At 48.4% G+C, this 71,923-nt stretch overlaps 1 protein-coding gene across 1 annotated transcript; it reads left to right on the forward strand.

Moving 5' to 3' along the window:
* Positions 1 to 12,069: 12,069 nt before the first annotated feature.
* TMEM272 (transmembrane protein 272) lies at positions 12,070 to 47,133 on the forward strand. The gene is given in 7 exon segments (XM_054720277.1): positions 12,070 to 12,074; positions 15,271 to 15,379; positions 22,972 to 23,077; positions 23,080 to 23,154; positions 23,157 to 23,207; positions 24,832 to 24,965; positions 46,945 to 47,133. Coding segments are annotated over 7 exon segments (669 nt in total).
* The last annotated feature ends 24,790 nt before the right edge of the window (positions 47,134 to 71,923 follow it).

The raw sequence follows: 71,923 nt of genomic DNA on the forward strand, positions 1-71,923 counted from the left end.
TTCCCTAAGTTGGTAGGGTAGTTTTGTGTACTAGGTGTCCTATTGGTTCAACGGGTCAGCCTCCCAGTTACTTGAGGTGGACACTCTTGGTGTACCCTTGTGTACTGTGTGTCCCCCAGCAGGAGCTACAGCAAGGGCTAGTTTTCTCCTCCTTTGCTTGGGCGGTTTTGGAGCAGTGTGACTGGAGCTGCAGTTGGTTAAGCTGCTCCAGAACAGGCCATTTATATGCAAAAGCCGCTGTGTGGAGCCGGGGCGGGTTTGTAGAATGTGCGGGGCGGGGCCTCAGGGCGGGGCCTCAGGGCGGGGCGGGGTCTCAGGGCGTCACTAGGCTGGGGCGTGGCCAACGGCGATGGCTGCCGTCAGCCGTCTCTGCCTTTCCACGTTTCCAAGTCCCTGCGCCCCGCGCTCCAGCGCAGTAAACAATGATTGCTGGGCGCACCACTGCAAAAAAGTCACTCTCACTTTCAGACCCGATGGCCGAGAGTCCAGCTTCTCCCCGTAGGTGCCTGGGTCCCCCGAGTGTCCCCAGAAACTGGATTTCAGAGTGATCGGGAGCTTGTCTCCCTGCGGGTTGAAGAAAAGCCGCGCACCCAGCCGCCCGCCGCCGGCCCGATTCGCGTGCCTCCGTACCTCAGCTTTTCAGCGATTGTGCTTCTTTCTCTTCTTAGTTGTAAATCTTCCACTCAGCCAGCTTTACCGTGGTTCTGGGTGGTAGACGTTTTTGTCTTTTAGTTGTATTTTTGAAATTGTTGTGTGAGGCAGCAGATTAGTTGTTTAACTATGCCGCCATCTTGGTTCCTCCTCTTCTTTCTTTCTTTTTTAAATTTATTGTTATCGGTATTACAAATGTCCCCCCTTCCCCCCCTTTTTGACCTCCTCACCCAAACCCTGACCCACCCAGGCCTTCTCCACACTATTGTCATTGTCCATGAGTTATGCATATAAGATCTTTGGTTAATCTCTTCTCGTCCTCCCCACCGCCCTCTCCTCTGAGATCTGTCAGTCTGTTCCATGCCTCTGGACCCATTTTGTTTGCCAGTTTATTTTGTTTACTAGACTCCACATATAAGTGGGATCATGTGCTGTTTGCCAAAGACTCCCGCTTTTTCAAAAAAAATACCCCTATTTCTGTACTTCAGTACATATTGTCTGGTTGGGGAGAAAATATTCTTTGATCCTTTGCTGCATCTCCAGGGGCACCTGGACAAGGTACTGAGAGGCCAACCATGTCCCTTCCCCCACTGGTCTCTAGGAGGGCTACCCTATAATTTGAAATGCAGTCTGTTTTGATCCCTGGGCTGAAACAGTCTCAGAAAGGGTCACTGTCCTTCCTTGGCCACCTCCCTGCTCACAATCATCCCACTTGCTCAGGGGGAGGTGTGGCCGAATGTTGCAAGAAGATTCAAGTCACCTCACACCATCCACTCCCCCAACAGGTCCCCCACCACATCCCACCCTGTGGTGAGAAGCAGTCGGTTTGAGTTTGGGGCTGGAGATGGCAGGGCCAGGACTAGGGAGAGACAAGAGAGACACCCGGGGCACAGGATCTAAGGAGATGTCTCCCTCAGGCCTGTGCATGCGCAGGGTCAGCCTTACAAAGGAGCGCTTCGTTACGTTTTGCACACTAGGTACCTCTCTGCCCACCCCAGTCGACCAGCCTTTTCCATTCAAACAACAACACACAACCTGGACTGTCGGGGTTGGAGGACACCTTGAATGTGACAAGGCTCCGCTGCTTCTCCAAGCGCGATCCGCAGAGATTCGGCAGAGTCTAAAATGCCCGTCCCTGGGCCCAGGCCAGGCCTACAGATTGGGCATCTCTGGGCGGCCAGGCAGGACTCCGAGCTTCAGTGAAGAGCCGCAGGCACTTCTCATGAACCAGCCGATGATGCTTACCTGTCACGGGCCACTCAGCCTCTCCCGGGGGCCTTTCGATAGAGGCTACGAGGAAGTTTATGATTCCGGGCGCGATTCTGCTTCCCTGTAGCTCCTGTCTCGAACCCAGCATCTGGAACGACGCTAAGTAGCTTTCATGCCATTCTTTTTTTTTATTTTTTAATATATTTTATTGATTTTTTACAGAGAGGAAGAGAGAGGGATAGAGAGCTAGAAACATCGATGCGAGAGAAACATCGATCAGCTGCCTCCTGCACCAGGCAAAAGCTCCAGAATTGAATTTTCCGTTCTTCCATGACTTTTGTAACTAATAACTCATATTAAATTCCCTCTGTGTTTATTTAAATTGATATAGCTATTCTTACTATTATTATCATTTAGACGTTGAGTCTCATAATCCCTTTCCAAAGAATCCTGCTTTTTCTTTCCTTCTTTTTTAAATTTATTGTTATCGGTATTACAAATGTCCCCCCTCCCCCCCCTTTTTGACCTCCTCACCCAAATCCTGACCCACCCAGGCCTTCTCCACACTATTGTCATTGTCCATATGGATTACATCTTTGGGTCTGGAATGAGGAACCTGGTTCCTGCAAAGCAGTTACAGAAGCGAAATTGAGCAAGTTAGTTATCTATACTTTAGATATCCCCCCCACCACCACCACCACCACTGGGGATGTGCCCGCAACCAAGGCACATGCCCTTGACCGGAATCGATCCTGGGACCCTTCAGTCCGCAGGCCGACGCTCCATCCACTGAGCCACACCGGTCTCGGCTCAAGCCATTCTTTATGCGGCAGTTCTCAAGCATTTAAGGCGCTTCGCACATCCTACACCCGCCTGGGGGGCCTTCGCTCCTTTGACTAAGCAGCCCCAGTCTGCGGGCTCTTCGCCACGTGCGGCGAGCGTGTAAGGAGAGCCGGAGTGGGGAGAGGCTCCCGGGCGGCCCGCACCGCCCCCTGAGGCCCAGGCACTACCTGTAACTCCGTAAACGGTACCTTCAGACGTGCCCCACCCACCCGTCCGAGGCTTCCCGGGTGGCTCTGCTGCCCCCTCCCGGCCCCGGGGGGAACTCCAGCGGGTTAAGGCCGGCGGCGGGCGTGGGGGAGCCAAAGCCAGGAGGGTTGTCAGGCGGCAGGAGAGAAACCCGCAGCGACGGAGAACCGGAGCCAGAGAGCCTGAGGCAGGGGAGGGGCTGCGAGTGAAAAGAGGGCCGGCAGGTGCAGACCTGCGCCCCGGGGAAGCCAGGGCGGCTGAGTGCGGCCCCGCTTTTGGATCTTCCATCGGCCCCAAAGGTGAATGGGGACAGCTCCGCGCAGCCTCCCAAGTGGGAGAAGTAATCCCAGCAGATGGGTTTAGAGGAAGACGACCCTGTGCTGAATTACGCTTCCTGGGAAGAAACTGAAGTATGGTAGCAATCAACTCAGGTAGAAACTGCTGTTTGGCTTCTGTACTTATTTGTTTGCTAAAACCATAGAAAGTTATTTTGATTTTCTGAACTTATGTATGCTATCCCAATACTCCATTGATGATGGTTTGAATATCCCATTGATTGTGATCTCACTGGTTATCGAAGCACATTCTTCTGGGAACCAGGACAGCTCAATTATCCTAAATTGCCTCAGTAGCTACGGATAATGCATTCCGGTTGACTCAGTGGTCCCGGAATCTGGACAGCACAATTATTCTAAATTGCCCCAGTGGTCCCAGATGATGTGTTTCTGTTGATTCAGTGATTCGTAGATACTTTAGATAACTAACTTGCTCAATTTCGCTTCTGTAACTGCTTTGCACGAACCAGGTTCCTCATTCCAGACCCAAAGATGTAATCCATACCTTTGTGATATTCTGCCAATATAAGCCAGATGTGGCAAGCTGTTCGGGGCTGCGAGATCTGGAGCTTTTGCCCCTCGTATGCCGCTGGCCTTTAATAAGTGACTCCACAATTCGACTTTTGAGGCGTCCTTTGTGAGATTCGGGGTGCAATGCAACAAAACTAACTGCACTGTGGACATGCTTTTCTTAATTGTGTGGTGGGAAAGAAAACCGTGATCTTCCCCGAGTTAAGGAAAATGGTTTTTCTCGTGGAGAGAACACTCCCAAAGGAACAATAAACTCCAGGACGAAAACAAGTTACTCTGCTGGACTGTTAGAAACAACTTGCTAAGTTCAGGACAGTGAGTGGGGATCACCTATCGGATCCCTGAGCGGGTGGCTTTGACCGGATCATTTAGAAAGCGTGGCAGAGCAAAGAAGGACCTTTTCCATCTCACAGGAACTGAGCAATGTAGGAGCCCAGGTGGGGGGGGGGGGTCCCTGTGGCACACAGGTACGCAGTACCCTCCACTGAATTCACGTGGAATGGAATAGCTAGGAGAGGAAGGAGCTACAGATAATAAAGGATTGGGCCCTGAGCACCCGAAACGTTCGTTGGAAACATTTTCAGTGATTTTGATCAGCATCTGCCTTTGGAAGAATAGATATAGAGATGGCTAATGTTTAACATTTAATGTTATCCAAAACCAAGCGATGAATTGGGGGTCTCTCTCGCATCTAGTTTAGAAATAGCCTGATTTACCAAGTCCATCACTAAATACACAATGGTCAAGTCAAAGATGTGCTATTGGACCCGGCTGGCATTGCTCAGTGTTTGAGCGTCGACCTGTGAACTGGGAGGTCACAGTTTGATCCCCGGTCAGGGCACATGCCTGGGTTGCCTGCTCGATCCCCAGTGGGGGGCCTGCAAGAGGCAGCCAATCAATAAGTCTCATCATTGATGTTTCTATCTCTCTCTCCCTCTCCCTTCCTCTCTGAAATCAATAAAAATACATTAAAAAATAAAATGATGTGCTCTTGCTTCAGGTTGGAGCTTTGGGGTGAAAATAAGTAATAAATACTGACCCAGTGCTAAATGTTAAGAAAAACGTAGATGCCTATAGATAAAGGCTCAATGTTGAATGATGACAAAAATCAGAGGTTTGAAATAAAGTAATGTTTTATGAGTGTGAACACTAAACTGGTAAAAGGGTTTCTGGAACAGAATTATTGGCATTTTGGGGCAGATAATCATTTGTGGGGCTGCCTGCTCTGTGCAGGATGCTCGGCAGCAGCTTGTCTCCATCCACTACATGCTGGCCATCCCCACTCCCGCGTCATGACACTTAAAAACGTCTCCAGACATTGCCAACGTCCCCTGGTTGAGGACCACCAAGAGACACTGATTGGATTGAAAATTGGAAGGGCAGAATTTTGTTTGGCAATTATTATCAATTAATTCCCTCCTTCCCTTTATCATCACTAAACATAGAGGGGAGGGAGCCACAGGGGCAATTATCACTACTCTTATTGATGCAGAAGCAAATATGAGACAAAACAATCTTGTCACTGTCTTACACAGACACAAAAGTACCTCCCACAGTGAGTGTAGTGATTTTAACATAATGTCTATGGGAATTGGCCTGTGGGGTTGAGGAGCAGTGTGGTGGTTGCCAGAGGAAAGGGGGTGGGTCCTAATATAAGGTGACAGGAAATTTGACTTCGGGTGATGGGCACATGGTGCAATATACAGTTCTTGTAACATAGAAACTCACACCTGAAGCCTATGTGATCATGATGACGAATGCCACCCCAATACATTTAATAAAATAAAAGGACATTACAAAGAAAGAGAATTACATAGATGCTAAAATCCTCAACAAAATATAAACAAATCAGATCCAAGCAATATGTTAAAAAGATCATACACCCTGACCAAGTGAGATTTATTCTAGGGATGCAAGGCTGGTACAATATTTGCAAATCAATAAATGTGATATATCACACAAACAAATTGAAAGACAAAAATCACATGATCATATGAATATATACTGAAAAAGCATTCAACAAAATCCAACATCCATTTTTTTAAAAATATATTTTATTGATTTTTTACAGAAAGGAAGAGAGAGGGATAGAGAGTTAGAAACATCGATGAGAGAGAAACATTGATCAGCTGCCTCCTGCACACCCCCTACTGGGGATGTGCCCGCAACCAAGGTACATGCCCTTGACCAGAATCGAACCTGGGACCCTTGAGTCCGCAGGCCGATGCTCTATCCACTGAGCCAAACCAGTTTCGGCCCAACATCCATTTTTGCTAAAAACTCAGCAGAGTGGGAATAGAGGGATCATACCTCAACATAATAAAGGCCATATATGACAAACCTCAAGTCAACATCATTCTCAATGGGCAAAAGCTAAAACCATTTCCCCTAAGAACAGGAACAAGACAGGGATGTCTGCTTTCACCACTCCTGTTCAACATAGTACTGAAAGTGCTAGCCACAGTGATCAGACAAGAAGAAATAAAAGGCATCCAAATTGGAAAGGAGGAAGTGAAACTGTCCTTATTCTCAGATGATATGATATTGTACATAAAATAACCCTAAAGACTCCACAAAAAAATTACTAGACTTAATAAACGAATTTGCAATATAGTGGGATACAAAATTAACACCCAGAAATTGATGGCATTTTTATTTTTTTTATTTTTTTTAAAAATATATTTTATTGATTTTTACAGAGAGGAAGGGAGAGGGATAGAGAGTTAGAAACATCGATGAGAGAGAAACATCGATCAGCTGCCTCCTGCACACCCCCGACTGGAGATGTGCCCGCAACCAAGGTACATGCCCTTGACCGGAATCGAACCCGGGACCCTTCAGTCCATAGGCCGACGCTCTATCCATTGAGCCAAACCGGTCAGGGCTTGATGGCATTTTTATACATCAATAATAATTTCTCAGAAAGAGAAATTTAAAAACCAATCCCATTTACCATTGCAGCAAAAAAATTAAGATACTTGTAATAAACTTAACCAAGTAAGAAAACTATAGGACATTTAAAAAAGAGATAGAAGAAGATACAAACAAGTGGAAGAATACATAGTGTTCAAGGACTGGTAGAATTAACATCATTAAAATTTCCATTCTACCCAAAGCAATTTATATATTCAATGCAATCTCTATCAAAATACCAATAGAATATTTCACAGATCTAGAACAAACACTCCAAAAATTTTTATGGAACCAAAAAAGACCCCAAATAGCCACAACAATCTTGAGAAAGAAGAACAAAGTTGGAGGGATCACAATACCAGATATAAAGTTATATTACAAAGCCACTATAATCAAAACAGCCTGGTACTGGCACAAGAACAGGCATATAGATCAATGGAACAGGACAGAGAACCCAGGAATCGACCTAAGCCATTAGGCTCAATTAGTATTTGACAAAGGAAGCAAGAGCATACAATGGTAAAGAGAGTCTTTTCAATAAATGGCATTGGGAAAATCTGACAGGCCCATGCCAAAAAAAAAAAAAAATGAATCTAGACCACCAACTTACACTATACACAAGAATAAACTCAAAATGGATAAAAGACTTAAATGTAATTCATGAAACCATAAAAATCCTAGAAGAAAACGTAGACAGCATAATATCAGACATTTCACATAGTAGAATTTTCACAGATATATCTCCTAGGGCAAGAGAAACAAAGGAAAAAAATTAAACAAATGGGACTAGATCAAACTAAAAAGCTTCTGCAGAGCAAAAGAAACCAGCATCAAAATGCAAAGGGAACCCACTGTATGGGAGAACATATTTGCCAATGATATATCTGATTAAGGGATTAATTTCCAAAATATATAAAGTACTCTTATAGCTCAACAAAAGGAAGACAAAAAGCCCAATTAAAAAAATGTGCAGAGGACCTGAATAGACACTTCTCCAAAGAGGATATACAAATTGCCAAGATATAAATTGTATCTCATCATAGAGATACAAATTAAAATGACAATAAGGTACCACCTCACACCTGCCAGAATGGCTACCATCAATAAATCAACAAACAACAAGTGCTGGCAACGACGTGGAGAAAAAGGAACCCTAGTACACTGCTGGTGGGAATGCAGACTGGTACAATCACTCAGGGAAACAGTGTGGAGTTTCCTCAAAAAATTAAAAATGAAATTGCCTTTGGACCCAGTGATCCCACTTCTAGAAATGTATCCTAAGAAGCTTGAAACACCAATCAGAAAGGATATATGCACCCATCTGTTCATACAGCACAATTTACAGTAGCTAAGATCTGAAAACAGCCCAAGTGCCCATCAGTAGATGAATGGATAAAAAGCAGTGGTACATTTACACAATGGAAAGCTGTGCAGCTGTAAAAAGGAAGGATCTCTTACCCTTTGAGAAAGTATGGAGGAATCTGGAGAGTATTATGCTAAGTGTAATAAGCCAGTCAGAGAAAGACACATATCACATGACCTCACCCATATGTGGAATCTAATGAACAAAATAAGCTAATGAACAAAATACATCCAGAGACATTGAAGCATAGAACAGACTGAGCTATTTCAGAAGGAAGGGAGTGAGATGGGAAGAGGTTAACCAAAGAACTTATATGCATATATACATAGCCCATGGACAATAATAGTGTGGGGAAGGCCTGGGGTGGGGGGGGGGAGCAAGAAGAGAGGGTCAGTGGGGAAATAAAGGGGACTTCTGTAATACTTTCAACAATAAAGATATATTAAGAAAAAATAAATTAAAAAATAAACAGTGCCAAGAAAATAAACAAACAAACAAACAAACTAACTAACAATTAACTCTGGGAACTAGGATGTAGGCCTACACAAAAGGCATGCGAATTCATAATTTAAAAATATGCTGACCATGCAAAACCGCTATCTGCAGGCCATTTAACAGATGAGCAAGCCAAAAACCAGCCAAAGGAAGTAACTGTCTAATCACAACGTTGCCATATACTGAGCTCATGAGTGCCTCTGCTAACGCATTCTACAGAAGAGGAAAATGAGGCTCTAGGACAGGCGTCCTCAAACTACGGCCCGCGGCCACATGCGGGTGTTTTTGCCGTTTTGTTTTTTTTTACTTCAAAATAAGATATGTGCAGTGTGCATAGGAATTTGTTCATAGTTTTTTTTAAACTATAGTCCGGCCCTCCAACAGTCTGATGGACAGTGAACTGGCCCCCTGTTTAAAAAGTTTGAGGACCCCTGCTCTAGGAGGTCAACTAATTTGCCCAAAAGCACACAGCTAATGAGTGACAGAGCCAGGATTGGACCCAGGCCTATCTCACTCCCACACCTCTGCCCTTTCCTAATGGCAGATGGCGAAATCGTGGTGTGAACAAGAAGAAACATCCCAAGGCATTTCGGATATCTATTCCAACGTGTGTCAGTTAGAAGTCTTAGGAAACCGTCTGATATCATGCACTATGGGATACATAGCCAAATGTATGGAAAGGAAAAAAGATTTCACAAGGCGTATTTTTTGAGTGATGAAGTGAATTGTCAGTGAGTGACTCAGGGAAGGGAAGAACCATCTGCAGGGGATACAGTCTCCAGGAAGCACAGGTGATCCTGCCTGGCGTGGTTAATGCTGGCGGCTCCTGGCATCCTGGCTCCGGCAGAGCAGCGGCTTGTAAATCCTTTTCTAGAAGCTATCAGGCTTTGGAGAGGTCACGCAGGAGATCTGGGCCTTAGAACTGGCAGCATGACCACGAGAAGACATTTGGCTCTCTCCAAGATGCAAGGCTTGGCTTGCACTCCTTCCCTCACGTGCAAAGGCCCCAGATAAGCCCTGACCTCCCCCTGCCATCTGCTGCGTTCTGTGTCTGCTGACTTGAGAGAAGGTCAGGTTTCACGGAATACGTAAGTAAACCGCAGCGAAAGGAAATGAAAGGGTCTGTGTGCTTCTAACCCGGTGCCTGCTCCTTCCTCTCCTTACAGCCTGCCTTATATTTGTGGCTCTTGGCTTTCCTGGTGCTTCCACTGCCCCTGGCCTTCAGAGCTGAGCTGGCTGCTGCGCTGCAGGATGCCAGCGGTCGGCGAGTTGGGCCGTGGGATGATGGCACTTCATCTTTAAACGTAAAATGTGTGATTAAGACGAGCTAGCCAGGCCTGGCTGCTTTGGCTCAGTAGTTAGAATGTCAGCCGGTGGACCGAAGAGACATGGGTTTGATTCCCTGTCCAGGGGCACATACCTTGCTTGCAGGCTCAGTTCCTGGCTGGGTGGGGGCACATGTGGGAGGCAACTAATCAATGTTGATCTCTCTCTCTCTCCCCCCTTCCTCCTTTTCACTCTCTCTAAAAATCAATGGAAAAATATCCTCAGATAAGGATTTAAAAAAAAAGAGCTAGCCAGACTAATGATTTCCAAACATATTATCAGTCACAACAGAATTATCTAGTGAACATTAAAAAGTCTTGAGCCCTGCCCTGGGATATATTGATGAGTTATGTCTGGGATTCACAGTTATGTCTGGGATTCAGGCAGACATCTGCTTTTAAAAATCTGTCCCCAGGCCCTGGCCAGTGGCTGGAGTATGGGGCCTGTGCACCAAAGGGTCTCAGGTTTGATTCCCAGCCAAGGACACGTACCTGGGTTGTGGTTGGGGCATGCGGGGGAGGCAACCAGTTGATGTATCTCTCTCACATGGGTGTTTCTCTCTCTCTCTTTCTCTCTGTTTCCCTCTCTCCCTCCCTTCCACTCTCTCTGAAAAAGCAATGGAAAAATATCCTCACACACACACACACACACACACACACACGCACACATACATTCTATCCCTGGAAGATTCTGATACCTCGAGCCCAGATTGAGAGCCACTGGGCTAGAAGTTTGCTAAGGCCCCTTCCCAGTTCTGTGGTCCTGTGGGGAAGCCTGTGGTGAGCAACATGAGAAATGCAGCTTGTGCTATGGTGATGTGTAAATGCGCTATACATTGTTTTGCTTAATGAAGGAATAAATGCATCCACAAATCATATATATTAAACAACCTCAATTATCCAGAAGTGTGAAGTATGGGAGAAGTTGAGGGGATGGGAAGCTCCTTAGTAGCCAAAAATCATTATCACATGTCAGTGAAATTAAACTCATGCCCTTGAATGTGGCCAATGGGAGCCCCTGAGCTCTGTGCCCACATTCTAGCTACCCCTGTTTCATAGAGGCCTAGCAAACCTGGTATCCTAGGTTCCAAGTTCACAGCATATTGGAGCAAAAATTAAAAGGGCATAAGAGCTATTCCCCAAACCCCAATACCCTAATTGCTAAATGGATATGGTATTCCTTTTGGGATGATGAAAATGTTTTAGTACTAGATAGAGGTGATGGTTACACAACATTTTGAATATATTCAATGCCACTGAATTTTTCACTTTAAAATGGTTACTTTTATGTTATGTGAATTTCACCTCAATAAAAAAGCAACAATACTAAAAGACAAAAAACTAATATAAAAACAGTACTCTTAGATTAATACCAAGTGAAAGCTGATAGCTTGACAGAAAATAAAAAAACAAAATAAAATTCTAAAGTTTACACAGAGCTAAAATAGCCATGTAGTCTGGGCCATTTAGTGTAAAGGTAATTCAACTACTTTGATAGGCCCCAAGCTATCATTATTACAGTACAGTTCAAAAATTAACATTTAATGCCTTAGCCAAGTGGTTCAATTGGTTGGAGCATCATCTCATAATCTGAAAGTTTGTTGGTTCAATTCCTGGTCAGAGCACATACCCAGGTTACAGGTTCAATCCCCAGTTGTGGCACAAATAGGAGGCAAGCGATCAACGTTTCTCTCTCTTTCTCTCTCCTCCTCCCCTCTCTCTAAAATCAATAAAAACATATCCTTGGGTGAAGATTTTTTAAAAATTAATATTTGTTCTAGGGCTCTGTCTATCGAGAAGCGTTTATAAGATGTTAACTAAACCCGAAACCAGTTTGGCTCAGTGGATAGAGCGTCGGCCTGCGGACTGAAAGGTCCCAGGTTCGATTCCGGTCAAGGGCATGTACATTGGTTGCGGGCATATCCCCGGTGGGGGGTGTGCAGGAGGCAGCTGATCAATGTTTCTCTCTCATCGATATTTCTAGCTCTCTATCCCTCTTCCTTCCTCTCGGTGGAAAATCAATAAAATATATTAAAAAAAAAAAAGATGTTAACTAAACCCTGTTGAGGAAGTCAGGAGTACCCTTAAGAAAATGTTCTATGCAAAATCTATCAAGTAAAAAAAAAAAAAACCCACACAAAACTTTGGAGCCTGTGGTTTTAGTTATTTGGAAAATGAACTTAACTGGCACAGTTCATTCACTAACAAGACTGCGTACATGAGGCAAGACCTCACAGGCCAATTCCTATAGACATTATGTTAGAATCACTACATTCACTGTGGGAAGGGGGTGTTGGCAAATTACTGCCTAATGGTTATAAAATTTATATTTGGGGTGAGAGGCCTTTATTAAATTTATTAGGGTCCTTTTAAGCCATCTGTGCACCAATGGACTCTTCTGTGGGCAGCAGCTGTTTTTATTCATTAGGAATGAGCAGATATATATGTTGTTGCTCAATGTTCATTTCCCAGCTGTTCAAAATCCAGCTGGATTTTGAGTTGAAAGTCAGTTCATATCCAACAAATTTGTCATCAAGTATTTAAAGGTCTTTGTGTGAAAAAGTTGTGTTGAGCCTTGGGAACTATTTCCGCCTAATAATGGATCCAGCTAACCACCAGAAAGATCCAGGAGGGCAAGCCTCTGTAGGGTGATGATTGGATCAGTGTGTTATATGACTTTACTCTGTTTTGGGCCCTGATTGGTGGGTCTCTGTATACTTAGAATTTTTTATTCATTTTAATGGAATGTGGTATAGTCATAGGAAAGTTGTTTAAATTTACTTCCTCTGCTTACGTACCAAGGCATTCATGGGAAATAAAATGTAGGATAAAAGTTAAAACTTTAAATGTCATTGAAATGGAAAACTTTAGTTCTACAGTGAGATCCCCTTTCTTGGGCTCTGTTGGCAAATGTATTGCTCGGAGTAATGAATTAATCCTGGAATCTCAGTGGCTTAATACCACGCAGGTTTATTTCTTGCTCATACAAACTCCAGTGTCAATCAGGAGCCTCTCCAGGACTCTGGGCAACAACATGATGATGTAATACTTCAACCTGCTTCAACTGAGAGCTGACCATCTCCCCCATGGCTTCCAGGTGGTCAAAGCTGGGGAAGAAAATGAAAGATCGTGTGTCAGTTTTTAAATGTTTTGGCCCCAGGGTGTCCCACAGCCCATGGGTTAGATAGACCTAGTCACATAGCCCTCAGACCCACAGGGGGTTGGGAAATGTGAGGGGTGCATGCTGAGCAGTCAGTGTCTCTGCGCAGACAAGAAGTGTGCTAGAACCCATCGGAAGCCTGCTCGTTTGAGCTAGATTGGTCACTGAGGGAAACAGGCATTTCTTTCTTGTATTCTGAACTAGTGGCCCGGTGCACAAAATTCATGCACGGGGGAGGGGGGGATGTCCCTCAACCCAGCTTGCACCCTCTCCAATCTGGGACCCCTCGAAGGATGTCCTACTGCCGGTTTACAGGGATCGGGCCTAAACCTGCAGTCGGACATCCCTCTCACAATCCAGGACTGCTGGCTCCTAACTGCTTACCTGCCTGCCTGATTGCCCCTAACCACTCTGCCTGCCGGCCTGCTTGCCCCCAAATGCACCCCCCCCCCCGCCAGCCTGATCACTCCCAACTTCCCCCCGTGCCAGTGTGGTTGCCCCCAACTCCCCCCCTGCTCTCCCCCATCGTCCCTCCCCACTGGCCTGCTCGCCCCCAACTGCCCCCCTGCTGGCCTGCTCACTCCAAACTGCCCCCCCCCCACTGTCCTGATCACCTCCAACTGACCCCCACTGACGGCCTGCTCGCCCCAAACTGGCCCCCCTACTGGTCTGCTTACCCCCAACCACCCCGCTCCCCCACCAGCCTGATCACCCACAACTGCTGTCCCATCCTGGCCTGATCACCCACAACTGCCCTCCCCTCTTGGCCTCTAACTGCCTCTACCTCGGCCCCTGCCACCATGGCTTTGTCCAGAAGAACGTCCGGAAGGTCTCCTGGAAGGTCTCCCAGTCTAATTAGCATATTACCCTTTTATTAGTATAGATAGAGGCCTGGTGCATGGGTGGGGGCCAGTTGGTTTGCCCTGAAGGGTGTCCTGGATCAGGGTGGGGGTTCCCTTGGGGCATGGGGCAGCCTGGGCTAGGGGCTTGTGGTGGTTTGCAGGCTGGCCATGCCCCCATGGGGTGAGGGTCCCCACTGGGGGGGCATGGCCATCCTGGGTGAGGGGCTGAGGGCTGTTTTCAATCTGGCCACACCCCCTTCAGGGTGGGGGTCCGTGCTGGGGTGCCTGGCCAGCCTGGGTGAGGGGCTGATGGCTGTTTGCAGGCCGACCACGCCCCCCCAGTAGGGACTCTTACTCCATGGGGGCATGGCCAGCCTGGGTGAGGGGCTGAGGGCTGTTTTCAGGCTGGCCACGGCCCCCAGCAACCCAAGCTCCCAGCCCCTCCTTTTTTTCTCTTTTTTTTTTTTTTTTCAGCACCTCCTTGAGCAGAGGCCAGGGCCGGCTGGAAGCAGGTATCTGGGATTTATTTATCTTCTATAATTGAAACTTTGTAGCCTTGAGTGGAGGCCAGGGCCAGCCAGGGCAGGCGGGAAGCTTGGCTTCCTCCATCGCTGGGGGCAACCCAAGCCTACTGCTCGCTCCAGCTCTGTGGCCACCGCCATCTTTGTTGGGTTAATTTGAATACTTGCTCCTGATTGGCTGGTGGGCATAGTGGAGTGATGGTCAATTTGCATGTTTCTCTTTTATTAGATAGGATGATATATCATGTCACACTGGTTAATAATAGACCCAGAAGAAAAGACCTGAGAAAGGTAGAGAAAGCATTGCTATGTGGAGAAAAATATCATTAAGAAAGAGTGTGGGTCTGGGCCCATTGATTTGATAGTTTTCCAAATCTAGTGGCTAAGGATATGTCAGTAAACACTTAGGTTTGGGTGAGTGAACTGGTCAATGGTGATACTATGGTGCTTGCCAGCTCCTACCTGATACCCAGGTCCTGGAAGCAGAGTAATTGTGATCCTCAGTTTACACAGTAGATGCATTTTAAAGATGTGACCCAGACATTGGATCTTATTTTAAGCATAACATGGGACCTGGATATCTAAAGAGATTCTTTGTCAAATGAATCATTGAAAAAATGGTTGTCATATACTGGCTTTTCATAAAAGCAGAACACACCTATAATCACTTCATACCCAGACAAAAGGTGCAGCGATGTGTGGTCCCTGCTCTGTCTGAGATGCAATGGACTGCGTTCAGTCAACTGAGCACCCTGAAGATCAGGCGGTCATGAGACTAAGCGGACTCCCCAAGCTGGGGATCACATGATGGTTTGTGTGATGAGCATTTAGGCTTTCATAGAAACTTACTTTGTTTTCCTAACTGGACATTGTGCTCTCAAATGCATTTATCTCAGTCCTCTCTGTTCTCTCCCCTTTGTAAGAATGAAGTTTTCGGAGGACTGCCCCATACAGCCCCTCATTCCTCTATATTTGCTTGTGAATGAGATCATCGGGGCCTTAAAGGTAAAGTACAATTATCCACTGTTTGTAGTTCTCATAGAAATCTATATTACAGGCACCATGGAACGCATCCCCTAAGCATATGGTTGTCAAAGCGACAGGGAGAGGCGCATCTTGAGACCTGCTGCAGAGGTGGGTTTTTCCTGATGAGCAGCATTCACCCGGAGTTGTGCCCCTGCAGTAGCTTCCTTCCTGCTGCTCGATTCAGTGTGCCAAGTTGCGGCTTTGGTCTAACTATAGAGGCTGATGCAGAGGAGTTATCAGCTGCCACTGTACCATTGCATTTGGCTAGTGTAATTGCAGCTTTTCTCTGTGCTTCTTTTAAAAAGTTTCCTGTGCAAGACAGTAGAGTTTGCATTTGATTAAAATGTGTTTAATTTTAGCAGTTCTTATATCTTAGTCAGTTTTCAACTGACTAGCATAGAATTAATGTGCTTCAGTGATCAATGGAACGTCAAAGTCTGATGTTGGGGCTAGGAGTGATTTTTTGTGACTCTCAAACTTACATCAATAGGGAGCTGATTTGCTCATGGATTTCATGGACAACTGTTTAAAGAGGAAAAGTAACCAAAGAAGAAATATCGAGGGTCTTGCACAGCTTGCAGTTAAGTTTTCAAAATCCCTGTCCCACAGAAATGTCACACCTGCTAAATGTACTTTAGGTTGACCTCCATCTATCAGTGACCCTTCCCAACCAGCCAAGCCCACTCCAAAGCTTCCTATATCAAAAGTTAGAAAACACAAGCATCCTTTTCCCAAAATGGTTTCATAAAAACCAAAGCAATAACATAAGAAAAAAAAAACAGAATCAAGCCCTGGCCAGGCAGTTCAGTTGGTTACAGCATCATCCCAACAGGCCAAGGTTGAGGTCTGATCCCGGGTCAGGGCACAGACAAGAATCAGCCAATGAATGCATAAATAAGTGGAACAGCAAATGGATGCTGCTCTTTCTCTCTGTCCCTTCCCCTCTTTCTCTCTAAAATCAGTAAATAAACAAAAAATAAACAGAATCAAAAGTGTCATGGATAAAATTTCATTTGGGCCCGCTGTCCGATTTCTTTGCCAGCTTCCTTCCGGTTCTTAGAGCCTTCAAATGGTGCTGGCCAATGACAATGGTCATGATATTGATCTAATTCTGAGACATCAAAGGAATGTCTTCAAGCTCAGTTCTGTCTTAGGACATGTGACTGATTTGGGGCAAGTGTTTGGAGTCCTTTGTGTCTGAGATTACCTCACTATTAAATGCCCTCATCTCCTAACAGCATTTAGAGGGTGATATTTTGGAAAGTACAAACACATGTGACCCTCCCTGTAATAACATCCTTGTGGGATCCTCATAAGACTCTGTTTAGCTCCAAAGAAACCCAAATACTCTCAGCTTAACAAGCTGCATCTCCCCTGTGGTCCCACAGGGTTAGGGGAAGGCTCTGATGGCCTGAGTGCCATAGCGATGCTCAAAACAAGGGAGAGTTTCCAGCAGCAATTACCTCTGCTCTGACCTCTCCCACTCCACTGCCTCATCATCAGGCCACAAAGCAGAACTTTCCTTTAGAGATGTTACTGTCCAAAGGGTCTGTTCCTCTTGATACCAGCAAACTTCTTTTTTAATGAAAGCCAGCACAGAACACAAACGTAATTTATTTTAATGCACAAACTAGGGCTCTAATAAACATCATTGCTTCTCCTCAGCAATCTAAAACTGTTTGAAGCCAAATTAAATTTGTGTGCTCATTATAGTGAGGTGGTACACAGTGAGGCTATAACCATTAGAGCAACAGCAAACAGGTTTATAAATACCAGACAGACAGCTACCAGTGGTGTCAATGCTTTGTATTTAAGCCCCTGAGAACACTGCCCAGTGACGCCCAGCCTCCTTTCTGAAATGCATCGGATAGCACCACAGTATTGCATTCTATTGAAGAGAAAGCTGAGGAGAAGTAAGTTGGCATTTCCCAGAGTTACCAAAAAAAGAACTGAGGGTCCCGACCCATTAGTAGATCATAAAATGAACCTGTAAATATTTCTCTCTTTTCTGCATCCAGCGCGGCTAGAGAGCAATCCAGTTCCTGAGTAGGGGCGGCTGGGGATTGAGAAAATGGAAGAAAGAGACAGACACAGAGATAGAAGGAAAAAGCTGGGTCTGGGTGGGACCACTGTCCTCTGACATGGACAGGGACAGGAACAGTGACCCTGAGCCCATACAGCGTGTTTATTTTATACAGTGAGAAAACCAGAAATTTGACTAAAAGTCAAGACAAAGGAGATTATGTGCATTCTTGAGTCCTATTCATTCCTGGTGCTTGGCTGGATTTAAATAACAAAACCCACCCCCTGGCACCTGGGCTGAAGGTCAAGCTGACACACTCCTGCCTTTTGGCAACGCGTGTTTCCAGGATGTGGCTTTGCCAGCGCCACTGGATTCAGCTGACGATAATTAAAGAAATGCCCATGTGCCTTCCCAGGCGCTCTCTACAGAACCTAATAGGTTTTGATCACTGTTTTACAACTAGAATAAAAATTATTAGCGTGCCTCCCAGTAAGGTAAGTATTGTGTGATACACACGTGTGTAGGGGCAAGTTGACCATATAATTTCTTATCCAAACTGGGATACTTGTGAGAGTACCATACACGGGGGCTCTAGTAATAATCATACCAGCAAAATGCCATAAACCAGGATTTTTCTGAGCCAACGAGGACATTCAGCCACTCATTACTACTCCTGATGTGAAGTGTCTTTATAACTGAGCACTAGTCTCATTTAGCGGCCATTTATCTATCTAATGCTCACCGCATCTTCCAATGTCCTCCTTCTTAGTAATAATTGCTACCACCCAGTGAGCGGGCTTACTATGTGCAGGGCATTGTGCTAAGAGCTTTGACCCCACTTTGAACACATTCAGTCTTCACAACACTTTTCTGAAGCAGTTACTTGTATCAAGAAGGAACAAAAAAATCAACTCTGGCTGACGTAAGGGGCAATTTCTTGGAAAAACTCACACTTCAAAGGTTGGTGACAGAGGAAGGAAGAAGCTGGCAACTTCCTGCACCAGCAGCCCAGCTAGTTCCTCTTTTCGGGTGTCACTGTGCCCAAGAACCAGTCCTGGGAGGGTAGTCAGATCCATGAACCTAGGAGCGCAGGCACCAGGGTTTTACCTCCCATACACACATGATGGGTGGGGGACAGCCTGAAGGGATGGGGCCTTGCCGGGAAGGGAAATGGGCGCTGAGTAACTAAAACCTGAACTGTACTACCAGCTCCTGCTTACAGATGAGGAAACTGAGGCTTAGAGGTTGCTCCTCTTGAGTTTAATGGAGTAAAATGGCAGAGCTGGTATTCAAACCATGCCTGCCAACCTCACAGTCCCTGTTGGCTGCTCTGCCCCAGTCCAACGGATTTTTCCTGTTTCCCAAACTTTGCGTTTGCTACACCACTCCTACTCCACGGAGGTCCCTCCCACCTATCCCTGCTCATTGGGTCCAGAGTATACCATTCTTCCAGGAAGGAAGGAGGAGTCAGTTCTATTCCTGGAGGAGTCAGTTCTATCCAGCTGGTTCTCTGGACCCCTCTAAGCCCTCACCTTCCTTTTCTTGTGGAAATGTTCTGCCTTCTGGCCAGGCTATAAGTCTTACTCCTGGAAAACCTGGGCAGCTGGACCAAATGGGAGTGTCATCCCAACATAGAAAAGAATTCCTCTGATTTAACATCTTTGATTTAAGCACCAGTGTAGTGGTCCAAGGTGTGGACTGACACCCTCTTCATCCTTTGCTCACCATGGACCTGGGACTGTGAGGTTGGCAGGCATGGTTTGAATACCAGCTCTGCCATTTTACTCCATTAAACTCAAGAGGAGCAACCTCTAAGCCTCAGTTTCCTCATCTGTAAGCAGGAGCTGGTAGTACAGTTCAGGTTTTAGTTACTCAGCGCCCATTTCCCTTCCCGGCAAGGCCCCATCCCTTCAGGCTGTCCCCCACCCATCATGTGTGTATGGGAGGTAAAACCCTGCTGAAGCTGCTCTCATCGAGGTCACAATGGCCTCAATATTTCCAAGTCCAAAGACAACTTCTCTGAGCCTGAGTGTCCTCATCCACAAAACAGGGGTAAGTATAGCTCCTGGGTTAGCATTAAATGAGATCATACAGGCCACGCATGGGACTAACCACTTAGGTTTTCCTAGGCTTTATCATTATTTTATAAGTAGTAACTCTTTGATGTAGAAAATAAGAGAATACAGATAAACACCAGTAAATTCCACCACTCAGAGAAACTTACTGTTGACATTTTGGCTGATGGCTCCATTTTTGGTCTCCCTATGCATATATTTATTTAAATGCCTCTTGCTAGGAGAATTCATCGAAATGATGTACATTAAGCATCTAACCCAGCTCCTTTTGTACAACACCAGCCCCAGTGTCACTCTCACCTCTACACATATAACCCCCAGGTCTCCATCACGAGCCCTCACCTCTCACTTCTCATCTCCAGGCTCTGACTCCACCTCCCTGCTGGCCAGCACCACCTGATTTCCATCCAGAATTCTAAATGAGACAAGTCCAAACCTGAAATCATCATCTACCCAATGACGCAGCTTTAGCTCCTCTGCTCTCCGTCTCTCTTGATATTATCACCAACTTCACTGCCTTGATTTGGAGCCCAGTTTGCTACATCTCTTGACTCCATCCTGCCCTTTGATTTCACTCATGCTCAAAATCTCTCCCCTTCCCAACCTGCCATACTCTCAGTTACCAAAGGATTCTTTCTGGAGCCCCGCTGTCATGAGGCGTGCCATGACATTGACCTTAGCAGAGGTGGGGAGCCTGGGAATTTGAACAAGAATGAATAAACAAAGTAGGTTTTCAAAAGACATTAAAGATTAAGTTGTTAGCAAAGAGAAACCAGGAAACCAGGATTCCTTAGCAAAGAAGACCTGTTTGTTTTGTGGTTACATTTTCAGAGGGAACACCTGAGACAAAGGCCTCATGGCCAGCCAGAGTTGGATGGGGATGATGGTCCTTTGTGTAATAAAATGGGGGCGCTGGTTCAATGGGTGTCAGGATGAAGCCAGGAACCATTCATCAGAGGCAAGGTGGTCTTTGTCCCCTAAGAGTAATTAGCAAGGCGTCATTCAAAGATAGGGTCTGTGCTCCTGACTTGACAACCATGTAAGGACAGGAGGGATACACTCACTGCACAGCCCCACTGGAATCCTAGATCTCTGGAGATGGCAAGTGATGGAAACTTCCAAGAAAAGAGATGGGTGAAGGTGTGGGCATGGGAAAGGAGGAAAGGACCCACAGTGTCTGGAACTGACCCGGCCTGTGAAGTAGCCTGGAGGTAGCAGAACATCTGCTGGGGGTTCCTCACAAGACAGAGGGGCCTACTGAGAGGTCCTCTAACATCTGGACCAGGCATAGGTGTTATGTCACTTGTGGTGGAAACGTGCTAGGACAATAGAAAGGAAAGTCTGTCCAACCGGGCTTCCGCACAGCATAGCGATTGGGCAAACAGAATGAGTTGGGGGATGTGCTGGGACCCAGTAGAGAGAATGAGCAAAGGGCATCCCTGAGGTGTGAGCCACGTGTTGTGGTGGAAGAAACCAGGAGGAGGAAGGAAAGAAAAGATTCCCCCACTGAGGGTTACTCTGTGCTGATTAGACAACACTTCTAGGTCACCTCAGTGAATCCCTTATCCCCACCTGTGTCTATGAGTCTGGAAGAAGCAAGAGGTAGCTGGGACACCATGTGACACACCGAGTGAGTACATGGGTGTGCACACACATAGACACTGCACACACGTGTACACACGCTCACCCTGGGCCAAGAGGAGGGCCATGGGGCTCCTGCCCACAGCTTTCCACACCTGGTCCCTTGGGGAGGGTCCACACCTTAGTAGCCACAGCAGTGTCTACCCAAACATTTTCAGTGGTGCCTCCCTGCATACAGAAACACCTCCCGAGTGCTCTTCTCCCTCCTCAGCCATGCTTCTTCTTTTAGTGTTTCACATTTCTTGAGAGTTGTCTACTCTGGTTTTCCTACCCTCACCTCCTATTTGCTCACTTATAACCCTGCTGAAGCTGCTCTCATCGAGGTCACAATGGCCTCAATATTTCCAAGTCCAAAGAGCAATTTTTAGTCCTTATTGTCCTGGAGCCCCCATCCCTTTAATAAGAGACTCATAAACAGATAATTACTACAGATGTGTGGTAACAAAATCATAGGCATACACACGGAAAATTATGGAAACCCAGAGGAGAGATGCTTCACTCAGCACAGAGAGGTCCTGGAGGAGGTGACCTCTACCTGGACGCTATGAAAGAGTCGGGCTGGGGAGCAGAGGGCTCCAGGCAGAGGAGAGCGCGAATAAAGGCCTGAGAGAGAAAGAGCACCAGTCCGTGCAGGAAGATGAGAAGCAGCTCCATGTGCTGGAACATGAAGCACAGGGGGCCTCTAAAGGGCCACGCCCACATGTATGCTGGGACAGGGGTTCAGCAGTGAACCTGACACAGCTGCCTCCTGCCCTTCCATGCTCGGCAGGGAAAATTACTGGCGGTACCACCAGCTGGATGAAAACTGATGGTTATATGGGGTGAGGAGCAGGGAGCACCCAGGTTTCCAGCTTGGACAATGTCATCACATGACAGGAATGTGGAAGATAATGAGTTATATTTCCAATACAATGAGCCTGAGGCCTGAGGATACTTGGTGGAGCTGTCCAGTTGAAGTCACACAGTCTGAAGTTCGGGGGAAGTTCCGGAAGGGAGCGGCAGACTTGGCTGTCATCAGCATGTGGGTCAGTTGACGCAGGGATCCTGCAGAATGAGGACAGGGCCGGGTCCGCGTGTGAGGGTCTCCCTGGGGAAAGCTGAGGGGAGGCAGACACAGAATGGCTTGGTGGAAGGGATGCCAGCTTTGGCTGCAGACGGGCTTGGCTCTCCCACTTTTTACTGAGTGTCCTCATCCACAAAGTCATAAAGGCATATGACTTTGGCCACGCCCCTTAACCTCTCAACAATAAACAAAATCTTTATTGTTGAAAGTCGTCAATTCCATTGTTTCTAAAGTGAGGAAAGTCATGTGCATTCAACAGGGTTATTTTAAATAAGGCAACATGCCTAAAAGCACTGAGTGTCTGTATTAGTCAGCTCAGGCTGCCATAACAAGATGCCGCATGTAGGGAGGCTTAAACCACGGGTGTTTAAAGAGGGGAGGGGAGGGTACTTCCAGCTGGTGACCAGATCCGAGTATGGGCATGGGAGGAGAAGGAGCAGGCCAACTGAAACCAGGGCGGGGCCAAGGAACTGACCTCAAGGCCAATGAAGTGAACCAGAGTAACAATGAAACTCTGGGTGCAGAGATGAATTTAAGTCAATTTATCCCTTGTCCAAAGCAACTCACATATCTAAAAGGAAAATGCCACCAAAGATGCTAAGGATTGATGCCTTCATCCTTGCTTTTTATCTCCTCCTCCTCCTCCTCCTCCTCCTCCTCCTCCTCCTCCTCCTCCTCCTCCTCTTCCTCTTCCTCCTCCTCCTTCTCTCCCTCTTCCCCCTGCTTTGCTGCTCTGGCCCCTGACCTCTGGCTCCCTGCCACAACCCAGGTGTCTCTCCTCCTGTATGGCTCCATCAGGATGAGGCAGCTTCTGTCCAAGGCCGTGGTGACTGACGATGAATATCCCTGGAGGCAGAACTCACACAAGTATTACATTTCATCCTCAGCCTCTTCCTTTTCCTCTGGTTCATTCTGGCCAATTACTGGGTCTTGTCTGAATACCAGCCTGATGTCATCCCCCTTTCTAGCAGCCTCAGGGTTACTGTGACAAAACCCTGTACCTTTGTGGCAGGGGTCCTCATGCTCAACCACACGGTCTACTACTTGGCCTGCGCAGCGGTTTTGTCTATGTGGGGTCCCAGTGGAGAAACTCTTGCCTGCCTGGTCCTAGGAAAGGTACCTTCACTCTTTCCAAAGTGGGAATTTTATACTCATAAGAGTTTTTAAAGGGATTTTTTAAAAAGGGGGATGAGGTAAGGGAGGCAAAGAATGTGAGATGCTTTTATTTATTTTTATTTAAAAAAAATCTTTATTGTTGAAAGTATTACATATGTTTCCTTGTTTCCCCCACTGACCCCTTCTAGCCCGCCCCTGCCCCCTGCCCAGGGCTTCACAGCCTGTTGTCTGTGTCCATGGGTTATGCATATATGCATATATGGCCTTTGGTTGATTATCCCCCCCTCAAGCCTCCCTTACTCTTCTCCCCCGCCCCCCACATTCCCTCTGAGATTCCACAGTTGCAAGATGCTTTTAAATCACAGTGCAATCCTGATTACTGGTACAAGAGCAAGATTTGTTGTTGTTAATGTTGCTAAAGCTGTGTTGTCATTCAGTCGCTGGCACCTTGAAGTTCTAGAAAGAGCATGGCCTTTCAAACAAGACATATCTTAGCTTTCCTTGCATTCATGGCTTTTGTTATGAAAGGAGAAAGGTGCTCTTATTTGCTGACTCCAACTGCATTTTGGGAAAGTGAAGGAGCCTTCTCTCCCAACCCCAGATCAGATGGGTTTGATCTGACAGGTAAGGGCGCTCAAGGACAACTACAAAATCTGCCAAGGTCACAGAAGTAAATTCTGCTTGGGGCTCCGGGCTGGCCTGCTAGTGGCACCACAGTGCTCTGTATGGCACACTGCACCGTTTTTGCTTGGCCTTGAGTCGCTTCTTTCCCTGGTTATCTGTGTACATCTCTGGAACTTGCGTAAGCCAGCTTTGTATGTTTTGGCCCGGCTGCACGCAGTGTCATTAATGTAGGTGTGCTTTTGGTCTCTGGATGTAAATACCATACAGCAGCAAATCTACTTAACATCAGGTCAGGGTTTGGAGGCCTTTTGTAAACACATTTGTCTGGAAGTTCAGGATGACATTAAACAGTGGCCACTAACATCCCCTCTTGCCACGTTGTTGTGAAATGAAGTTCCTGGGGCTGGAGCGCTGTGTCTGTGTGTCAGTCCTCAGTGAGGAGCCCCCATGCTTTAGAATTTGAGATGAAGACTCTGTTGTGTGTTTCCAGAGGTAGTGCCCGGGGGAGCTTGGACCCTGCACAACTGTGCTTCTATCTCAGCTGCATGCACAGTCTCTGTGTATCTTCAAGGAGCTGATCTGCTCTTTTAAGGGGTAGGGGTACTTTATAAACAAATCAACCCCTGAATGGCCATCAACGTGGGGCACTTCTCTTTATCAGTAGCCTCATCTCAAACTGAGAGGCTCACTCCTCTCTATAGCTTTAAGAGAAAAGGCCTCTGAGTTCCCATGAGTTTGGAGGCACTCTGAGCATCTGTCACCTGGAGTCCTTCCAGCCTGATTTCCTCCCAGGTCAGAAGGCGCTGGCTGCGCCCTCTGCTGGGCAAAGGGGGGAAAGCCCTTATTCTGCTTGTCCCTTTGGGCACTTCCGGTTTTATTTTCACTTGAGCCTTGGATGATCAGAGGGTGTGCAACTTGTGGATCCCGCCCTCATCTGTGATGCCCAATGCCATTCTCATTGTGCCCCACGTCGCCCTCTCCATGCTGGGGCCGGGGAGCCTGCGGACGCAGACACTGGGGCAGGCAAGGTATTCCGCGGCGCCCCTCCCACTCTGCTCTCCCCTGGCCATGACTCCTCAGTCACTCCCAGCCACAAAGCTAATGTTTAAACACAAGTAAACACAACTGAAGGCCAAAAGGACCCATTTATAAGCTCCATCCAGGCCACCCATCAACCAGGACTTCCCTTAATGTCCGTGACACTAACTCCTGAGCAGGACACTTGAGAAGAATGTCCAGGCTCTAGTCTCAAAAGCAAGCCACGCCTATAGAGACAGGGAAAAGCCAGACTGCACTCATCGAGGAGAAGGACCTGGCACCTCCCCGCAGCCCTCCCCCCTCCCCAGCCCGGCACACAGGGACCTCACCGCTGGCTCAGGCCCATGATGGATAGCCTCGCATGGCAGGCAGCTTCGTTCTCTTCTTCGTCTGTGAGCACCCAGGACCCAAATCCAGGGCCCTTGGTGGTATTCACTCCTCCCACACGAGCGCTTCTGAGGCTTTGCTCCTGGGGCCCTGGCAAAGGTGGAAAGAGCTTGTGAAAAGCCCTGGGGCTAACAATGGCTGTTAGCGGGACGGTGCTTTGGGTCTGTCCTTAGCCAGGTCTCACCTGTTGGAGGGCCCAGGTTCTGACCGGCAGGACTTCCCTGGAGAGCTGCAGAAATCGCTCCCCGAATAGAGGGCGGTTTATCAAATACCAACGCCTCTAAAAGTGGCAAAACATTCCCTTAACCAGAAATGGCTGGAAGAAGATTTATTTCCTTCCTTTCTCTATTGACATTTATATCTTATTTCACAACAAAATTGGAGGGCCTTTAAATATTATATTGGATACAATAAAATAAAAGGAAAATATATAGTTAAAAACAGAACAGTAGGAGAAGCTATGACGGCTGGAAAGCAGAGGAGCAGAGGTTCTATTATTCTTTCCTGCTCCAATGGTGAGGAATTATGCTCATTCTCACATGCCCCGCCCCCACCCCCATTGCAATGAAGAGTATCAGTAATGGGTTCTAAATAATTGCTAAAACCTGGACTAAATTTTTGGCTTTGGGTTTTCTTGCCAACAAAGCAGTAAGAAAAAATATGATGATCAACAGTAAGTTGCACATTTTCCATGGAGTAAAAAATACGCTCTCTCAGGAAAAATACAGATAAGTCTGAAAGAACACGTTCATGTGTATCAGTCCACAGAGGGGGCACAGTGATTCAGCGGTGACGTCATCAGCATGCTACACAAATGCATTAGAAAGCTCCGAGTGATCATTTGTCAGGGCCTCCCTCGATGGATGGTGAGATGGTTATGACAAAGCACATTTTAGGAAAACGGTTGGGGCCAACCCAAATGGTCCACAACTCTGGTTCTCTAGGGTCTGGCTTAATCCAGAGATGACGTCCACACTGTGATTCCCTGTTACTGTCATTTCCCTCATCTGGGCTTTTGCTAGAGTGTGAGCCTAAGAAGCTCAGGTTTGTAGTCGCTGGCAGGCCCTGGGGTGCAGACTTTGTACACTGATGTTAAGTGGGCTGCGTGTGCCTGCAGACTGAGAGCACGTGGCCAGGGCTGACCCACAGGGACAGCCTCCGCTCCTCTGCAGCCATGCCGTAAGTCAGCGGTATGCTGGAGAGGTGGACATGGTGACACCTGGACTTTCTGGACGTTATGAAAACCCAAGTGACTGGGAGGGATAATCAATTGTTTCTATCTGGGAAAAGACTGCAGCAAAAATAACTAGACATTGAAGTCATTTGATTTGATTTGCTACATTGGGCATCATGCTAAGAACCACCTTGTTCCACTCTTTGCCTGAATCAATAGAGATGGCAGTTGAAATGGGGACCATTTCACTTCTTCCCATGATGGGAGCAGAGAGATCTGACTCAGAAGTGACCGATGTTCATAAGACTCGTTTACATGGGCACATTCTCTGTAACTGGCCTGGTCTTCCCCTTCTGTAAGTCAGAATGGGAAAAGCAGGAATTTGAAATTGTATTTTGCCAAACAACTGAGAGCTCAGTTTGAGAAAACAGCTGTCATTTCCGCCTTCATATGCCACGTGACATGAGCCTGACGGAAAGGAATTGCAGAGCCTTTCATGTGACCCACCTGAGGGCCACTCAGCTGTCCCCACGAGGCTCGTGAGAGATTCTTTTCTTCTTTTTCGGTTTTTGGTTTATGCATATCCACAAAACCTCATACCTAAGTACAAACTATCCTTTCAATATCGCATGTGTGGAAGTGTGTATAAGATCTACTAGGCAACAAATACAAGATGGAATCTGCACCTGTATGCCACAGAAATTATAAAAAGTATTTTAAGATATGTAACAAGAAAAATAATGTACCACAGTGAGATACCATCTCACAGCCGTAAGGATAGCTACTATAAAATAACAGCAACAGAACAACCCAGAAAATAACAAGTGTAGGTGAGGATGTAGAGAAATTAGAACGGTTGTGCACTGTTGCTGGGAATGTAAAATGTTTCCAGTGGGAAACAGTAGGGAGGTACCTTTAAAAATTATGAATAGAACTGCCAGATGATGCAGCAATTTCACTTCTGGTCATATACCCAAAAGAATTGAAAGTATAGTCTTGAAAAGATATGTGTACACCCACGTTCACTGCAGTATTATTCACGATAGGCAAAATGTGGAAGCAACTCAAGTGTCCTGGACAGATGAATGGATAAACAAAATGTGATAAGTAAATACAATGGAATATTATTCAGCCTTAGGAAGGAAGGAAATTCTGACATGTGCTACAACATGGATGAACCTTGAAGACATTATGCTAAGTGAAATAAATCAGTCACAAAAGGATAAATACTGTATGATTCCACTTATATGAGGTACCTAGAGCAGTCAAATTCACAGAGACAGAACATAGAATGGTAGTTGTCAGGGGCTATGGGGAAGGTTGAATGGGGAGTAAATGTTTAACAGGCACAGTTAATTCAGTTTTGTAAGATGAAGAGAGTTCTAGAGGCGGATGGTGCTGATGGTTATACAATAACGTGAATGTACTTAATACCACTTAACTGTGCACTTAAACAAGGCCAAGATGGTAAATCAATGTTGTATTTTACCACAATTAAAAGTAAAAAATAAAAGTAAAATAATGTGTCCCTTAGTTCTGCCAAGCCTCCCCAGAATGATGGACCCTCCCAGGAGGAAGCATATTCATGCTCACAGTCCCAACTCCATTCACGCTCTGTTGACTGAAGGTCTTAGTGTCCCACCTTGGCTCTCCCAGTGCCTCTGGCTTGGCGGAGTGGGTGGGGGAGGGGAGAAATACTGGTGGGAACTATAAGCTACCCAGTTGAATGCAGGAACCAATCAACCAAACAAAAAGGGGGAGGAGATGGAAGCGGAAGTTTGCAGCTCCATGGAAGTGACGAAAAGAAGAAACCAAGGAGAAGTGTCCCGTTCTGTCAGAAAAGGGGTTAAGTGTGTGGAGTCTGGACCAGGTTGGAATCCTGGCTCTGCTCCTTTATAGATTCTAGTGTGATTTGGGACATGCCATTGAAATTCTCTGTGCCTCAGTCTCCTCATCTGAAATGAGCTTAGAACAGTGCTTGGCACATAGGCATGTGGAGTGTAAGCATTTGTTAAATAGCAGAAAAGTTTCTTGAATTCATCCTCTCTACCATACTGAGATGTATAGAAGAAACTGAGGCTCAGAGAGGTGAAGTGTCTCATCTAAAGACTAAAGACGGCCAGAACCGCATGCAGGTCTCTGACTCTGAGTCCCAGTTCCTGCCCTGCGTCCTCCACGCTCTCCCTGCCTCCTTGGTGACCTTTCCTGGAGCCAGCCGTGGGGAGTAGGCAGTGCGGGGAAGTGGGTGAGGGTGAGCCACACAACCTCGGGGGCAACGACTCCTGCCCCTGCCCCTGCCCCTGCCCCTGGCCCTGGCCCTGCCCCTATTGCTTCTGCACTCAGAACGGAACCTGCACCATGAAACAAGAGCCTAGAACAGGCTGCATGAGAGTTTGAAAGCAATACAAGCCCCGCTGTGGGAAATCATTTCCTTCGTTTACCCGTTATGTGGAGAATGACCTACCCAGGCCGCATGACTGCCCTGACCTTGGCCGAACTCATCGCCGTCATGTCTAGTTCTTGGAAGGTGGACAAGGCTAGGGAAAGAAGGTGGACCTTTGCATGTATTTTATTTGACTAAGTGATTCATGCACACAGTGAAAATTCAAAGCCACCAGCGGATATTCAGTGTAAACTGAATCTTTCTTCCACCCCTACTCTCCAGTGCCTAAAGCTCTTACCAGAGACCTCCACTGTGATTAGTTTCCTATGAAAGGAAGGAAACCCTAAAATCAAATGACTTTTCTCACTAGGGAGTTGGTTCAGATGGGCAACAGACAGCAACAGAGCTAGCCAGTCTGTAAGAGCTGGTGGGCATCAAGAGACTCAGGCACCCCTCAGAAATGGGGTTTCTAAATGGGGTTCAGCTTCCCACGGGGTGACTGTGTGGGTAGGTCATTGTCTGCCATGTACATCTGCCTTGGGCTGCTTCTCTCGGCTGTGAGTGTGAACCCCAGAAAACAGTCCCTTTGGGCTTCTTCTAAGCCTTTCATGCTGAGGGCTGGGAGCCCCGCCCTCTCCTTGGTGTTATGGAGGGAAGAGACCAGTTCCTTAATCGTGCACAGACAGGGAGAGGCCCTGTGCAGGATCTACACTGAGGAATAACAGAGGTTAGCACCGAGATCTTCCCCAGCCCCTGCCTCATCCTCTCTTCCTTTTCCTTCATTTCCTTTTGCTTTCATTCCTCTTCCCCACCCCCAAGTGCACACTAGACACATACAATAAGCAGTGCCTGGGCTTCCTATGGATTTATGATTTACAGTTATTCATCTTATTATCTTAGGGGCTTTGCCAGGTAAAATATTAAGGCATCACTGCCATTATAACCTTTTCTTCCATGATCTCATTGGCAGCTGGTGTTGCCATGACAACCAGGCTGGAGAACTGGTACTGAGCTTCCGTGGAAGATGATGTGAACACTGGTGTGTGTGTGTGTGTGTGTGTGTGTGTGTGTGTGTATCTGTTGTGCGAAAGCAATGGATGGATTTCTTAGTCCACACCTTCTGCTTCTCCTTCCAATTTGGTCAAAATTAGCTCCAGGGCTCTAAATCAATGGGAAGGAAACTTTGGAGGATGATGTCTTTGTTTGGTTTTTGAGTAGCAAATTGGAACCAGAGACACATAAGAAATATTTAGACACCTTCTACCCACGTGAAATGAAGCAACTACACCCATTTGATGTGGCTCCTTGGACCCAGCAGGCGTAGCTCAGTGGTTGAGTGTTGACCTATGAACCAGGAGGTCATGGTTTGATTCCAGGTCAGGGCACATGCTTGGGTTGTGGGCTCAGTCCCCAGTGGGGGGAGTGCAGGAGGCAGCCAATCAATGATTTTCTCTCATCATTGATGCTTCTATCTCTCTATCCCTCTCCTTTCTTCTCTGAAGTCAATAAAAAATATATATATTTTAAAAAGCTCCTTGGGCCTAACTTATTTAACATCTTCATAATTATCTTATTAGACATAAAAAGTCAGAGCTGGGAGGGGCCGCAGATGTCATCTATCTGATTCCCTTTTCATTTAGATGAGAAAACTGAGGCCCAGTGAGACTAAGTGACTTGCTCCTACACAATATGGCACAGTGGGTAAGGGTGTGGGTTCTGGAATCATCCTGTCTGGCTCAAATCCTGGCTCCATCATGTCTTTACTGTGACCTCAGCCGAGTGACTTTCCCCTCTAAGTCTGTTTGCTGATCTGTAAAATGGGGGTAATATTGAGAACAACCTTACTAGGTCATTGTAAGGATTAAGTGAGATAATCCATGATGGTTGGCACATATTAAACCCTCAATAAATTTTATCACTATTATCCTGGGTCACACTGGGAATCAGTGGTAGAAATAGGAATAAAATCCAGCTCAGCTAACTCCTACTTAAACTGGAGCCTTTTCCCATTAATCCCATCATGTCCTTTGTTGTTGTTGTTTTGTTTGCTTGTTTGTTTGCGTCATCCAGGGGAGACGGAAACCCCTTCTGAGATGGGGGTTGTCTTATCCTAAAACCTCTATGGAGTGTGTATAATGCCTACACTAGGTACCCTGTGGGTGTCTGTTGATTTGAGGATAAACATCACACACTTCCTGCACTCATGGAACACGGAGTCCGTAATGCACACGGCATGGCTGTAGTGGAGGAGGAGAAAGGAATGACAAGGAAACGTAAGGAAGTGAACATTGGTGATCACCTCGTGTGACACCAGACATTTGCTCAAGTCTTCACAAATGTGTCTAACCTCACACCACCCCCATGAAGTGAGCCTATCCCCTCCCTTTCTACAGATAAGAAAGCTAAGCCTGAGCGGTCATGCAGTATGTCTGGGTTCTCATGGCAGGCTGAGAGTTGGGGTTCCACCCACCCTCTTACTTCAAGGTGCTGGGGATGCCTTCCATAGACTCTGCTTCAGAACCATTTCTCAGCCCCACGGTGAGCCAAAAGCTTATTCCCCGAGGGGATGAGAGGGATTCAGAACACCCTCTCCATCTCCTGCACAACGCAGAGAGTACAAAGCACATTTGTGTAATATTATCCCAACCAAACTGACAGGCTTTGAAAACCACACCAGGCTGGGTGGTTTGCAGAATGCCACTCTTTAAACTTCCTTTCATCGCTCTGTCAGGAAGAAGAGCGATGCAGTGGAACCTCACAGTCCTCTTCAGAGGAGCAACTGTTCTGGGAAATTTATTTCAAAAGGTACTGGAGTAAAAACAGGTCCACTGGGAGGAGCGGCAACGATCCTGTATCCTAGGAAATGAGGCCGTTAAATCTTATATAAGAGTGGCTCAGCCTCTGTCGAGTTGGGTAAACCAGAACAAAATTTAATGGCGGTGTAGGTTGGCACAGCAACCATCCTTTGTCTTTTTTTTTTTTTAACTTATGCTGTATGTTTATTTGGGTTTGGGAGATCCCAAGGCTGAAGATTTTGAGGAGATAAAGGGGCCTCCCAGCACTCCACGGAGCTGCAGAACTGGTGGCAAACTCCCACTTTGGAGACAGATTTGCCTCCAGGTGGGAGACTCAGCATTGCCTCTTGCTACTTGCTGGAGAGGGGACGTACCTCGTACCTTCGCTGAGTCACTGGGGGCTTTGCGTGCAATGAGATATGCAGGAACGTAAACCATGCTAGTGATTACAATAACCCCTATGATAAAGCCCATTAGGTGGAGAAATCTTTCAGGTATCAATAAGCCTCATCTTTTTACTCCACATTATCCCCAAATTCTAGGAGGTGTGTTGCGGTGCCATTGTGTCCCAGCCAACCCACCAGGCAGTGCTCCCCAGAACATCCGGACGCGGGGCTTCTACCCCCGGTGACGGCGCGGACGCGGAGGGAGGCCGGCGGCAGGGCCCCGAGCGGGGGCGGCAGGGAGCGCTCTCCGGGCCAGGCCGGGGCTTCCCCGGGCAGAGCAGGCCGGCGGCCCGGAGGCCCCGCCGCAATCCCCTCCGGAGACCAGCCCGAGGCCGCGGGCCTTACATAACGGGGTGACGTAACCGCGGGCAGCTCCCGGGGGCGGGGGCGGGGGCGGGGGCACCCCGAGCGCCGACCGCGGAACTCGGTGCAGCGCGCCCCGCCACGTGCCTCACCGCCCGGCGCCTGGTTAGTCCAGTCGCCCCGCAGGCGGAGGGGGTGCGGGGCAGGCGGGGGGAGGGGGGTGCGGGGCGGGGGGGGGGGCGCGTGCAGGCGGAGGGGATGCGGGGGGGGCCCCGGGGGGAGCCGCAGAGGCGCCCGCAGGCTAGCAGCAGCCGCAGGCGGAGGGGCGGGCGGTGCCCCTGCTCCGCGCAGGGCGAGCTGGGGGCGCTGTGTCCGTGGGCTGTTCTGAGCCGGGCCAGGTCCGGTAGGTAGCCCAGACGTTAGCCGCGCACTTTCCTGGGTGTGTTTTTTCTCATCAATAAAACGCAGCTTGTGGACTATGACCTTTCGCTCCCGCGGGGTTCATGACGCGTGGGGCCGTGCGCCCAGGGTGAGGTTGGTGAGCGGTGCTGGATGGTCTCTCTGGCCTCCTGGTCCCACCTCGCTGTGCCCTGGTGGCCTCTGCCTCATTGTGGTTTTAAACGGTGGGCAGTTACGGGGGTGGAGAGATGGTTTTATCTTAGAACTAGAGGCCCGGTGCACTAAATTCGTGCATGGAGGGGGGCGTGTCCCTCAGCCTAGCCTGCACCCTCTCCAATCTGGGACCCCTCGAGGGATGTCCGACTGCCCCTTTAGGCCCGATCCCGATCAGGCCTAAAGGGGCAGTCGGACATCCCTCTCACAATCCAGGACTGCTGGCTCCCAACTGCTCACCTGCCTGCCTTCCTGATTGCCCCTAAATCGCTTCTGCCTGCCAGCCTGATCACCCCCTAACCCTGCCAGCCTGATTGATGTCTAACTGCTCCCCTGCCAGCCTGTTTGCCCCCAACTTCCCTCCTCTGCCGGCCTGGTCACCCCTAACTGCCATCCCCTGCAGGGTTGATTGCCTCCAACTGCCCTCCCCTGCTGGCCATCTTGTGGTGGCCATCTTGTGTCCACATGGGGGCAGGATCTTTGACCACATGGGGGCAGCCATATTGTGTGTTGGATTGATGGTCAATCTGCATATTACTCTTTTATTAGATAGGATAGAGGCCTGGTGCACGGGTGGGGGCCAGCTGGTTTGCCCTGAAGGGTGTCCTAGATCAGGGTGGGGTTCCCTTGGGACGTCGGCCTGGGCGAGGGGCCTGTGGTGATTTGCAGGCCAGCCACACCCCTGGCAACCCAAGCAGAGGCCCTGGTATGGAATTTATTTACCTTCTACAATTGAAACTTTGTAGCCTGGAGCGGAGCCAAGCCTCCTGCTGGATCCATGGCTGCCGCTTGGATTTGTTTACCTTCTATAATTGAAACTTTGTATCCTTGAGTAGAGGCCTGGGCCCGCCAGAGTGTGTGGAAAGCTTGGCTTCTTCTGTTGCCGGGGAAACCCAATGGTAGCCATCTTGGCTGGGGTTAATTTGCATACTTGCCCTGATTGGCTGGTGGGCGTGGCTTGGCTGGCGGGCGTGGCTTGGCTGGTGGGCGTGGCTTGTGTAGCGGAATGATGGTTAATTTGCATATTGCCCTTTTATTAGAGAGGATTAACTAGGCTTACACGCTGGTTCTCAACGCTGTGTGAACGTCTGAATCACCAGGGCAGGATTGTTTTCGTGCACTATCTCTAGAGGTTCTGATTCAGTTGGTCTGCACGAGGGCCTAGACTGACATTTTATAAAAATCCGCTGGGCGATTCTCACATGCAGCCCATTCCTCTCTAAGAGACTTGCCCCTGCAACTAAGGGTTTTTATCAGTTCCTGAGGCAGCTTGGGCAAATTTCCACCTAGAGCAGCAGCCGCCAAACTTTCGGACCTCCCAAACCACTGAATTCATAGTTTTAAATCCCACAGACCACTAATATGATTTTTTTAAAAAGATAAATACATTTGTAAAATAATGATCAGAGAACTTCCATTTTATTAATATGAAATGCACCTATTTAATATAACAACATTATAAATATTTATTTAATCATAAAATCTTCAAAAGTTGTTTAATTGTAACAAATTTATTAAGTAAGTTTAATTTTTACGAAATAATGGAAACTTATTTAAGTATTACACATTTTTAGAGTGTGGTATTTGCTCCTGTTTGCTTGAAATAAGTTTATGGATTTTTGGCTCCAATGACATTACTGCAAGACAGAGAGCCGTATTTATTTCAAGCCAAGACCGGTACCGAGTTTTAATTGCTGTGACAGATGAAAATGTTTTTTCACACAAATATGTTGTTGAAAATTGAATCAAAATTTTCATTGCTTTTTCACTTAGCAATGGGTATTCACTTTTAATGGAGATCCAAAAATGAGGTCTTGATAAGGATGACTGGAATTTAGCTTTGAGACTGTCGTCAGATGATAGATCGATGAGGCTTTCTTTTTCATTCATGCTTAAATTGCTATCTTCAACGTTTGCTGCAAATGGATCTATTATCCACATAGTGCCATGTCTGGGATCTTCTTTCTTTGGGTAATAACGACCAGATGATTCTGTGAGTGATTGTAAGCACTGTTGAACAATGGTTACCACCTGCTGGTTTGAAGGGGAAAATAAGACATTTGTGGGGCTACCTATCTGAATCTGTGCCAGTAACCTGCCTTCTGACATACACCCTTGCTTGCCCATAAACTTCATTCTTATCAAATTCCCTTCTTATTTGTGATGCCTGTCCTGCCTTGCAGGACCTGTTTCCTGGAATACTCCCATTTTACAGAGACCATAAACCATGAACCATATACAACCCCCAGAGAGGCTGGTGCTGGTGCTGGCAAACCTCTGGGTGTGGTCCCACTCCCCCCATCCCAACTCATGGGGGGGGGGCTGCAAAGCCCACAGAGGGTCTGGAAGCCTGATCAGTATTTGGGGGACAAAGGAACTAAAGGGTATAAAAGGAAAGCTTTGTCCATATTCATCACTCAGGGTTTGGAGACTCGCTCCCCTGAGTCACGACACTAGTGCAATCTGCAATAAAGGCTACTTTTCTGAACATTCTCTGAGTGCCCAGCTGATTAATTCTCCCGCGCCGCCTGGCGGCTTATCTGCAACAGGTTGACATCCTTCTTTCTCATATATTCATAAAAGTTTGAAAACATTTGCAGATCTTCTTCAGCCACTGCATTTGCCGCAGTAATATTTTCTTTTGAAAAGCATCCATTTACCTTGTAGTGTGAACATGTCCTTAAATTGTCCTTGCAAGGATATGTTTAATTCATTTAATAGCGAAAAAATACCTGCCAGGTATGCAAGCTTGGCTACCCACTCATCGTCAGAGAAGAGTTCTTGTAATTTCGGATTATTTTGCTGCTGGAAAAATATTTTGACTTCTTCATGCAGGGTGAACAGTTGGGTTAGTATCTTGCCCCTCGACAGCCATCTCAGAGTGAAGAAGAAGGTGAGTATCCTGGGGACCCATTTCTTCGCAAAGTGTCTCAAATATTCGAGAATTGAGCACTTTGTGTCGAATTTCATTTATAATTTTAATAACGTCTGATAATACTTCGTGTAGTTCTGGGGATTTTTTTTCACCGTAAGTTGCTCACGATGTGTAATGCAGTGTGTAGACAAAATGTCTGGGTGACCAACATTTTTCACCTTTGCAACAATTCCTGAAAGATGTCCAATCATGTTTGCGGCACCGTCTGTACATATCCCAATACATTTTTCCATTCAATTCCGTGTTCCAGGAAATAACTATTAAGTGCTTCAAACATCTCAGAGCTAGTTGTTCCACTGGCAAGTTGAGCAAACAAAGCAGTTCTTCCTGTAACGCTCCTGCACACTCAGCCCTCACTAAACAAAGGAGAAGGCCTTGTCACTTACATCCATTGATTCCTCAAGTTGAATTGAATAACATGGTGAATTTTTCACCATTTTTATAACTTGATTTTCACTATCTTCAGCCATGTCTTCAATCCTGTGTTTGACAGTGTTAGCGGACATAGGAATTGCTTTCAGTTCTGGGCAGCCTGCCTTCCCAAACCCTCTTCACAGGCGTGTAACATGCAAGGCTTAATTAATTCTTCTCCAATCGTGTACGGCTTTTTATTATTCGCGATCTGAAGTGCTATCAGATAAGAAGCCTTTAATAAGGATTTATCTCCAACAGTCATTTTTGTTAGAGCTGTTACTTGCTTTTGCATATTTTCACGCATTCTTTGAAAATATTCAAGTGGTTTTTTTTAGCTAAATCCCGGTGTTTTGATTGCAAGTGTCTTTTGAGTTTCGAAGGTTTCATGGCATCATTGGATAAACTCTCAGAACACACAACACAAAGAGGCCGTGGATCCAGCTCACTACCAGGTTCTTGAACCAATCCAAATTTCAAGTAGTTCGAATCACATTTTCTTGACACTTTGAGTTTTTTCTTCTCTCCGCCTCCAGTTCGAATGTTCTTTCCTAATGGTGCCTGATGAGGACTGAGGAGACTGATTCATTGATCAGCTCACGGCTAAGTGAAGTACACATATTACTATTGTTACTATTATCACTAGTTACATTATCTTTTGTATTACTAAAGAAATGCAAAATATCCCTTTGCTTTTTTTCACTCATTATGGGTTTATTTCATTTGAATCTAAAACCAAAAAAGAAATGATAGTTATTAAAGTCAAACTATTTGATGCCATTAAATATAACAGTTAAAGAAAATACACAGTTACATACCATACACAAATAAAATAAAGCAATTGGATGAGAATCAGTAATTGCAGAGCGGGTGCCTGCTGTAATGGTCGAAACAACACTGAAGCCACTTGCACCTCTCTTGTTCCCTCTCTCCAGTTACTAGAAAGGGGAATTCATGAAATGTACTAGACTCCAGTACATTTTGTGAATGTAGTGCAATGTAAAGGGGGAAATCGTCAGTCAGAATATAAGAATTTCTTAGAATTTTTTGCTTTATTATTATTTATTAGGATTAATAAAACATAAAAAATGCAAATAATGTCTAAATTTTTCTACGGACCACCAAAATTTTCTCACAGACCACCAGTGGTCCGCGGACCACCATTTGGAGACCGCTGACCTATAGGACTCAGGCTCATTCCCACCCACGGCAGGCAGCTGCTGCTGCTTCCTTCTCTTCACCGCACCCCACAGGCTCACGGGAAAAGTGCAGACCCTCCCAGGGGCCAGTGCTACAGAGAATGGTGGGAAGTGTGGCTGTCCACCCGACTCACTGAACTTAGGAGAATACTCTGGCAGCCTCTTTCTTTCAAAGGGATGTACTCTGGCAGTGGCCACAATTTTCTGGGTCTTTTCCATGTTGCGCAGAATGAAGCAGAAGAGCATGCATCGGCGTCCTTTCTGGGGAAGACGTGCTTCAAAAAGCCCCCATTTCTTTCCTGGAGGTGGAGGGTGGCACATGTGGGTGGGCCTCTCAGAGGTTGTGCATTTAGTGAACTGGAGGGAAAGACAACACCTTACTCTGATTTCAGTGTGAGAGTCTGTACTTTGGGTTTACAATGTTTTGTTTTGTTTTTTTCCTTGGGACTTTCATAAAACTTCCCTATACTGGGCTCCTAGGCAGCAGGATCTAGTCAGCCTCCTAAACTTCCCCCACCTCAGAATTACCAGGGCCAATTAAAATAAAACAAAACCAAAAATCAGTGGCCTAAACCTCTAGTAGGTATGGGTGGGAGCTGAGCAAATTTCGTGTTGTGTGTACAGATGCCTGGGCGCTTGCCTCCTCGTGATTCCTGTTGTCAGAGGTTGGGGAAACACTAAGGACAGTGGTTGCTTAGTTTGAATCAAAATCACCTGGAGGGCATAGAAAACCAAGGTTGCTGGTCCCCCCCTGGAGTGTCTGACCCAGGAGGCAGAGAGAACGATTTGATTCTGACACTTGTCTGGGGACTGCCGTTGGAACCGCTGGTGCGGTAGAAGGCACCCTAGCTGCGTGTTGTACACCTCCTTCCACTTTATCACCTACCATCTTGTGACCTTAGGCATTTGAAAATTGGGGGCTGATATAAAGTTTTTAAAGATAAAATGCTTCCCAAAAGAGAGAACAGGAGGATACAGAGAAGCTAAGTCTTATTGTTAACACAGATGGGACCTGAAGGGAATCCTTGTGTTGAAGGCAAACAACAGAGGGAGAGTATGACGTGTCCTGCAGGCCAGCCTGGCACCTCCCACTTGGCGGCTCCCAGCCTGGAGTTTGAGGAAGAGGTTTAGTTCCCAGGAGCTGCCCTCAGCAAACCTTAGTCTCCAATAAGGTCAATTGGTGGCCCAGAGGCTCTGGTCTCCTCTGGCTGGTTGTCACAAAGAAAACCCCTCAGCTTCCTGCCCCTGGAGGAGAAGGACCTTCAGGGCCAGGCTCCTGAGTGCTCTCTGGGTCCTGCTTCTCTGGCCCTGTTGTGGTTGGGAGCTCTCACTTGCTCGCACCGGTGCCTTCTCCTGGAGAGGTACTGACTCCTTCTGGAAGGTCTCGGCTCTTTCTAAAGAATTTATTGCCTCTGCAAAAAATCCTTTCACAGTGATCCTGGGCCCCCCACTTGTAAGGGGTAACAAAGTTCCTAGTGATTTGAAGGGCTGAGGGACCAAATAAGGAGCTTAATTTTGAACAGGGAAGGTATTAATGGCATCCTATCTAATAAAGGGGGAATATGCAAATTGACCATCACGCCATCACAAAGATGGAGGCGCCCATAGCCACAAGATGGCAGCGCCCAGTCCCCTCAGCCCCGCTGGAGTCCCCCAGTCCTTTCAGCCCTGCCGGGGGGTGGCAGGCGCACGGTGTGGCCAGACCCACCCTCAGTCCCCCAGCTGCCTAGGGCCAGCCCGAGGCACAGGCAAGCCTCGGATGGCAGCTGCCTAGCCAATGCCCAAGGTGCAGGCAAGCCTTGGATGGTGGCTGCCCAGCCACCCAGGGCCACCTGAGGCTTAGGTAACCAGGGCCAGCCGAGGCTTGCGCTGCCGGCAGTGGCAGCAACAGAGGTGTGATGAGGGTGTCGCCATCCCCTGATCACTGGGTCGCCTCCCGCCCCTGAGGGCTCCCAGACTGTGAGAGGGGACAGGCTGGGTTGAGGAACCCCCGCTCCTGTGCATGAATTTTCATGCACTGGGCCTCTAGTCCTATATAATAAAACCCTAATATGCAAATTGACCAAACGGCAGAACGATCCGCAGGGGGAGTGCTGCTCAGCCAGAAGCCGGGCTCACGGCTGTGCTAAGGAACAGCAAGCCGAGTGGTAAGGAACAGTGAGCAGGTGGACGTTAAGGAGGGGGATCGGGCCCTGGGGATCGGGCCTAAGCCCACAGTCGGACATCCCCCGAGGGGTCCCGGATTGTGAATTTCATGCACCGGGCCTCTAGTTAATAATAATAGTAACAATAATAGCAACTACTATTTGTTGAGCTCTTAATTTATTCCAAGAGCAGTGATAAATGGCTTACACACATAAACTCATCTAGGCTGCCCAAGAAGTAGTTTATTATCCCCTTTTTGCAGATGAGGAGACAGGAGCTCAGAAATATGAGGCCAACACATGAGATTGCACAGCTAGTAAGAGGCACAGCTTTGATTAAAACCCATACTGCCCTGGACATGTGGTCCAGTGGTTGAGCATCATCCCATGTACCAAAAGGTTGCCTGTTTGGTTCCCGGTCAGAGCACATGATTGGGTTGCCAGCTCAATCCCTAGTAGGGGGTGTGCAGGAGGCAGCCAGCAAGTCAATGTTTTACTCTCACATCCATGTTTCTCTCTCTCTCTCTCTTTCCCTCTCTCTTCCTACCTCTCTCTCTCAAAAAAAGAAAAAGAAAAAGAAAAGAAAAGAAAAAGTCAATACAAAAAATATTTTAAAAACACACAAACCCATGTTGTTCCATCCAAAGCCCTTATTATAGATATTATTTTTAGTTTCAAGTCAGCCTTTTCAGGAAGCTTTAGAATAGCCGAAAGTCTTGCTTACCCCACTAAGTGGGCCACTAACAGCAGAAGCAATGGCAGGGCGTTCTCTGAGCTGCCCCAGACAAATTAGAGATGAATTACAAATGTGAGACGGGAACATTCTTATTGGCCTCCTGACTGTGAGAAAACGGGTGATGACTTCCCCTGTGGCAACGATTTCCAAACCAAACCCAAGCTCATAAACATTCTTTGGCCTCTTCACCAGTGTCCAGGCATGTAATTGGCAGTTGTGCAGTTGGCAGCCTGTGGATAAACAGGGCGTGTGATCGGGTGCTCAGTTTCTTGTAGAACCTTCAGGGGAAGGAGTCACATTTTGTGTTGCAGGGGAGAAACCACTGGGCTTGTTGAGTGAGAGAGGCAAACGCTGAGGCCCCACCTGCCTGTGTGGGAAGAGGTCCTTCCAGGGCCTCCTCCTGCCAGTCCCCCTGCATGCTGCCTCCAGCTCCCTCAGCCACTGCTGAGACTAGGAAATGTGAGGAAAGTGAAGGTGGAGGAGGCATCTCAAAAGGCAGAGAGAAACAGTTAAGGAACTCAGGGTTGCACCTAATCATATGATGCTTTTGTACAAATTAGAAAAACACATCTTCCTCCGTTTGCTTTGCTATCATCTGCCAGGACGTTGCCCTAATGCAGATACAGATGTCCCATCACTGTGATCTGATTGGCGCCCCCTAGAGCTGTGCAGCCCACATTCTGTAGCCCTGAAGGAGCCTTCGCTTTCTCTGAGGGGGAGCAGGGCTCAAATAACTGCCTTCCTCTTCTTTAATTCCCGACTTGCAAATCTCCCCACTTTGCAGGGGTCCTTCTCTAGCTTTATAGGGGTCCCAGTCATGCCATGCAGTAAGCATGATGCTAATGGTCTCCTAAGCACCCCTCCTCTACCCCCAAAATGGAAAAGGAAAAACCACCCATCAAAGGATTGTTGTTGGGCTTTTTTTTTTTGGAGGAGGGGGGGCACTTCCCAGTGTCAGAGGCAGCAGAGAAAGGTAGTTTGGATGCTAAATTGTTGGAATTTCCAATTACTTTCCAAAGTGCAGGAAGCTAATGATACAGAAAATGTAGGGCTGAGAAGATGGTATTGTCTTTGTGATCAGAGAGGGAAGCAGGGAGCTAAAGAAGGAAGGAGCTGGATGATACGTTGTGAGGGAGCAGTAATGCCCACCAGCCTAGTCAGGCTCTCTCCCTGCACAGCTGTGTGTTCCTGGCTCCTTACAGCCGTTCTTTCTGTGAGTCTGCTGCTTCCAGAAGTAGCTATGAATCTGTATCTAAGGACTTTGTCCCTAATAACTTGGAGGTTGTTGGGGAGTAAGTTTCTCTTTGACCATGCTCACTGCACCAATTGTGGGAGTACTCACTCCTCCTTGATCATGCTACCTGTTGGTCCTAGTCCCTCTGCCAGGGACTGTACCTCCTTGGACGCCGGATCTTAGAAGACGGAGAAGACATGAGAAGTCATCCTATATAATAAAGAGCTAATATGCAAATGGTGTCACGCCATCACATCATCACACCCTCATGCCATCACACCATAACTGCTCAGACACTCAACACTGGGGAGAGAGGAATGGGGACCAGCCAGGCTGCAGCCTGGGAAAGAGACAAGCCGCCTGCCCCACGGTCCTGGGCGCCTGTGACTGTGGCCTGGGTGAAGCCACCTGCCCACGGTCCCCTGTGGCTGCGGCCGGCCCGGACAAAGCCAGCCTGGGTCCTGGGTGCCTGCAGCTGGCCAGAGGGAGGGAAGCTTGGGTCCTGGGTGCCTGTGATCACCTGGAGGAGGGAATCCTGGGTCCCAGGTGCAGGGCAAGGCAGAGGCAGTTAGGGACAATCAGGCCACTAGGGGAGCAGTTAGGGGCGATCAGGCAGGCAGGCAAAGATGGTTAGGGGCAATCAGGCAGGCAGGCAGGCGAGCGGTTAGGAGCCAGTGGTCCCAGATTGTGAGAGGCAGTCGGACATCCCCCGAGGGGTCCCTGATTGGAGAGGGTGCAGGCCAGGCTGAGGGACCTCCTCCACTGCATGAATTTCATGCACCGGGCCTCTAGTTGGTATATAAGAGAGTCTTTATTGTAGCTCGAGTAGTCATTGCTACTAAGAAACCATTAGACAAAACAGTTCTTTAAAGTAGCCTTGTAGAGGTAGCTCTTACTAATACAGTAGCAAACACAGGAGCCATCCCAGCAAAAACAGCCAGCACCAGATGGTCAGTAATACATCTTCCCTACAATGTAGCCCCCAACATAGGAGCTATACAGGAGCCAGCCACACTGGCTATCAGAAACATACTTTATACTAACTTAGACAAAGGAGGCTTCTTGCCAAATAGTAATCTCAATCTTTTGGGTTATAGAAGGGCACGCTTTTGCAGTGTATACAGTGAAACTGCTGTGTCCTTGCACCTGCCTATGGCAACTTGGACTTGAACATCCTGATTAGGATTCCCATGCTCAGATTGGCCTTGAACATCCGGCGTACTCTGGGTAGGGCCCCCACAGACATCCAAGTTCCTGAAAGAGCCTTCTTGATCAATGGAGGGAACAGTGACATTGACAAGCAACTGCCATTGAGATAGCTAAGTGAGGTGCCAGCCTTGGGCCTGTCCACACCAGGGAGAGTGCCCACTTCACAGGCAGGCTAGGAAGGGTCTTGCCAGCATGGCCAGGAGTCCTTATCGCATGGCAATCGGCACAGCTGCCAGCTTTCTTAGCTGTGCCTTGAGCTTTAACCAAGAGGTGAACAGTGAGTGACTGGAGAAGCCTTTCTTCAACATTTAATTAATTCACAGGAGAGCTCGGGTCCCGTCTACATGTCACAGTGCTTTCTGATTAAGAGCAATGAGAGGCTCCAGCCAACCCTGGGCATCAGAGTCACCAGTGGAGCTTTTAAAATGTGGATACTTGTGCCCAGCTCATGCCTTCTTAATGAGAAGGGGGTGGGGAGGAGACTGGGAGTCCACTGCAATTTGGCTGTGGACACTAGGGAAGAACCAGTGCCCCCAGAATACCGGGAGGGGGGAGTGCATTGGACTTCCTCCCTTCTTCCTGGTGGCCTGAGGTCCAGCCTGCAGGGTTAGAGCAGGCGGAGAGCGCCTCCTATTTCACTTCCCTAACCTGGATTCTGTGCAGAAGCTGTCTAGGTGCCCATAAATTATTTACGCAGCTGAAGTCTCTGTCTGGATAAATGTCAGAATTTCCTGCATGAACTCAACTGCCCTGGTCACCAGATGCAACTGTGGTGGCTAGAAAAGTCTGCCATGACTCCCCAGAGCCTCTTCTCCAGGAAAAATTGATGTACCAGCAGAAACTGGGAAAACAGGTTGAAAATGTATCACTTTTCAGGGTGCTTAAGATGTTTTATTTTTCTCTCTAAAATCAAGTTGGGCATTTTCCAGAAGAATATTATACCACTTGGAGCTGTAAAATGATCTCCCAAGGCAAGGTGAGGACTCACTGCATCTTAGCACCTGCAATGTGCTCTGAAGCGCTGTGGGGAGGGGCAGCGAGGAGAGGGGCCGGTGGCGTGGTTACCTGTAGCTTCCCATGAAACAGGCCCCACTTAATAAAGCAGGCCATTTCAGTGAGGAGAACAGGTTCTGTAATGATTACTTCCTAAGTGCCCCAGCCGAGGGATTCCTCTTTACATAAACCTCTATTCATGATATCATGGCCTTCATTGGAATAGCCTGAGTGCCATTTATGGTTTCAACCACTCGAGTCCCTGCGACATGTTGGGCCAGTGGTTTTCAACATTAGACACACCTGGAGAGCTTTGAAAACATACCCAGGCCTGGGTCCATCAACGGGAGCTTTAAAAACTCCCGGGTGAGTATCAAGTACAGCCAGGTTGAGACCTCTGTGTTGGGTACTATGGGAGATGCTTGTGTTCAGACCCTTCCCCAAACCAGGACATTATCCCAGATGCACTGTCAGTGCAGATAGGCAGGGGCGCAGGTTCCAGGACCACCCGAACTGGTACACCTGCTGCTCTAACAGTGGGGACCATCCGTTTAGATGGCCAGAATAGTCTCAGTTTCGGGTATTCTTTCTGGAGTCCATATGTCTTAATTCTTCATTTGGAAAAGCTGGTCTCCGTAGCCATAGCTATTCCTAAGACTCACAGTGTTTTGTAGAATTCCACCAGGTGGCACAGTTCACCTGGGTTGTCTGGTTTGTTGCTATCAAGACTGAACCGAAGGTGCCAAAGGTGAGGTCATCAGGGAGAGTGGTAACCAGGGGAGCCGCTCTTCGCCCCTCCTGCTGGGGTTTCATGCCCCTGGGGTCAGCGCCCTCTGCTGGCAATGGCCTGCCGGCGCTCCCGCTGTGCAGACAGCCTCAGCCAAAGGAAAGCTGGAGCCTTTCAAAAGCTGGGTCTGCCGGGTGAGCCCAAGTGGCCCTGGGTCTGGGAGAGGCCAAGCGTCCCTGGGTCCGGGTGCGACCATGTGTCCCTGGATCCGGATGAGGCCTCGTGCACCTCGGCCCGGGTGAGCCCAAGTGGCCCTGGGTCTGGGAGAGGCCAAGCGTCCCTGGGTCCGGGTGAGACCATGTGTCCCTGGATCCGGGTGAGGCCTCGTACACCTAGGCCCGGGTGAGCCCAAGTGGCCCTGGGTCTGGGAGAGGCCAAGCGTCCCTGGGTCCGGGTGCGACCATGTGTCCCTGGATCCGGATGAGGCCTCGTGCACCTAGGCCCGGGTGAGCCCAAGTGGCCCTGGGTCTGGGAGAGGCCAAGCGTCCCTGGGTCCGGGAGAGACCATGTGTCCCTGGAACCAGGTGAGGCCTTGTGCAACTAAGCCCGGGTGAGGCCACGTGCCCCTGGGTCTGGGAGAGGCCAAGCGTCCCTGGGTACGGGTGAAGCCAGATCCTGGGTCCGGGTGAGGCCGTGCGCCCCTGGATCCATCCGGGTGAGGCTGGGTCCCAGGCCCGGGTGAGACCACGCGCCCCTTGGGTATGGGTGAGGCCACGTGCCCCTTAGTCCGGGTGACGCTGTGCCCCTGGGTTCGGCCGAGACCAAACCAGAGGGAGTCGGACCTCCATTACCACCATTTGTCCACCATCCAGAGCTGAGGGGTCAGTGCTGACAAGTACACATAAGGAACTGCTGGACATTGAAATTGGGTCTCAAAAGAACTGTTGGTCCAGGGGGAAGCTCGCTACAGATTGATTCATTTGCCTGTCAGCATAACTATTATTGCTCGTCTCACATTCAGTTCTTATTAGTATATATCTAGTGACATATGATCTCGCTCATCTAGGGGAAATGATGAACAACATAGACTGAGGAACAAGAACAGAACCAGAAGCAAGGAGGCATCGATCGGACTATCGGGCCTCAGAGGGAGGATAGGGGAGGGTAGGGGGAGGGTGGGGGGAGGGGGAGAGTTCAACCAAAGGACCTGTATGCATGCATATAAGCCTATCCAACGGTTAAGTTCAACAGGGGATTGGGGCATGCGTGGGGAGAGGGGTGGGATGGGAATGGGGGGATGAGGACAAATATGTGACACCTTAATCAATAAAGAAATTTAAAAAAAAAAATAAAAAAAAAATTCAAAGGAAAAAAAAAATAAAAAAATAAGCTCTTTCCCCACCTTTAAAAAAAAAAAAAAAAGCTGGGTCTGACCCCAGATAATTGGGCCTGTGAGGTTTGACCCCACACCCTGCGCTGCTGCCCTGAGGCCAACAGTCAGGGGCCGACCCCTGCTGCTGAGACATCACACCAGACAGTGGCACTCCTTCCGCCCAGAAGGAGCCCACATCACTGACTGAGACATATGAAGGGAGGGAGGCTCAGGGGCCTGGAGCCAAGCTGTAAACCGACCCAAAGGCCTTCCAATAAAGAGGGCAACAAACATTTGGCCTTGATGGGAGACGCTGTCTGACAAGAGCTCCCAAACCTGGCTCACATTTTGTGGACTTGCTCCTCTGAGAGAGTGGGAACCAGGACCAGCTGCTCAATTTCTGGGGGCCAGGGCAAAATGGAAATGTGGGGCCCTGTGTAGAAATGAAGAATTTCAAGGCACCGAAGGCAGAGCATTAAAACAAGCACGGGGCCCTTCCGAGTGTGGGGCCTGCGCACCTGCACAGGGTGTACCCTATGAAGTGGGCCCTGGGTGGGGAACCTGAACCCCACTGTCAAGCGGAGGGAAGGGGCCCCTGGGGGGGCCCTCAGTGACCACAGCCCCTCGCTGTCCCTGGAGAACGTCCTACCTCCCACCCTCTCCACCCCCAGAGTTTCCTCCTCTCACCTGTGAGCCTGCTTCACTAACTGCCCACAACTGAGGGGCCCCTGGGAGGGGGCTGGGGTCGGGCGGACAGCACCCCCATCCCTCAGGCTTGGACCATGGCCAAAGAAAAAAGAATCCCCCCAATCTAGAATAGAATATTTTGCATCTGCTCGTGAAGGTTCTTATTTCTTTTCTCAATAGCATTTTCAGATGAGCTGTTCCTTTCCCTTCTCACCAGAAACCCCTAGTCTCAGGCCACCAGATGACTTACAGAGGCTCCGTGCTGGCGCGAGCGAGGTGTCTGAATCTTCCTCCAACGCCTGCCAGTGCCCTGCGACTTGGGCTGCAGTTCTTGAGACTGAACGCCGGCTGTCGGCCTGCTGATAACTTCGGGCTGTGCCGCTACAAGATGCAGCAAGAATATTAATCTCAGGCCACCCGCAGAGGAGGGTGCGCCTGGGTCCCAGCCCGCTGTGGTTTGGGCCACATTTTTTACGAAGTGGATTCATATGGGAAAAGATGACAATGTGGTCCTGTTCGTAATATTGAGCCATCCTTTTGCCAACTCCACCATCTTTGGGAAGAATAGAGCTCTGAAAGGGGAGCAAACACGTTTCCTGGGGTGGGGAGACAGGGAGCTCCTCACCTCCTGCCCACCCCCTTCACATACATGCACAAGAACAGATTTAAACCAGAAGATGGGACATTCCTCCCCTTCTGTGTCTCTGCAGCACCGAGAGCCGGAGGTCCAGCTCGCATCCTGTGGGTGTGGCTTCCCGGACTCGGTGTCCTCTAGGCTCTGCCAGGGCTCAGCTGCTCGGCCCTCTCTGTGAACAGGCCCCTCTGCACAGCCCCACGTCGGGGAGGGGGGGAGGGGGGAGCTGGCTTCTGAATTGAGTCCCGGGTCTGTACTCACTAGCCTTGTGAGCTGGGGCAGCATTCTTAGCTTCCCAGAACCTGTTTTCTCATCTGAAAAGTAGGAATGCTACTACTTTACTCATTGTTGAACATATATCTGAGTGTGAACCATATGTCAGGCAGTGGGCTAGGAGCTGGAGATAGAAACGATAGAGACAGATACAGCCCCTCAGAGTCCTGTGGGGGGTTCGAGTGGTTAACAAACACTTTGCATGAAGCCTGTGTGCGCCCTGGGCCTGCCTGCCCAGCTGTGTCACCGTGGGGGCCGGAGGGGGAGGGGGTGGTGTGGACCCTGCGATGTGTTTCTCCAGCTCCCACACCAGCCAGCTTCCGGCGGGGCTGCCCATGGGGGTGTCGGAGGAAGCGGGGCTGCCCAGGGGGGTGTCGGAGGAAGCGGGGCTGCCCAGGGGGGTGTCGGAGGAAGCGGGGCTGCCCATGGGGGTATCGGAGGAAGCGGGGCTGCCCAGGGGGGTATCGGAGGAAGCGGGGCTGCCCAGGGGGTGTCGGAGGAAGCGGGGCTGCCCAGGGGGGTGTCGGAGGCAGCGGGGCTGCCCAGGGGGGTGTCAGAGGAAATGGGGCTGCCCATGGGGGTGTCGGAGGAAGCGGGGCTGCCCAGGGGGGTGTCGGAGGAAGCGGGGCTGCCCAGGGGGGTGTCGGAGGAAGCGGGGCTGCCCAGGGGGGTGTCGGAGGCAGCGGGGCTGCCCAGGGGGGTGTCGGAGGAGGCGGGGCTGCCCAGGGGGTGTCGGAGGCAGCGGGGCTGCCCAGGGGGTGTCGGAGGAAGCGGGGCTGCCCATGGGGGTGTCGGAGGAAGCGGGGCTGCCCATGGGGGTATCGGAGGAAGCGGGGCTGCCCAGGGGGTGTCGGAGGCAGCGGGGCTGCCCAGGGGGGTATCGGAGGAAGCGGGGCTGCCCAGGGGGTGTCGGAGGCAGCGGGGCGGTGGAGGAAGGCAGGAGCAGGGTATTCGGCTTGTGCAGCAGCAGCAGAACCTCCTTTTGGTTCCTCCTGGTTGGGTTCCCGTCAGCTCCTCCGTTGTTCCTCCAGCCTCGGCTGGTGGGAGCTTCCTGCCCTGACTGGTGTCAGTTATTGCTGCAGCCCCATCCAGTTCCACCCCGCATTCTTACTTCTGTTGACAGGTCTCCGTTAGACCCTTACAGACACATGGAGGTGCTATGACTGGGAAGGGGAGGGTGCATACTGTAGGACATACAGCCCTCAATCAGTAGAAGCTGTTATTGCTATTGTTTATACCAATGTCACCCCTCCCAGCCTTACATGCTCTGCTTCAGTTCCCTGGTTCTGCCCCGCCCTGTGGCAGTTGGAAGCCAGCAAGCTCCCAGAGAGAGGAGTGCGTGCCGGAGCACGGAGGGCACTGGAGGGACTGGTCCTGGCTGCAGGGTCAGGCGGCCTTCACAGAGCGATGGCCCCTTGGCCAGGAGGCCTGGGCACGGTGTGCGGCCAGCCAGCTGGCTCAGGTGAGCGCGGGCAGGCTGGGCTCCAGGGGGGCACGGCCTGGTGGGAGTCAGCTGCTTGGACACCGGCTCGGTCAGATCAGGCGTGTGGACGGTCCTGCCCGGGGGCTCTTTCTGGAGCGTGTGTGGCACAGCGTGGGGGGAGGAACCCTCACAGAGCCCACTGTCCCTGGCTGGGCTCCTTCCCCAGCCTCTCGGTGCAGTTCCTGATTGTCCCGCCTCCCCGGCGGAAGGACACCAGGCATTTGTCTCCTTGCTCAACGCTTTTTAAAATAAACTTTAAGTTTTAGGATAATTTTAGATGCACAAAAGTTGTGAAAACAGTGGAGTTCCCATTGAGCTCACACCCAGCTTCCCCTTTGTTAACATCTTATGTGAGTGTGGTTCATCCGTTACAACTAATGAGCCAGTATCGATGCATTAGTATTAACTGCGGTCCTTACTTAGATGTCCTTAGTGTTTACCCAATGCCTCCTTTCTGTTCCCAGGGGCTATCCAGGACACCATTCCATTCAGTCATCATGCCTCCGTGTCTCGTCTTAGCTGTGACAGTGTCTGTGACTTTCCTAGTTCTTGATGATGTTGACAGTTTTGAGGAGTATTGGTCTGGCGTTTTGTGGTATACAGACAAATCCCCTCCATTGGGCGGGGGGCGAAGGGGGGGAGGGTGTTTTTCTCATGATTAGACTGGAATTAAAGGTTTGAGGAGGAAGATCACAGAGCTGCAGTGCCTGGGCAACACTTCAACTCCTGTCACACTCCCGATGTGGCTAGAAGGTGCTGTAAGTGTGCCCCCCGTCTTGTGGGAATTCCCATCAACATCAAAACAAGATAAAAAAACAAGGGTTTCTACTCGCCATCTCTCCCAGGTCAATGTGGGTTTCCAGCGTCCTGAGAATTATTGGCTTAGCTTCCTGAGTGCTCGACATTGGTATTAACTACCCCCTCATTCCTGCATGGCCGCGTCTACTTCCGAGGACACCTTCAGGTACTGGTTCCCATTTGCTCATCAGACTCACCCTCTGACAAGGGTAGAGGGGTTGCCATGATGTCACCTCATGGCTCCTAGATGCCTCAGCAGCTGGATGGTGGCTCATCCACAGAAAAGATTCAGTGCGTTTTGTCCAATTTCATAACCAATGTCACTATCCAGAGTGTAGAGATAGTACAGTGGGGGCCAGGGGCTCCTAGGGCGGCCTTGCCATAGGCAGATCAGCCAGCGTCCGGGTTTACACACACGTGCATCGCATCTGTGCCGAGTGCTTCCCCCTGGTCACAGCAGCTGCCGGGCTCTCCTTCTGGGTGCTTTCTGGCCCCCTGTTTCCTCCCAGCGGGAGGCAGATGATTTCCTTCATCTTCTCCTGGAGCTTCTGTCACCAGGCTCCCTGGTTGATTTGTCTGGGACAGTGAGTCTCTGTTCTCTGCCGCTTCCCCCTTTTCACGCCGAGACACCCCGGGTGCTTCCGGAAAATTCAGGGAGGTTGTGGAATGTTGAAAGCAGAACTGGTTTTAGTTCACCTGTTTTTGCTGCTTTTTGTTTTTCTTTTTCTTTTTTTTTTAAAAATATATTTTATTGATTTTTTACAGAGAGGAAGGGAGAGGGACAGAGAGTTAGAAACATTGATGAGAGAGAAACATCGACCAGCTGCCTCCTGCATGCCCCCTACCGGGGATGTGCCCGCAACCAATGTACATGCCCTTGACCGGAATCGAACCTGGGACCTTTCAGTCCGCAGACCGACGCTCTATCCACTAAGCCAAACCGGTTTCGGCTGTTTTTGCTGCTTTTTGAACCTGGGTGTTGTATGAGTGTTACCAGCACTGTGGGTGGGAGGGAGTTTCAGGTGGTCATGGAGAAGGCTCAGGCGTGCGTCAGCAGCCTGTGTTCACTCTGGCCGGGCAAGGGCCTCCGAGGGCTTTTGAAAAGAACCTAGTCCTGAGTAGACAAGCTGTTCCTATCCTTTGAAGGCAGAGGAAATTCAGTTGTGCCAGGCTTAAGCTGGATATGGTATTCAAGCAGACTACAGACTTTGAGTCACGAAAATGTGGGTTTTCTCTGTTTTCTTATTCTCTGAGCCTCTGTCTCAGGGTGAGAAAATAATGTTTTAAGATCAGTAGAAAGAAATTCTGACTATGGCCTTGGATTCTGTGGCTCAGCTAAAGAAGAAATTGAGGCAGGGCGCTGAACTCTCTGCTTTATCCAAGGACTTGTGGCTGCTGCTCAGAATCACGTCTGTAGGCTCAGTTCTCAGCTCTCTGCAGCAGCAGGAATCTCTGCCTGGGGCGGGTGAGGAGCTCAGAGGGGATATCCTCGTGTTCACTGGATGCTGAGCATACAAGTTTGATTCATGTGCTGGGTATAGAGAAAAAGGGCATTAATGATCGACATGTATGAGCGTGTGTCCCACCGCAAGGGAAAAGGGGCATTCGATGTGGTTCTTCCATCAAGTTCTAAGTGTCACGGAGGAGGGAGCTGTGTCCAGGGATAACCATAACACCAGGCGGAAACTGAATGCACCATAAGTAAGGATTGAGTCACAGAGAAAGTTGTCTTCTCAGAGTTACGATGTGATTTAGATATTGTCTTAAGAGCAAAATCTTGACAAAAAAAAATAACCCTAAATGATTGGCAGTAGGAAACTATGACTCATCCACGCAAAACATGTTATGTAGCCAGTAAAAGAAATAACATTTGCATAAACACCTCCAAAATATATCGCTAAGTGAAAAAGGATGTAGAGCAATGTATAGTCTGATCCTATGTGTATGGAAAGGGGACACGTATACACATATACATATGTATAATCACATATACAGTATGTTTAAAGTGTATAATATAGTGCTTCATATATGTGCATAGAGCATGCTTAAAATATGTCTAAAATATTTAAATAATATAAATGATATAATATTATATTATTTTAAAATATTTCTGGATGATTCACAAGCAACTGGAAACAATGGTTTATTTCTGAGGAGTGAGACTATTATTTTCCATTTTGTATCATCCCGAACTACTTAATATTTAAAACCATGTACATGTGGGATTTTTTATTTAAAAAATATTAGTTAAGCGGGCTAGAAGGGGTCAATGGGGAAAAGGGGGGTACATATGTAATACTTTCAACAATAAAGATTTAAATTTTTAAAATATTAATTTATATCTTTTTTAAGAAAAGAGTTACAACTTTTTTTCTATTCTGGTTTAGAACATCTTTCTGCATATTGCGGACTTGTCTGATCCCAAGAACATCTAGAGATTTGTTGAAAATCTCAAGCAGAAGCATAAACTCAATGTCCTGGAAAGCTTTATAAACATGAGGAGGGGCCGAGTCTCTTTATGCTGACCTTTCAGCAGGATCTTGACGGTGCTGCCTGTTCAGGCAGTCAGGTTCGCTTACCAGCTTCATCTAAGGACACATCGCTTAGGTCTGCGGGGGAGGGAGAGGCCATCCGCGGGGGAAGTGCGGTGGGAGGAGGAGGCTATTCCATTTTTCACAAAAGGACAAGTTTTACGTCTGTATTCCTGAGCCCTGTAGGTTTGGGGACTGGTGTATTAAAACTAGATGCTCAGGGCAAAATGAGAATAACCAGTTTCGTCTGACGGAAGGCCTGCTGCAAATAAGCAAGTCTTAGTAACTCAGTGTGGAGCTCCGCGGAGAGCCGGGGTGGGGGAGGCAGGCGGGCTGGTGTCCGGCTCTTCCTCCCAGACCTCTCACTTTGAACCGAGCTGCGCCTCCACCCAAATAGGTTCTAAAGTGCTCCGCATGCCGGCGGGCCAGGTCTGGGCTCTGCTGTCCAGATGGCTGTGGAGCATTGGAGATGTAGCTAGGCCGAGCTGAGCTGTCTGTAAGTGTGAAAGTCAACTGATTGTGAAGACTGTGTGAGAAAAAACGATGAGTAATATTTTTATATTGATTACATGTTGAAAGGATACTATTTTGGATACACTGAGTTAAACAAGATATACTATTAAAGTTCATGTTACCTGTTTCTTTTTACCTTTTTAATGTGGCTACTTTCTAGAAAACTTAAAATTGCATAATTCTAGACAAATTCTCGGAGCACCTTGCTATGAATTAGGTTGCCCGGCCAAGCCCTCATGATTGGAGATCTCTTCACGGTTCCATGGCCCAGCCTTCCGCACAGTGGCATTTTCCGAGACGGAGTTTGGAGGGAAGCGACAGTTGGCATCGTCGTCACTTGAATGTGGGACCGATGGTGGCAGCGGAGGTTTGGAAACAGGCCCTTCGGCCTATTTTCTTTTACTTTGAAATGGCAACTGTCATTTCCAGATCAACAATGAAGGTTGCATGGTCAATAAAGGAGAGCTCACAGAAGATGGACTTCAAAAACACTGCAACCAATTCTCTGGGTTACTATATGCAGTTTTCTTGTTCGTTTTAGAAAAATAAACATAGACAGCGATGACACTATAAAAGGATCAGAAAAACATCCATCAACATTTTGGGCTCTTGGTCCATGGCATGATTGCATTTGCTTTAAGTTTATCCTTCACTACATTAATTTTTCTTCCTAAGACACTCTGTTTTATAATATGTGGTAATGCCAGAAACATTTTCTCTTTTTTTCTGGGAAGCTTGAGGCTCGTTATAGACATCATTTTGGCAAGGAGAGCAAGTTCATCTCAGGTAGGCAGGGCAAATATAAAAACCGCAGGCAGGGAGCTCCCAGCCGGGCCTGAGGAGGGCGCAGCCATGAGAAAAGAAGGAGGCTCACGAAGGGCATTCTGTGGGAACACAGGACGCCTGGGCTGGCTCCTGCTCACCTTATGCCACGCCAGTGGTTCTCAGATTAGGACCTGCAGCATCACATCACCGGGGAGCCTGGTAGAAATGCACATTCTTAGACCCCCACCCCGAGATCGTCTGAATCCAAAACTCTGGGTTGGGGCCAAGAAATCTGTTTTTTAACAAGCCCTCCAGACGACTCTGTACACTAAAGTTTGAGAACCAAGGTAGCTGGCTTTTAACTGCTTTGGATGTCCACCTTTTACTTCTTTTTAAAAATGTAATTTATCTTTATTGTTGGGACTATTACAGATGTCCCCCTTTGGCCCCTTTTGACCCACCCACCCCGCACCTGCTCCTGCCCCCTCCTCAGGCCTTCACCACACTATTGTCTATGTCCATGGGTTGTGCATATATGCATACAAGTGCTTTAGTTAAACTCCTCTCATCCCCCACCCCTTCCCTTTGAGATTCCAAAGTCTCTTCCATGCTTTCAGGTCTCGGGATCTATTTTATCAGTTTATTTTGTTCATTAGATTCCACGTATGAGTGAGATCATGTAATACTCATCTTTCTCTGACTGGCTTATTTCACTTAGCACAATACTCTCCAGGTCCCTCCATACTGTCTCAAAAGGTAAGAGACAGCTACATAGTATTCCATGGTGTAAATGTACCACATATTTTTTTATCCTCTCGTCTACTGATGGGCACTTGGGCTGTTTATAGATCTTAGCTATTGTAAATTATGCTGCTATGAACATAGGAGTGCATCTGTTCTTTCTGGTTGGTGTCTTGGGATTCTTAGGATATATTCCCAAAAGTGGGATCACTGGGTCAAATGGCAGTTGCAATTTTGTCTGAGGAAACTCCATACTGTTTCCCATAGGGGCTGCACCAGTCTGCATTCCCACCAGCAGTGTACTAGGGTTCTCTTTTCTCCACATCCTCGCCAGCACTCATTTGTTGATTTATTGATGGTAGCTAATCTGGCAGGTATGAGGTGATACCTCATTGTGATTTTAATTTGCATCTCTCAGATGATTAGTGACTTTGAGCATTTTTTCATATGTCTCTTGGCCATCTGTATGTCCTCTCTGGAGAAGTATCTATTTATGTCCTTTGCCCATTTTTTAAATTGTATTATTTGTCTTCCCTATGTTGAGCTGTATGGGTTTTTTATATATTTTGGAAGTTAATCCCGTATCAGATGTATCATTGGCAAATATGTTCTCCCAAACAGAGTTCCCTTTTCATTTTGATGCTGGTTTCTTTTGCTATGGAAAAGTTTTTTAGTTTGATGTAGTCCCATTTGTTTATTTTTTCCTTTGTTTCCCTTGCCCTAGGAGATGTATTGACAAACATATTGCTAGGATGATTTCTGAGATTTTGCATCTTCTAGGATTTTTATGGTTTCATGACTTACATTTAAGTCTTTTATCCATTTTGAGTTTATTCTTGGATATTGTGTAAGTTGGGAGTCTAGTTTCTTTCTTTCTTTCTTTCTTTCTTTCTTTCTTTCTTTCTTTCTTTCTTTCTTTCTTTTTTGCATGTGCCTGTCTAATTTCCCCCTCATCATTTATTGAAGAGACTGTTTTGTCTCCATTGTATGCTCTTGCCTCCTCTGTCAAATATTAATTGAGCATAATGCCTTGGGTTGATTTCTGGGTTTTCTGTTGTGTTCCATTGATCTATATGCCTGTTCTTGTGCCAGTACCAGGCTGTTTTTATTACAATGGCTTTGTAATATAATTTGATATCTGGTATTGTGACCCCTCCAACTTTGTTCTTCTTTCTCAAGATTGTTGCAACTATTTGAGGTCTTTTCGGTTCCATATAAATTTGTGAAGCATTTGTTCTAGATCTGTGAAATATGCTGTTTGTATTTTAATAGGGATAACGTTGAATGGATATTCTCCTTCTTGAACCAAGAGGTCTGGAGTAGATTATTTCAGTGCTTTTCAGCTTGGAGATTCTCCCCAGTATCTACACCACTTTCTCATAAACTTTTAATGAGGTGTTTTAATTAAATAAGTGACAAGATGCCTGGCAGGGGCTGATGTGGGTGTTGGGGTTGTTGAGGGTGTCCACTAAACAGCAACCCTCTTCCTAGCCAAGAACTGAGCAGATTGAGGAGTAAGGCAATAGAATAATAGATGCAGGTCAAAATAGCACTGTTGCATTGATAAGGCTAATGGAAGGGCATGCTCAGTAAGAACCAAATGGGCTTCCTAGTATTGGACCAAGAGTTAGAGCCACCTGTTGCAGCTGGCCGGCCGAGGACAGGCGTCTCCTTTCCAGGGAGGAGAGAAGGGGCAGCAGAGCTGAGTGTGCCCCTTTGTTGCTGCCGAGTTTATTGAATTTACTATGAAGCGCTCCGTTTCCCCGGGATGGAGGGAGGAGGGGCTGAGGGAGGACAGAATTGTACCCTCTCCCTGAGAAAGGAAACATCAGAAGCAAAAAGGCGAGGAAGAACCTTTCTCCCCAGCGCCGAAGCTGCTTTGTTTTTTTCTTACAAATATCTAGCAGCTTGCTGTAAAATGGCGCAGGTTTAATACAAAATATTTCCATCTTTGACTTTGGTCCAAATGTGGCATCACCGCCAAGGTCCCGAATGTGGGGTCGTGCTGGTGTGCCTTCGAGCTCTATTGGACGGCGAAGACCCTGGCGGGCCGCAGGTGGCCTCGCGGGTGTGCTCAGTGGGCTGGCTCCGTGGTGGGCGGCCCAGTGCCAAACAGAAATGCAGGGGCACTTGTTCAAAAATTATTGAGAATTTTAATATAATGACAAGAGAGCATTAAACCAAATGCAGGGCCCTTCAGTTCTGCTGCTTACTCCCACCCCAAATCCTGCTGGGTGTGACTCCATACATATGTCACTTACCCCGCACGACCCCCTGGGGTGGAGGTGATCCTGCCTATACATTCAGATAAAAACCAGCACTGGGAGAGGTTGCATACATTGGCCAAGGTCAAGTGGAGGAGCCAGAATTTGAACGCAAGTCTGTCTGCCTCCACAGCCCATGTTCATATCCCGGATGCAATTCTACCAACCGCCAGCGTTTCCTCCTCAAACTCCGCACTGTATAACCATGAAATGAGTGCTAAGGACAACCATGCCGGGGGGAGGTGGGCCAGGGCTGCAGGCGCAACTTAGAGGGCAGTCTGGTACCTTCACAGGATGTAGACAGGTGTGATTGACTTTAAAGGCTGCCTTTGGATTCTATGGCTTGTTATGGGATACTTTTGTATGGATCTGGTCTGCTTCTAAGGACCTTGATATCTCTTCATTTTCATTTCCTTTTTGTGTCAGAAACATCTTATCGATCTCCGCAACCTCTCTGAGAAGCATAATTCTCCTGCTTTGATATCTATTCATCCTCTCAAGAGTGGAAGACAGAGTCCACTGTACAAGGAGGCACGTCAGTGATGGAGGGGGCGGCTTAGTGTGTCTGAGCAGAAACAGACAGGTTAAAATATTGTCATTCTTAAGCAGGTCCAGAGCCAAATGAACAGCCCAGACCTCTGCCTGAGTCCTGGGAAATTGCTGGCTGCCGTCCTAATGTGAAGCATGTTCTCCCAGCCCGATTATGTAAGACAGGATAGGTTGTTTTCGATTTTCTAAGATTCATTTGGGCCTCTGGAAACATTTTCAATCCCCAGGCAAACACTGGTAGATTCCCAACACTCTGAGGAGAGGACAACACCAGTATTTGCAGAATTTATCACCAGATCCTAAGGCGTCAGAAGCTGGAGTTAGATGTGAGATACTGACAGAGCCCATGCCTCCATGGCTCTCTATGGAGAAATCACAGTAGATGAATTAGACAACGTTTCTCTTTAACATTTTGTGGGCGTGGGTTGGTCCTGGGAAGACTTTCATAGTTTACCCTACTGTGAGGCAGAACTGAGCTGCCCTGGGTAAATCTGTGGGTAGACGGAGAACGGAGGCAAAGTGACCTCAAGAGACAGACTGTGTTCAGTTGCCGTTCTCACCATGTTTGGGGGCTTCTCGTCGTATGCGTTCTGCCTGTGAGCATCCGTGGCAGGAAGAGCCCGTGAGCAGTGAAGACAGAGGGGAGGGCGGCTGTGCTAAGTGCTCTGCGGCAGCCTGCCACAGCCTGAGCGACGGCAGATCCAAACTCTGACCCATCTCAGGCACGAGAGGGGACACTGGTCCCACCTCCTGCAGGACAGCTGTGTCATCGAGTAGTTGGCTGTAACAAACAGGCTGCGGTGCCTTCGTCCTCTGGCAGAAGGAGGGGCAGTGCAGCTCAGGTCATTTGGAAGGGCATGCCTCAGTGCAGGGTACATGTGCTGTCGCTCGACATTCTGTTATTAGAAGTTCTCTACTCACTGGCATATCCCCACGCCCAGTGATCACTGCCGTTTACAGGAGGCACCCAAGGTCCAGAAACATCGTCATCATCATAATGGCACACGCTGAGCACTTTCCACGTGCCAGGAGCGGTCCCAGGTGTTTTTCTTGGATTATCTCGCTCAGTCCTCATAACAACTTTACAGGTTTCACAGACAAGGAAACTGAGGGTCAGCAGTAGTCTACCATCAGAGTCTGTGACTCACCTTCCTAAATAAAGGACAACAAAATTATAGTTCGTGCATTTTAGCAAAAGGTTGTATCTGCCACCTATTACTACATAGCAAGCAACTCCAAGATCTCAGAGGCACACGTTAATTAGCGTGCACACATTTATTGCTGACTTTTATGCAAGTCTGCTTTGTGTGCTACTCTCAGCTGAGCTCAGTGGGCTGTCTCCAAGCAACAAGTTGGGTCTGTATTATGTTGCAAATTCTCACATCCTTCTTGGACCGTTGGCTGGCCAGAGTATGTTCCATGGCAATGGGAAAAGCCCAAGTGAGCAAACACATTTCCAGCCTGTGCTTGCTTCACATCTGCTAATGCCCAATTGACCAACACAAGTCATTTCACAGAGTCCAAAGGACATGAACATTGTCAAACAGAAATGTACCACAAAGGTCTGTTTTATTACATTCTGATTCCTTGGAAATGTGTTGTCTGAGTTTGATGTGGTTACTATAAACCCACATACTTAGTGAACAAAATATCTTTCTTGTTCAATAAACATTTATAGAGCACCTAGTATGCGTCAGACACTGTGGTCACTGATGAGGACTCAGAAATTAAAGGGACTCCCGGTCTAGCGGGGGAGTTAGACACACAAACTATTACACTAACATGTGGTAAGTTCTCTTTTCATCCATGAAGGGAGTGAGGGTACAAGGCCTCAGAGGAAAGCAAAGAACAGTACTTCCAAGGTAGAATATTTCCTTAGACACTGAATGTGTTTGGTGCCAGATATTTCTACTTGTCAACAATTTTTACCCTGAGCTTTACCCATTCACCATTTAGCTTCTAAGACTTCCTTTCAGCTCACAAACCTTCCGGATTCTCAGAGAAACATAGTACCTGGGAAATAGAAGTGCTGTAGACATGCAGAGGCACCTTCCATGCTGGGCTGTGCAGATGTGGGGGTGGCCCATGCCTGCCCACCCACTCCACAGACTGCAGGAGAGAGCCTCTGGGGTGAGAGAAGGTGGCCTCAGGAGGAACCCTGGGCCCAAGTCAGGGTTCATGTTTCTTAAGAGTCTGATTCTGGGCAAAATTGGACTGCAAACTGTAGTCACAAAAGAAGAGATGGACAGCCAGCCCCAGTGTCTCACTGGAGTTCCCAGTGTTGCTCCACCTCCATCATTGTTCTAGAATGTTCTCTGTACCACCTCTTCCTTAAGAAGCCACTGAGAGGGAGGGAGGGAGTGAGTGAGGAAGATGGAAATGGAGAGAGAGAGAGAGGAGAGAGCTTCCATCCAGCTACATCCCCTAGGTTCCCTTCTCCCATTTTGGAGTCTAGCCCTCAAGGTGCCCAGGCCCCTCCAGTCTCTTCAAACCAATTAGTGGACACTGGAGCAAGGCCAGTATGGCTTCAGCAACATTCCACATTCTGGACCATTTCCAGATCCCTTTCTGACTCCTCCCTTCCCCCCTCCCTCCAAACATTTGTCTCCTTTCTCTCTTTCCCTTAAGCCACACTTCTTTCCCAGCACACAGCCAATCAAATCAAGGAATCTGTGCATTTTAGCAGGTACCATCTTAGGACTTTGTGTGTAGGGAGGATAGGGGAGGAAGTATTTGTTCAAGATCACAAATTTTTTTTGTTAATCCTCATATGAGGATATTTTTTCCATTGCTTTTCAAAGAGAGTGAAAGGGAGGGAGGGAAGGGAAAAAGGAGGAAGAGAGAGACAGAGACAGAGACAGAAAGAGAGATAGAGAGAGATGTGAAAGAGACACATTGGACTGGTTGCCTCCTGCATGTGCCTTGACCGGGGCTGGAACTGCAACTCAGGTACATGCCCTTGACTTGGAATCAAACTGGCGACCTTTCCGTGCACCTTGCCAATGCTCTGTCCACTGAGCAACACTGGCCAGGGCCAAGATCACCTTTTTTCTAACTATAAAGCAAATGAATATTCATTTAGAAAATAAGGAAATAAAAATATACAAATAAATATTAATATAATAAATATAGTTACAAGATTAAGTAAAAATATGTAAATAGGGAAATAAAAATAAACTCTCCTATAATTTCATCATTAATATCTAACTACTATTAATATTTTTGGTTTCTTTTCTCAAAGCCATTTTCTATGCATTGGAACTACTCCCAATTGGAACCACCACACTGTATATATAATTCAGAGTCCTGTGTTTTTCCACTTAACATCATATTATAAACTAGAGGCCTGGTGCACGAAATTTGTGCATGGATGGAGGGGGTGTCCATCAGCCCAGCCCGCACCCTCTCCAATCTGGGACCCCTCGAGGGATGTCCGACTGCCTGTTTAGGCCCAATTCCAGAAGGATCAGGCCTAAACGGGCAGTCGGACACCCTCTCACAATCCAGGACTGCTGGCTCCCAACTGCTCTCCTGCCTGCCTTCCTGATTGCCCCTAACCGTTTCTGCCTGCCAGCCTGATCACCCCCTAACCACTCCCCTGCCAGCCTGATTGATGCCTAACTGCTCCCCTGCCAGCCTGTTTGCCCCTAACTGCCCTCCCCTGCAGGCCTGGTCACCCCTAACTGCCCTCCCCTGCAGGCCTGGTCCCTCCCAACTGCCCTTCCCTGCAGGCCCGGTCGCCCCCAACTTCCCTCCTCTGCCAGCCTGGTCACCCCTAACTGCCCTCCCCTGCAGGCTTGATTGCCCCCAACTGTCCTCCCTTGCAGGCCTGGTCCCTCCCAACTGCCCTCCCCTGCTGGCCTGATTGCCCACAACTGCCCTCCCTTGCAGACCTGGTCCCTCCCAACTGCCCTCTCCTGCTGGCCATCTTGTGGTGGCCATCTTGTGTCCACATGGGGCAGTCATCTTTGATCACATGGGGGCAGCCATCTTGTGTGTTGGAGTGATGGTCAATTTGCATATAATTCTTTTATTAGATAGGATAGATAGGATAGAGGCCTGGTGCACGGGTGGGGGCCAGCTGGTTTGCCCTGAAGGGTGTCCCAGATCAGGGTGGGGTTCCCTTGGGGCCGGGGGGGGGCCTGGGCAAGGGGCCTGTGGTGGTTTGCAGGCTGGCCACGCCCCCTGGTGACCCAAGCAGAGGCCCTGGTATCTGGGATTTATTTATCTTCTGTAATTGAAACTTTGTAGCCTTGAGCAGAGCCAAGCCTCCTGCTTGCTCCGTGGCTGCAGCCATTTTTGGTGGGATTTATTTATCTTCTATAATTGAAACTTTGTAGCCTTAAGCAGAGGCCAAGGCAGGCCAGGGCAGGTGGAAAGCTTGGCTTCTTCCATTGCTGGGGAAACCCAAGCCTCCTGTTCTCTCTGTGGCCGCAGCCATCTTGGTTGGGTTAATTTGCATACTCGCTCCTGATTGGCTGGCAGGCGTGGCTTGTGGGTATAGCAGAGGTATGGTCAATTTGCATATTACTCTTTTATTAGATAGGATATTTTCTCATGTCATTAAGTATTCTTTAAAATGTTACTTCTTTTTAGCATATATTTTATTGTATGAATGTTCCATAATCAATCCCCTATTGTGGGATATTAGCTTGTTTCCAATTTCTTACTATAGAAAATCTCTACAATGAACACGTTCGTACATTTTTGTGGACAGCTTTGCTTATTGTATTAGGATGGATTACTAGCAATGAAATTATAGGAACCTAATATGTGAACATTTTAAAGACTTTTGATATACATAATCAAATTGCCTCTAGAAAAAATATAGTACTTTATATTTCCTTCAGCATTCTCAGGGCTTATTTCTCCTCTTCTAACAAATGCTGTGTCCTATCATTCTCAAAAGAATGATCTTTGCAGAACTGACAGATGAAATATAACATCTTATTCTTCTTTGCATTTCTTCTGCAAGTCACATTGAACTTGGTGGTAGTAGTTGTTTATTGGCCATTTGTATTTCTTTTGTAAATTGCCTGTTCGTGTCCTTTGCCCATTTTTCTATTGTGATGATCATCTTTTAAAGTGTTGATTTATAAGCCTCCTTTGACACTTTTATCACATGTGCCTCTCCCCCTTGTTTTAGCAGATTACTTTCTAATTTTGTTTTCGGTGTTTTGGTTTGCCACACAGAGGTTTAATTTTTTAATGTATTCAGGCTGTATATTTATCATTAAGGCTGATTTATTCATTTTTATAGTAAATAAAAATTCCCTGATTACTGTAAATACTTACTTAATTTCCCCCCTATTTTAAAAAGATTTTTATTGATTTTTAATTTTTTGTTAATCCTCTCCTGAGGATAATTTTCCCATTGATTTTTAGAGAGAGTGGAAGGGAAGAAGTGTGGGAGGGTGCGGGGTGCGGGGGGGAGAAAGAGACAAAGAGAGAAGAGAGAGAGACATCAATGTGAGAAAGACACATGGATTGGTCGCCTCACCTGCCCCAACCCTGGCTGGGGATCCAACCTGCAACCCAGGCATGTGCCCTTGACCGGGAATCAAACTGTGATATATGGGACAACGCTCAACCAACTGAGACACACCAGCCAGGGCTCCCCATATTTTTTATATTATTTTCTATTTAGCTTGCTAATCCATCTGGAAGTTATTTTGGTATCAGGTAGGGTCTTCTTCTTCTTCTTCTTCTTCTTCTTCTTCTTCTTCTTCTTCTTCTTCCTCTGTTCTCTCTCTCCCTCTCCCCCTCTCACTCTCTCTCTCTCTCTCTCTCTCTATAGATATAGAGAGAGAGAGAGAGAGAGAGATGGTCAATTTTAATAAAGTATCATAAAACTGTGTATTTATTGTTCAAGCTTTCCTTTCCTTTGAGTTGTGATGCCATCTTTATCATATACCAAATTCTCCTTAAGTTACTTCTCTTTCTGAGCTCTAGTCTGTGTCACTGGTCTATTAATTATGTCAGGATCACACTATTCTAATTATTCACAGTACACTTCAATATCTTCTCGGGCAAGCCTAGCTCATTACTCACCTCATTCTTAAGACATTTTTACCCAGAGGGTTGGTAGCTTGAGGGTGAGGAGGGCAGATTTCAGGCAACAGGGGTGAGTGATGGCTCCTGGAGCTCCTGACACCCCGGGAGGGCTCCCCACACCTTCAGAAGAACTTTGGAGTCCTGGATGAAGCCCTTAGTCTGCAGCTGCACTGGGGGTCAGTCTGACCCTCCTAAGGAGAGAATGAATAAACCCAAAAGTCAGAGCTCATTTGCCCATTGGCTTTGGTTTTCTGCCAGTCATGGAGGATGAGCTTTGAATGAGGCACAGAAACCTCCAGAGTTGGGCCTCCAACCGCTCTGCCAGGCTGAGCTCTCTCCCCAGCAATGTGGGGACTGCTCCTCCTGATCTTTAGCTCAAGGAGCACTGGCTCCAAGCCAGGAAGTCAGCAAGGTGCCTGGAACTCAGCCTGGCCTGTGGGCCCAGGACCTCACCTGGCTGGGATTCAGTGGGTGTTTTTAAAGGAGTGCTACCCACAGCAGTTCTCCCAGGCGCTCATTTGGGCAATTTTGAAAATAAAATACCAATTAAACACCTTCTGTTTTTAATGAGCCGAGAACCTGGTGCCCACACTCCTGCTGTGACGCAGGCTCTCTCACTGAGCCCCAGGTGTGTAGCCTCCCTCAGAGGTGACAGGAGGGAGCCATTCAGTCATCTTGGTTTTGCTTTAGCACCTGAGGCACAGCCCTAGGATAGCCTGGAAGACAAGGAAGCGACAGCATTTCCACTATGTGAGAGGGACCCAGAGGCTCAAGGCCGGTGACTTAGAGGCTCCCCTCTCCTCTCAGGTGGATCCTTCCCATTAGTATTCATGTATGTCCATTCCAACATCTTAAAAAGACAAGAACAAACACTGCAAAACTCTCCGCTTTAGGGTGACCAAGCATCTGGGTTTTTCTGGAGCTAAGTGGGCTCTCAGAAGGCAGGATTTTAGTGCTGAAACCAGGAGTCCCGGGCAAGGCGGACAAGGCGGTCACCCTACTCCACACCCCACTTCCCCTTTCTCCTCGCCTCACAACTAACCTCTCTCACCTCCTCATTCCCGCCCACACCTCAACCCAGCCAGTTTTCGTTTTCTCCCCAACCATTGGCGATTGTCTGCTGAGGTCACCCATGACTCCCGTGTTGTCAGACCTAGAGGACAGGCCTTTATTCCCACCTTACCTGCCCCCTCAGCACTGGATGCGGCTGCTCACACTCATCTGGGCTCTCTCTGCATGACCCTGTGACCCCAGCTCCAAGTCCTGGCTCCTCCTGGCTCTGCTCCTTCTTTCTCAAACTCCTTAGCTCACTGTGGTTTCTCCACAGGACCTTAAATGTTGGCGTGCTTCCCAGCCAAATCCCGGGCCCTCCTCTCCTCTCCCTCTGCACTCTCAGTGCCCGTGGCCCCAAATGCCACCACGTGCTCGGGCTCCCACGGATCTCCATCCAGCCGAGGTCTCCCTTCTGAGTTCCAATTCTACCAGGCACATCTCAAATACCTTACACTCAGCACGGCCAAAATTGAGCCCTTCACCCTTCCTCAGCCATCTGTATCTCATCTCATCATCCCCACCCAGTAGATGGCATGGCTGTCCACCCACCTGCTCATCCTCGACAGCTTTCCTTTCTCACCTCTCAAATCCAGTCAATGGCACACCTTTGCATCGGTATCCATGACATGCCTCCACTTTGCCTGCTTCTCGTCATCTCCAGGCTACCACTCTGCCCAGCCACCTCGGTGACTGAAGTGTAGTGTAGTAACACGTGGGCTCTCGGTGCCCACTCATGGCCTCCCCGCACCAGTGGCTTCCTCCATAAAGCTGACAGACGGATCCTTAAAAATACAAATCTGTTTTATTCTGCCTCAGACCAGCCCTCAGTAAATGCTTCCAGGTTCCAGCCTCAACTGGCCCCACTGTCCACCCTGCTCAGCAAGCTGACCCACCCTCAGTTGAGCCCTTCAACCCAAGGCTGTTTGCACAGGCTGCGCTCATGCCTGGGACGCTCTCCCTACACCCCAATGCTCTCACGGCACTCTGCCAGTTTATTCAGCCTGCCCTCTAAATCTTAGTTCAGATGGCGCCTCGTTGCTAGTGTACCCCAACACTGCCCTCCTCACAGTCTGTGTGCACTCTTTCCAGCACTCCCCCAAACCGTGAGTAGGTTAATTACATAGCAACCTCTCAATGCCTGGTGAGTGCTGAGGTCAGGGAGCCCTTACAGGATCCCTAGCACTTAGCGCTGGGCCTGGCACTTAGCTGGCCCTTGAGAAATGCTTACGGAATGAATGGAACTGGATAAGGGGCATGAGTTGAGGTTGGGGGCAAAGGGAAAGAGGTGACTCCCCCTCAGAGTCTGACCCCCAAACCTAGAACACCCCATGGGAAGCTGATGACTCTAATGCCTCCGGATGCCCCATGTTCTCGGGAACTCTGTGCTGCTGGCTTCCCCAGGCAATATGCTCTTTGAAATGGTCTTTACATACTTTGTAAGGTCAGTGTGTGAGTCCGCCTGGCCTCACTGTGGGATGCCTGTGATACTGCACAAATGGAGAAGTACCAAACGGAATGTACCCGTGCAACTGTCTGCCCCCTTAAAATACACACCAGTAACTCCCCTGGGGTAGAGGGACAATTATCTTCTCCAGCGGATAGTACAGTTGGTGGAAGCACATACCCATTGGCTAGAAACCAGAGTGGCGTTAATTCAGGCTGGCTTTGAAGGTTTATTAGGAACTCCAATTGGTTTGCCTAAGCTAAATGTAAAAATTGCAATATATTTCCTCACCAAACAATAATTAACTTTAATGCTATTCAAATATAGCATACCCAAGATCCTGGGTGATTGTGGGGCACCACGAATTTAATACTTGGATGGAAACGTGGTTTTAGCAATGCCTTAAGAGCATTTTGTATCTCTCCTTCAGCACTACGCAGGCTGGGCACGGTTTTACAGCCCTTCTTCATTAGCTTATAGGGAGAGGTGCTTCAATCAGGTACCATGTCATGAAGGTCCTTGTTGCCTTATTTAGAAGACGATGTCCAGCATCAATTCCACTCCCAAATCTCTCTCATCATGAACCTCCACGACACAATGAGCTCCTTGGAAGGAAGGCATCGTGTAAATTAAAAATGCTAACGAGTCCTAATCAATTATCTCCTTATCCCTGCGAGCAGGACTGAGCGTGGGCACATTTCCTAGTAACTGAACGTGGCTTCCTTCCCCACACCGGGGCCGGCCCTCTCTCAGGGGCTCCGACTCTAAAATATCTCCTTGTTTTTCTCATCAAAACTCTGAATCCTTCAAATGTTCCTGATCTTAGCTACTTGGTCTTTGAGAAAAGGAACTGGTTCACACTGAGATGTTACTGAACTGGTTCACACTGAGATGTGAATGACCCAAAGCACCATTAGCCATTCCTGAAGATGTCCTGCCGTGCCTTTCCAGGGATATTCTTATTTTAAAAGTGAGCTGCTTAGCACCAAGGAACTGTTGAACCTTCTAGCTAAGATAAGCTGAGTGTCTCAGGGAATTGTCTAATTGAGAGTAACAGGAACCCACTCAAGACGACTAAACAAACAAAAGTAATTTATCGGTGGGATACAAGGGCCGCCCTCACAGAACTTGGTGGGAGAGGCACAGCTGGGCTTGTGGGGGGCTAGGGCCAGGACGAGACAGCTGTGAGGAACTGGGTACACTTCCTCTGCTCCCCTGGGACGGCCCCGCACAGACTGTCGTCACAGCTGCACACTCTCCCGCCTCGAGGCCGGGCTCTCTCTGCATTTCCCCGCACGTGGCCCACCCAGGGCTGCCACAGAGCCCACCTGCCCTCAGTGCAAGGGTCTGGTTTCCACACTCTCCTGGGGAGGGTTGGATTGGCACAGCTGGGTCAGGTGTCACCCCTGCCCATGGGGTCAAGGCCATAAGGGGCAAACACAGGGCCTGGCCCCGGGTAAGGATTCGGTTAGTGCTTGTTGTTATAAAGAGAATGCGGAGCCCCCCCTAAGGGGAGGGGAGGGGAGGGGGCACATCTCCAAAAGGTGTCGACTACGCCACGCCCCAACACTTTCTGCCTAATTCGGTTGGGAACCTGGAGCTTTGGGGCTGGAGAGTGACATTGGCTCAGGTGTTAACAACAGGCCCACGGGGGCGGGGAGGGGGGTGTCTATGAGCTGGGCAAGGAGCTCCCGGCACCCAGTTCTCCTAAGGGAACCAGGACTTGCCAGTAGGATGCACTCCGACTCCCTTGGCACTGGTGTCAGCTGGGACTCGGCGTGATTTAATGACTCAAGAAAAGGGAGGTTTGGCATCTGTGTTCTACTTGGTAGGGCGTTGCTGGGAACTTAGATAAATGACTGAACCTCTTTGGGATTCCAATTCTCTTAATAAAAATTTTACACACGCACATATAACTTACATGTTTGTATGTTATTAGCAGATTATTATTGTGCTTCTCTTCGCTGGCCTGAGGGCACACAGGGAGGACCTCAGAAAGCTGGCCGGGAGGTTGGAGCCAGAAAGAGAGAAGCTCCCATTCCTCCTCAGGGAGGAGAGGTGCTTGCTGCGTGTGAAGAGCTATGTGTGTCCTTGAGAATGAAAGCAGATGACTCAGGAGGCAAAAATGTGTAAAGAAACCTAGGACGCCTCAGATCTGCTCCCTGGGGAGGTGGGTGGCACAGAGAGGAGGGTGGGGGGGGGCCTTTTTGTGGACTTGGGATAAGGAATATTTTTAAAAGTTGGAAAAGCCCTGGGAGGCCTGTTGTCCAAGGCTGTGCCGTTGCTCGTGCGGGAGTGGTGAGAGAGCGCCTCCCAGCTGGCTGTGCCCTGGAGGAGAGTGCTTAGTGGGCTGAGGTGCCCGGCTCATCCTGTAGGTCACGCCGGTGGCACCTCAATCCACACAGGTGTAGTCTCTCCCGGAGGCTGAGGCAGGCAGCAGGGCAGGGAGGAGCGGTGCAGGAGGCAGACTGGCGGCCGATGAAGCCCAGCTCTCGGACCCGGACTCCCGTGCCCAGCCCTGGGCCTGGGCGGCCGAGGCCTGGCAGAGGAGGGGCTGCAGGCCTGCGGAGCGGGACCTGTTTCCAGCTTTCCTCTCCTTTACTCAGAGGAGTCTTTTATGACAATCCGGCCGCAGCAGGCTGACGGGCAGATAGCTTCTGGCAGAGTCCTTCCTGCTTTTCACAAATTAAGTCACAGAGAAAACCACCAGCAATGAGTACAGAGTGTTCAAGGCCACTGGGTGGAGGTGAACAGCTGCTAGAGACCAATGTGCACAGAGTTTGAAAATCCACAAACACTAACAAGGCGGCCAAAACTAACCGGGCCATGGACAGCGGAGAGCGCTGCCTGCGGTGAGTCACGATGCAGTTACCGCTAATCACAATACAGAGCAACGGGACAGCAACCAATGTGCACAGGGAGCTTTCCAGGCCACACACACTTTCATTTCTCCACAACACCTTCTGAATCTAGGAGGGATGTCTAGCCGGCTCTCATCTCCCTTTCACAGTAAAGAAATCAAGGCCAAAAACGCTATGTCATCTGCCCAAGGTAACATCACTGGTAGGTGCCAGAGCCAGGGCTCACATCAAGGCTCCAGGCTTGGGGAGGGCCACGGCATGGGGAGGGCCATGGCACAGCTGGGCCACGGCATGGGGAGGGCCACGGCATGGGGAGGGCCACGGCATGGGGAGGGCCACGGCACAGCAGGGCCACGGCATGGGGAGGGCCACGGCACAGCAGGGCCACGGCATGGGGAGGGCCACGGCATGGGGAGGGCCACGGCATGGGGAGGGCCACGGCACGGCAGGGCCACAGCATGGGGAGGGCCACGGCATGGGGAGGGCCACGGCATGGGGAGGGCCACGGCATGGGGAGGGCCACGGCACAGGCAGGGAGCAAAGCAGTGAGCAGAGATGGTCAAGCAGAAGCCCCCAGGAAACAGCCCAGGGCCCTGCCACTTGGAAACCCGAACTATTTCCGCCCTCACATTGGGGTTAGGGGCATTCAGTTAACTACCCCCCCACCCCGCCTTCAAACAAGGTAATGTATGTTTAAAAAGTGAAGAGAGGCATAAGCCCAAAGCAATAAGAATTCTATCACTCAGAGATAAGTATTTTTAACATTCTAGTGCACCAAAATATCATCCTTGCAGATATTTTCTCTCTTTTGTCACATCTTTCCTCGGAAAATGGAATTTGTTGCTCCTGCCATTTTGTAACTTCTCATTCCATATATTGTGAATATCTTCCCATGTCAAATAGACTTCAAGAGTATTTTTCTCATTTCATTAAAAATGTTATATGTGTCTTATGATTGCAGGAAAATCATAAAATTATATATATGCTCACTGTAAAAATAGTCAAATTCAAACAGTACAGAAATGTGCAGCAAAAGAAGCAAAAATTTTACTTAACGCCACCCTTGGGGCATACGCAGTGCTGCTAAATTGCCTATTTCCTATTCATACTTGCAGGCACAGAGTAGACAAAATGAACATGTGTGTACACACCTTTATCCCCACAAAGTCTGTCTGTAGTTTGCTTTTTCCCTCCCTGTAGTGTGGTCACCCCTTGTTCTCAGTACATGAGGTTCCAAGGCATCTTTGTTCTAACTCTGGTGAAAGAAAAACCCGAGACGACTGGAGAGGAACAAAATAGGAAGCAGTAGCAGCCCAGGGCTGGCTGCAGCATTTGGATTTGAAAATCCTCCGAGAGGAAGGAAACTGCAGCTCAGGGAGCTATTTGCCACTCGCCGGAGGGTGCAGGTAAACGGGCCACCCCCTCCCCCCCGGGCCACCACCCTACCCTCACAGAATGCTCCGTGCCTCCTCAGGTATATATATATATGTTCACAACCGGCCCAATCCCTGGGTTGAAGAAAAAGCATGATCCTAGGATGGCGCATAGTCTCTTGGCTGTGTTGTAAGTACAGGACTCTGCTCCTGATGGGAAGTCTGTGGCCCTACCTTTGTGCCCCAGCTGTGCTAAGGAGGCCATTCTGTCCACATCCACAGGGAAGAACATTCTGGCCAGTGGGCCTACGGGACTTCTGCTTAATAATTTGAAATTAAGCAGTGGTGCCCCAGCCTGGGCAGAGTCCAGATGGGTCTAGGGAGGAACTGAGGAAGCCTGGGAGGGATCCAGGTCAAGGTAAGGTGCCGGAGCCTGCCGGCATCAGTCGAACAGTACCTGCAAGGCGGGTGAGGATGAGAAATGACAGAGAACAGGATGGGATCGGGAGGATGGAAGCACTTCCCGCTTGCCATCCTGAGTTTATTTTTCTCCACACTTTTATACAGGGTCAGTTACATACCATACATTACATCATTCCTATAATGTAAGCGTGATTATACCCTTTGTTTAAGGTTTCCTACTGACCTTTACAAAAAGCTCCTTATCTTGTCTAAGATCCTAACGGCTATACCTATGCACACACCCCCGACGCCACCTAAATTCCTTACCATCATATAGTCTAGCCATGCTTCTTGCTGAAGGGTAATTACGCTTATACATTAACTGTGCTTAAAGGTTAACTAAGCTTTAGGGGGCTGAATGTGTGATTACTAACTATTGTGCTTAGGGGTCTATAAGCCTAAGAGGGGGGCAGGATGTATGACTAACCTTGGGAACAGGCAGGCCACTTTGTGAAACCTGCCCTCTCAGGACTTTGTCAACTGAGGTCGCTCCCGACAGTAAGGCTTGGCCTGGTACTTCCTCCCCAGGACACATGCTGGAGACGACACTCGCTCTGTGCAGATGCATAGACCGGGACGCCCAGTGCTCACCCTGCCGGTCAGGAGACCTTGGAAAACACTCCAAATCCTGCCCCTCTGCCCTCAGGGGCACCTCCACCTCCCCTCTTCCTGCCGGTGGCCACGGCTGGGTGGCTGCTGTCCGCACATGGCTCACAGATTCCATGTGAAATGGGAGGCGGAACCGTGCAAAAAGCCATGAAGATCCAGCCGTCACTGCAGGCTCCCCCTGAGGGCTGTGCCTCCGAGAGCCTGCGAGACGTCGGGAAAGGGAGGCTTCTGGAGAGCTGGCGGCTGTGGGCGGCAGTCAGGTCAGGGCGGTGGGTGCGTTTCCCGGAGAACATGAGGCTAAATGGGACGGGACGAGCTAACGGGGCCTATCTCTCCCCATGGGTTGAGACGATAGAAATAAGGCCCTGGCCGGGTGGGGCAGTTAGTTAGAGCGTCATCCCGGTGCACATGGTTGTGGGTTCCATCACCGTTAAGGGCACAGACAAGAATCAACTAATGGCCCTGGCCAGTGTGGTTCAGTAGGTTCGAGTGAAGGATTGCAGGATCGATCCCCGGTCAGGGCACGTGTGGGTGGCAATCAGTTGATGTTTCTCTCTCACATCAATGTTTCTCCCTCTCCCTCCTCTCTCTCTCTCTCTCTCTCTCTCTCAAAAATTAATTAATTAAAAAAAGAATCAACCAATTAATGCATAAATAAGTGGAACAACAAATTGATGTTTCTGTCTCCCTCCCTCCCTCTCTTTCTAAAATCAATAAATAACTTTTTAAAAAGTATAAGAAATGATATAAACCCGAGAAATTAGGAAGAAGGCAGTTTGTGTGAGCTGC

The sequence above is a fragment of the Eptesicus fuscus genome, chromosome 8, assembly GCF_027574615.1.
Source record: "Eptesicus fuscus isolate TK198812 chromosome 8, DD_ASM_mEF_20220401, whole genome shotgun sequence".
Taxonomy (NCBI): domain Eukaryota; kingdom Metazoa; phylum Chordata; class Mammalia; order Chiroptera; family Vespertilionidae; genus Eptesicus; species Eptesicus fuscus.